Source organism: Limanda limanda, chromosome 14 (assembly GCF_963576545.1).
Source record: "Limanda limanda chromosome 14, fLimLim1.1, whole genome shotgun sequence".
NCBI lineage: Eukaryota > Metazoa > Chordata > Actinopteri > Pleuronectiformes > Pleuronectidae > Limanda > Limanda limanda.
In genome coordinates, this window is record NC_083649.1 from 19,939,286 (window position 1) to 20,011,374 (window position 72,089).

At 40.8% G+C, this 72,089-nt stretch overlaps 4 protein-coding genes across 6 annotated transcripts; 3 read left to right on the forward strand and 1 right to left on the reverse strand.

Moving 5' to 3' along the window:
* Positions 1 to 4,979: 4,979 nt before the first annotated feature.
* On the forward strand, positions 4,980 to 20,756 carry esrra (estrogen-related receptor alpha). 3 transcript variants are annotated; one of them, XM_061085568.1, is made up of 9 exons: positions 4,980 to 5,231; positions 6,854 to 6,958; positions 12,589 to 12,963; positions 13,547 to 13,588; positions 13,769 to 13,885; positions 14,023 to 14,136; positions 14,899 to 15,066; positions 15,332 to 15,601; positions 17,459 to 20,756. In XM_061085568.1, exons 3-9 carry the CDS (start codon positions 12,594 to 12,596, stop codon positions 17,710 to 17,712), a joined length of 1,335 nt encoding a protein of 444 aa, XP_060941551.1. In that variant the 5' UTR covers positions 4,980 to 5,231; positions 6,854 to 6,958; positions 12,589 to 12,593; the 3' UTR covers positions 17,713 to 20,756. The 3 variants fall into 3 exon arrangements, with proteins under 3 accessions (XP_060941551.1, XP_060941553.1, XP_060941552.1); XM_061085570.1 differs by lacking the exon at positions 13,547 to 13,588; XM_061085569.1 differs by lacking the exons at positions 4,980 to 5,231; positions 6,854 to 6,958 and adding an exon at positions 8,556 to 8,666.
* Positions 20,757 to 23,972: 3,216 nt separating this feature from the next.
* Positions 23,973 to 30,235, forward strand: prdx5 (peroxiredoxin 5). Its single transcript, XM_061085582.1, has 6 exons — positions 23,973 to 24,161; positions 25,510 to 25,644; positions 25,733 to 25,864; positions 29,593 to 29,631; positions 29,719 to 29,783; positions 29,885 to 30,235. The coding sequence occupies exons 1-6, from the start codon at positions 24,063 to 24,065 to the stop codon at positions 29,988 to 29,990; spliced, it is 576 nt and encodes a 191-aa protein (XP_060941565.1). The 5' UTR covers positions 23,973 to 24,062; the 3' UTR covers positions 29,991 to 30,235.
* A 289-nt stretch (positions 30,236 to 30,524) lies between these two features.
* On the forward strand, positions 30,525 to 35,474 carry banf1 (BAF nuclear assembly factor 1). The gene is made up of 3 exons (XM_061085584.1): positions 30,525 to 30,633; positions 31,530 to 31,694; positions 33,921 to 35,474. The coding sequence occupies exons 2-3, from the start codon at positions 31,569 to 31,571 to the stop codon at positions 34,065 to 34,067; spliced, it is 273 nt and encodes a 90-aa protein (XP_060941567.1). The 5' UTR covers positions 30,525 to 30,633; positions 31,530 to 31,568; the 3' UTR covers positions 34,068 to 35,474.
* Positions 35,475 to 36,869: 1,395 nt separating this feature from the next.
* On the reverse strand, positions 36,870 to 54,331 carry si:dkey-175m17.7 (uncharacterized). Its single transcript, XM_061085344.1, is given in 7 exon segments — positions 36,870 to 36,998; positions 38,874 to 38,973; positions 43,056 to 43,113; positions 44,010 to 44,050; positions 50,178 to 50,439; positions 51,454 to 51,756; positions 52,234 to 54,331. Coding segments are annotated over 7 exon segments (2,991 nt in total).
* Positions 54,332 to 72,089: the final 17,758 nt, after the last annotated feature.

Consider the following 72,089-nt stretch of genomic DNA (forward strand, 5'->3'; position numbering starts at 1 on the left):
TAAATCCATTAATCCAACTGTACTGCATACATGTAATAAATATTTTTTAAATTAAAGCAGCACTGTGTCTTACAAGCATGTTTATTATATTGTTGAAAGTACATTTTCTAAAGATGCTGTTCTGGCCCTTATGGCTAAATAGGGTAGAGCTTCCTCTAACCAGAAGGTCAGCAGTTTGATCCCAGGCTTCCCCATCTTCATGCCAAAAGGTCCTTGGCCAAGATAACCTTCAGAGACAAACAACCAGACACTCTCACATTCCCACCCACAGTCAATCTCGAGTCTCCGATTGACCCAACCCCTATCTGCATTTCTCTGGGCTGTGGGAGGAAGCCAGAATTACAGAGAAAATCCACACAGACACTGTGAGAACATGCAAACTCAGCATCAACATAATTTTAGGAAAAAGTAGTGGAACATACAGTGCATTAGGGTTCATGTTTTTCCGTTGAAGACCAATTACTCTACATTCCCTGGAAGACATGTTTTGGCTACAAAATGTGATTTAGTGAAATTTTGTGCTTGATTCATTCACCATCTTTAATTTTCCATTTCCTGTTATTTGCTTTTAACAATAAACACTTGATAGTGAACAACATCCCACTGTACAAGCCTGAATTTTAAATTGGTTACAGGAAATATTTGCAGTATTTTCTCAGATTTCTGTCAGTAGATTGAAATGACACATGATTTGTGTTGTTGGGGGTTAGAGGAGTTCAGGACCCAAAAGGCAGACACACAACAAAGGCAGGTAGTTTCAGAGAAGACAATTTCCTCCGCTTTCCCTCTGTCAGTTGTTTGGTTTGTTTGCAAGATTACAAAAAAAATACAAGATGGACCACCATGACACTTGATGAAACGATGTGGTATAGGAATAGATTAAGATGTGGATACAGATTAGGGGATGGATCCAGGAATTATATAGTGTTTTTCAACTTTTTCACTGGGGAATTAATTCATGGATATTGATTTAAAAACCAGGCAACAAAGGACTGAGAGCACTGGGACTAAATAGACAAGGGAGCCATAGGCCTCTGGGGAACCACATCTGGGAGGGGCAGGCCATCACCAAAGAGGGAAAACTAGACAAAGACAGCAAGTAAAGGACGAAATATGATACAAAAGTAAAACAGGAAATAAAAGTTCAATGGAACAACCTAAGCAGGGCAGGTCACCACTGTCATGACATAAGGACAGTATCTTATCATGTGATGGTGAGAATGAAAACATTGGCGTGTTGGCTGGTGGCAAAGGGAGACAGGTGCTGCGAGACTTGAATAGCATACTGTACATGCAGCACTGTTTGTACTGTATAAATGCCCTTCAGTTTGTCAATATGTTCCTTTTAGCATGACTACAGCTCCTCAGTTGATCCGTGTAAGTGATACTCGGCTGGTAACTCTACCTTTGTGTTTCAATCTGAAAATGGCCCCAAGGACAAACATTGTGCGACATCAAATTGTGCCTGGAGTTATTCTATCATCTGTATATTCATGTTGTATGAAAGCAATGCCGAGGTCACAAAATAGGAGATGGATACAAATTTGCATATTAATTTATAATTAAATGTATTACTATACCCCCTCTCCTCTTCTGAGTAAATGAAGGCTGCTTTCCCTCTGTAAACACAACCAGCAGATGGCACACATTCACACATTTTGATCTGTACAGCACTAAGACCTAACATCACAGATTAGAATCCATCCAAGGTCTTTGACTCAAGTAGACTTGAAATGATTTGTTATTAACCATCTTAATGATTTGAAATGAGACAAATCCCAGTCAGTCTCTCGTCCCCCTTGCTCTTGTGTTCTCATTGCGAGTGAGTTGGACGTTTTTAAAGGAGCATGAACTGTATGAACGTTCCTCTGGCCTTTTGTTAATCTGACACTTTACTGCAGCAAATGAAAAATGGAAAAGCAGCGTTGTGGCGTAGTGATCAGGAAGTGAGCAGGCCCTGGTGATGTGCTGTGGCAGTGGGTGACCTTTCAGTGGAGGACACACACACACTCAGCTGCTATAACGTCATCAGCAACTCTGATGCACTCTCCCCCGGCTGCCACTAGAGGGAACATAATTTTGGCAGTGTTGGTAAATGCTGATGTCGGCGATACACTCCTGACCCGGAGTTAAAGGGGAAATCCGTCCAAAAATAGAATTCAGACATGTAATTTCGGTATAAATGCGCTCAGGTTTTAAGAACAACTGAGACTGCAGGGATCATGCTATTTAGACAAGAAAAAGAGCTGCGCCACAATAAATAATGAGGACATTTTGTTCATCACAGATTAAATAAATCAACAAAAAAAGGAGGTGTTGTCATTTCAATGGATAACAAAGCTAACCCGTGTTTACTGATGTTCTGATATCCAATATAGCAGAAAACAGGGTCCATATTTAACCATACAGGCTTTGCTATAGGTAAAATCTTTATAATATAGAATACTTGTCACCCTTATTTAGGCTGAATTTACCCCTTGTGTTTTATTTGAAGGAATAAAAAACATAAAATACACTAACTTTTTATAAGAAAATTATATGTTCTATTTTCTTTGGTTTATTTTCTCTTGTCACCTGTTCATCCATTTGTCAACTCAGCTGTTTGGACCAGGATAGTGAACCCCTTAAAATCCTCAAGCCCATATACTTTGATACTTTAACCTTACACTGAAGCTTGTGGTGCTTGTATACAGATTAGGATTGTTTATAATGTAGGTGTAGACTGATCTCTATCAGTGCTGTTATCTATGACTCAGTCCATGCACCACAATGAAGTGGTGCCCAATAGTCTCTCTCTCTCTCTCTCTCTCTCTCTCTCTCTCTCTCTCTCTCTCTCTCTCTCTCTCTCTCTCTCTCTCCGTGTGTGTGTGTGTGTAGCAGAGGCACAAAGGCTTCTTGGTATTTATGTATCAGCTGACACCTGTCTGAGGTCACGACCTGCTGTAAGAAGCGCCCATAGGGACCCCAGCTGCCATCCACCGTTTACAACACACCAGCATGGACGACACTGTACCGCGTCTCCGAACACTGCTCTCATCATATTATAATGCACGTCGACCAAATCCCAACAACACGAACCCAAACCCAGAATCTAACATGACCACTGCTCTCACACACACAGGGACGATGATGATGATGATGAAGATGATGATGATGATGATGATGCAGACTGCAGCAGAGTGTGTGTGTGTGATGCAGCCCCGCAGAAGTGCAGTGTCTGCAGCAGAGACTGGGTGACCTTCATTCAAGGTCGCTCTGACACTGCTGTCAGTTTTTCCCTCCCGTGCACGCACCACGGAAATCCTGTCCCGCTGCACACACACACACACACACACACACACACACACACACACACACACACACGCACGCACGCACACACGCACGCACGCACGCACGCACACACGCACACACACACACACACAGCTTCATTATGCTTCAAACTGACCAGACTAACGTTTATTATTGTCTATAATCAGAGCTGGGGGCTTATTCAAATCGTGCAAAAAAAGATATCCCTGTAATTTGAAATCAGCTCTGATTTGTATTATTCTTTGATTGCTTTATTTTAAATCTAAACGAGTGGGCAGTATGTGACAACCTCTCTCTTCCCTGTGTCAGCTGCCACCACGCAGGCATGCAGGAGACTATTTCTAGAAGCAGCAAGCTACAAAGTTAGACAGAAAAATAATTTAGATGACACCTACATTGTAGGTTTCTGGATTTAAAACTCTTGGTCGTGGTCTCATGCCATCACAGTAAGCCGGTGCCTTTTCTCTTCCTTAGCAACTGTGCTGGGTCAGTGTCACAAGACCGACAGCATGACTACATTTTCCATAGAGGTGTGCCTCAGGAGACGTGTGGGATCTCTCAGCAACACTCAAGCTGATTTATATATATATAACCATATCTGGTTTTTAACAGGTTGAAATGCCCCAATGACGGATTTACTATAAGTGGATAATCTATACCTTATAATAAAGCCAAGAAGAATATTTGGATTTTTATCAAACAGCTGAGTGGCCACTGGGAATTGAATAATCAGACATTTTTAGTGGGGGAGGGTTCACTTCTGCAGCTATAGCCTGATTCCGCACGATTGAACTGACTGGTGTGAATGTTCAGTTGCAGACACGTGGATATATAACTAGACCACATCAGGATTAACGTAGACTGGGTAATATATATACATATAACCTATAAAGGGAGATATTTTAACGACTTGCAGGCCACCTTCATCATCAACATAACGCTGATGACGCTGGTGGAAGGTGCTCATGTACGTAACGGAGCACAGCGGACGTGAATTGGACAGAGGGAGGAGAAAAGACACGGGACAGAGACCTTCGTCACAGCGACAAGTTACAGAGAGGCGCTCGGGAAGGGGAGGAAGTCACGCACTTTCAGATTTCCTTACAAAATAAAAGCGGCATTTGGGGGGGAGGGTGTGTTTTCTAAAGTCAAACATCATATCACTGCTTTTTTTGTGTGCACACAGTTCCTCCCTCTATTCTTTCAAGATAAATTATCCTATAATAAACACTAACTTAATGTGTCACTCCACATAAATAAACGCTAAATTGCTCATGTCGAAAAGAAACAACGGAAAAAAATATTTTTTTATTGCATTGTTTTGTTTAAATATTCAAATACTATCTCTTAATTGTTTTAGTCACCGTTATTGGTGAAATGTTTTTTTTTTTTTATCCAATCATAGTTGTGACCCATTCTTTGATTCTCAATACCCTCTTTACTTTGGAAACCACATTTCTTATCGCGTGTATGAATTTACATCTCTCATATACAAATTTTAAACGGATGAATAATATTTGTTTTGGCTCTGTAATAAAGGTTTAAACGTTTTAAGCCTTGACTTTGTTTTATTTTGAACTTTCCTCCCCCCTCCTCTGACCGGATGTTCGTTGTCTCTTCTTCTACGCTTGACGCTGACGTGCAACTACAACCTCAGTGGAACAGTGGAAATTATAGCAGCGGGGGCTCGGACACCGACACAAGATCCCGGGAGTGTGGCCGGTTGTTGCTGCTTCCGTCACCGCCTCATGACAGCGGCACGTTGGGGGGTGTGATGCGTGAGACGCCCGGAGAGGCTCGCACACGGACAGCGCCATTAACCCGGGTTAAAGCCTCTGTGGAGGACCTGGCAGCCGTGAAGACTTGACTGACTTCAGGCACAAGAAGAAGAAGAAGACCCTGCCTTGTTTTTAAATGTCACTGTGAGTGTCCTCTCTCTCTCTCTCGCTCTCTCTCTGTGTTGTCCATGTTACTGCATGTGGTGCTTTCAGGCTCCGGACTGCTTCGGTGGACATGTCAGCTGTCTCGGTTCTGGTGCGTTCACGATCCGCCTTCTGGAGAAGGAAGTTTGCGTGGCCACGTTATTGGTTGGCTGTGTAGGGGAATAAATACTGAGTGGTTTTGTGTAATGACGTGCATCACGCATGCGTCATGCTCAGCTCAAATACCTACATAAATAAACTACCTGAATAAATGATGGTTCAAGCCTCATCGTGCTGTCAAACACCAGCAGGACGAGAGAGATGTGATGCATGGCTGTGTATTGGTTGGATTGTGGATGCAGTGCGTAATTGTCCTGTGTGTGGCACATGCACGGACGCACTTCTCTCAGCTGTGCACACTTCTCCTCTCCGTGTACCCCCCTCTCTCTCTCTCTCTCTCTGTACCTCTATCCGCCCCCTCCTCCGCACCCCCCCTGAGTTAATCTCCATTCTGGTCTTAACACACTGAACTGTGCGAGTCACCGAGCCATGCTGCACCAGGATTGAGATCACCGATCTTAACGCCTAATCCACTTTGGCAATTAACCTTTTAACCAACCCGAGATCAGCGGGCAAGGTCACCCCTGGGTGCTGCTTCTCGCCGCCTCCACGGTGTCGCCGTGTATAACACACCCCCACACCCCCACCCACCTCCTCCTCCTCAAACTGACTTTTATTAGGTACAGTCAGTGTGATGCGTTCGGTGTCAGTGACAGAAGACCACTGGTTCCCCCCCCCTAACCAAAAACTGTGACAAGATGATGTAAAACCATTAGCGACAAAGCAAGAGCCTATTAATGTGCAATAATAGTATTTTTATGATATTTATTATAAGGAGTTATGAGTTATGCCATTCGCTGTTACAATCAGCTTAGATTTAAACCTTTAACCTTTCAAATGCTGCTTAAAAAATATAAGTGATCGCTTCCAAAAGATATGACTACTTCATCTCAGTTTATTTGCGCATATCACAGTCTTGTTCCTCAAGGTTAAAGTCCTTAAAAACCCACTTTACTCTCCTTTGCTGCAATGTGGCATATATCTGCTTTCTAAATGTTTAAACACACAGTTATGGTTAAAGTTTAAAGGCTCGCTAAAATAATTTTTAGTGTACTATTTTTTTTCTGGTCTCTAATTATTTACAGAGAGTTATCACCAAACTTTGCTTATGACTTTGAGTAAAGAGACAAGGTGTTGGCTCTACTCGTCTGTCCTTCAAGCATTCCTGCGGCTGTGACCTTTGGAGTGTGTCACGCAGTGTAAGGGGGAGGGTACTCCAGCAGTGTGTGGCAGTAATCTGGATACATACAGTGGGTTATGTATTTTTGGAAGGAAAAGTCTGTCAGCATTTCACACAAAACGTACATTAGAGGAAACAAACTCAAGAGGTTTTCTCTGGCACTTATGATTGGTGGCACTGCTTTTAAATGAGATAATGTCTACAACTATTTCTGAGACATCATCGTCATTTGCACATTAAAATCACAAATGGAAGGTTTAGCATGTGCATGTATCATCTTGATTTCTCTGTAACTTAAAACCCTTTGCCTATATTTCCCCAGGTGTCCTGAAAACTGCAGACTTCAGACCCAAGCAATAGCACTTCATTAGGCCACCACCAGGAGTGAGGGGGGAGATACAGGCTTTTACTACACTTCACCAAACAGGTAATATGTTCCCACATCACCTTTTATGCTGATGAAATATTATGCCATTACACTTCGATTTGGATTATGTGTGTTATTTGTGCATTGCAGCCCAGGATCCTCGTTCCTTCTTGTAATGTAATGACTCTGGGTGACATTATTAATGTCGTCTGTAGGAAATACTCGTAGTCAAATGAGGGATCTGGAAGGAGAACACAGATTTTTTTTTAAAGGCATTCTCATTTCACAGCTGAAGTATTAAGAGTGGCCTTGTGATTGGATATAACAATTTTTGCAATCAAATAATTCTAAGGACACGTTACTGTCTGAGAAAAGCAGGACCAGCTGTGTGGCCAGCTGCAGCTCACATGCAGTATGTCTTTTGGTCTGTTGTGTTGAAATAATTGGGCTTTGACACACTGAAACCTTGAGAAGGGCTGTGATTGCCCTAAAGACAGAAAGAAAGGATGAATGAGGGACAAGATAGATAAGCGAGAGGATTGACCTCAGCTTGAAGCAGAATGTGCAAACTCTTGTGTGAGCAGAAAAGGGCATTGAAGGCATCAGTCTGAAGGGCTCTGATAATAGTCGTGACTTTGAGGAGCATGTTTATCTGGATGATATGCACTATAGAGGGGACATTTTAAAGTTTTCTGCAGCAATTTCTTTTCAAGATTAAAATCAAATCAGACTAGGGTGACAAGCAGTAGAGCACAGACATCTGCAATGGCCCAACAGTCTAAATTTCACACACAAATATCTTTCATCAGTTCCCTAAATGTGCCAGATTTTTTCCATCAAGATACGTGAATTACTTCCTGTTAAAGCAGTGACAGTTTCAAAAAATCCCTAGAACCTATGTTAAAGAAAGTGAAGAAAATAAATCGGTGGATCGGCACTAAAATGTAATGGATTATTGAGTCTGACCCATATCCTACCATCAAGTGGTAGTTCGTTCAATAGTTTTTGCATTATCCTGCAAACAAACAAACAAACAAACAACCACCGATGAAACTATATCCTCGTTAGCGTCAAGCTTGATGCCCACAATTTATTAATTTACTAAACAACGATGGAAAACGGACCAGTTACACGTGAGTCGAAGATTTCCATTCATAATTTTTCAATTTTGGTGCAGATTCATATCACGGGCCATATCTTTAACTTTGTGAGATATGGCATTTCACTGATTTCTCAGGGAACAATTCATGGATCTAGATTGAACTAAATCTGGTCTTTTCAGGGGACAGAGATCTGTGTGAGTAATCTGGTGCACGTCCAAATAAGGATCTGGTTGTTAGATTTGCTGATAGTACGCAAGTAGTTCTGACTATGGTTTTATTAAAGGGTTAGAGTTTGCAAATTGGGATTTTACATATTTCCCCTTTAGTAAATATACCTGTGAGGATGCCCCTCCCCCCATCATATGAAGTAATACCATTCAAACCTAGACTGAATGAATAAATAAATGCGTTTGTCAGTCAGATAACGCAGAGTTGCTCCTTGCACTAATGTGTCCCAGCCCCAGCTCCTCCATCCTTCTATCATTGACCAGCTGTTGGGGGGGGGGGGAAGCCGACCGTAGCCCGGCCCCATCTCCACAGCAGCAGCAGCCAACACGAGCTAGCGCCCGGGCGCCGAGCAGCTCTGCGAACTGGTTTCTCCCTCAAATCCGTGGCACGTTACCACACCGCGGACACGCTTTAAGTCCTGGCACGGTCACCGGCAGGTAAGATGCAGACTAGCCCGGGTTAGCGGGACGAAAATAAACCTCGGCCCCGGGAGGAGAGAGAGACAGCGAGCAGAGCTGGACGGCTCAGGATTAGGGCTAGCGAGCTGCTAGCCGAGTTAGCCCAGAGCTAGCTGCTAGCCGCTCAGTTGTGTGTTGTTGCTAAAGCTAACGCTGCTCCAAACATGGGGTGTAAGTGCAAACTGTGTGTGGCGAGTTGAACTGGCAAACTGAGCACATGAGCCACTCTCACCAGTAGCCTCCAGCCTGCCTCCACTAAACCAACAAGCAAACTGGTGTTTATTCAGGCTGGGGGTCCTACAGTCGAGCCTCAGGGACCACCGCTGTTTCCCATTTGCCAGCGCAGATGTTGTAGAGTGGGCATCGGTGCACATGGCTCAGGAAACCTCGCTGCTCACTGAAGTCCCAGCAGACCGACTCTCATTGTTAATGAACGTTAATTATTAGTGCTTGTAAAACTCAGTCCAAGTAAAGCTAAACTTTAGACAGGCTCGGGTGACTGTGACCCCCCCCCCCCTCTCTCTCCCTTGTCGCTTGCCCAACAGAACTACAATCAAGTCCAGAAAGGGCAAACTCCACAGAAAAGCATAGGACAAGCAGCCACCATGGCACTGGGTTATCTGCTGCAGCAATAAATAGGATGAAGGCTGGCTTGGTTTACAATTAGTGAGGAGCTGTCTCAAACTCTGGATGTTAGTTGAGGAAGTCTAAAACTACACTTTAATGTGCCTCCATTCTGTGTTGTTATTCAAAGATCTTGTCATTAAACTCAGCGACCATGAGATTGTAAGAGGCTCCTCTCTCTCCAGTCAAGATGTGTAGCATAAACGTGTTAACATTTAAAGAGATATAAGCAGGGGGAAAACAATAACAGATGCAGTTAATGTGTAAAACACGTTGTCTTTGCAAGTTCCAACCCAAGGAATCACTATCTCAGTGGGTCTGCAGCCGTGTTTATATGCCTGATAGTGAACAGCTTTTATCACACTCGTATAAGGATGTTTTTCATATTTTGCATCTGATATTATGTTAGTGTGTCTCACTGTAGAGATGAACAAATGAGTAATATATATATATATATATCATGTGTTCATAATTTTGCAAACTGACAGACAGCACAGGTCAGGACTGAGAGCACCCCGGGTAATAGTTAATGTGTGTAGAGACTTGCATGCATTCAGTGAGCTGTGGTGAAAAAAACAAAAATCGTATGCGTACTTTCGCTCCATGAATCTTCAACAAACGCTGCTGATTAATCTTCTCTCTCTGTAGATCGTAAAGTAAACACAATGATAGTCTTTTTAATTATTAAGCCAAACACCGATAGGTTTATTTAATAAGGCCATTCACCCAGTCTTGTGTTTACCAAGCATACTGTATATGCATGTAGTCAATATGGGCCTGGCGAGGGACTGAAGCAACCATAAGCAATGTATTTTCAATATTGCAACACTTGAATGTACAGGCTGCACACTAGGTTAACAGTCCAGCTGATGTTGCCAGTATGTGAGCACGAGAAAATCACAAATCACAGTCCAGTCTTAACTGGATTGAGGCTATTTAGGCTGTAGAGAGCCCATCTCCTCATCCTCACACAGTGAACTATTAAGTTGGAACAAGATCGAATAGTGAGGCTCAGCAATTATGTATCCACTGATGAGTCGAAGCCTGGAGACCGACGCGGCACACGCCACGGTTCAAACCTCTTCCCCCTTGAACCCGCCTTTCCCTGTTCACCCATTTTTCCGATCCCTGAAGTGCTGTTGATGAAGTCAATCCAACAACAGTGGAGGCTATCTTTAACAGCAAAGAGCAAAGTCAGCGTCAGACAGTTTGATGAAATGAACAATCTGTCTTTGTTTTCCTATTCAGTGTATGGTCTGGGTCTTCTTATAGGGTTGTAATTACAGGAGTGGTACACCTACACTCTGAAGTAATGACCTTTATTTGGGCAGCGGAGAGAAGTGTTCAATGTGCTTACACAAACATTCGTCCACCTGGTCGTCCAATTACTGCAGGAAACCTCCTGAGCCAAAAAGTTCAGACAGCTTCGAGAGTAATGGTGTTGTATAAAATTGACCCTGAATGTATGAATAACAGCAATCCAGACATTATCCATAAGAACGGAGTTACTGGAAGTTGTCCATAGCTTAAATGTAAGATGAATTACTCATGGTGATCCAACCATTCACAATACTTCAGGTTTATGATTGATTGTTGGACCTCTGGAGCTTTATACTCAACTTTGGATCCAAACTAACGACACTTTGATCATTTTTTCCGATACCAAGCGTTTTAAGTTGATGCATTCTCTGCTTTTACAACTTTCGACAGCAGATCTTCAATACATTTTTCATTACAAAAATACTCAAATAATTGAATAAATGTGTATTGCTTCAAAAGTATAACATAATGCACAGCTAAAGCAGAAAACCTTGTGTTGGTGCCACAATGAGTTCTGTCTGCCTGCCGAGGATGGTAAAAAAAACTGGAATATTTTGAGGTGCAGTGCACACAGATCGATAATGAATCAACAGTGCAAAATACAAAGAACCGTCCAGCGATCTGGAGTTTCTGGTTTTGTGCTCCTGTCAATGTCTGAGCCTAGATAAATGTGCTATTTTTGTTTAGACCTACTTGTGGACTGTGCACACTATTAGAGGACCTGCATGGTCACAGGCATGTGCTGTTCTGTGTTTCTGGTTGATCAGGAACATGGTGGGCAGGTGACAGGTGTGCTTACAGTGCTGCTGTGCTCTTCAAGACATCACAATACGGACAGAGGGGCAACATTAGCAATTCCACCCGGGTGTCATGTTTACATCACATCACTTGTGGCGTGGTGGGGGGCGTTCACCAACATGAACATGCGCCTGGACCTGCTATCAGAACACACACAGGGGGAGTGTGTTGCTCAAGAGGCCATGACTCCACTACAACCTTGCATAGAAAATAATTGTTGGGTGTAACATTAATGTTAAAAACATTTTGCCATGCACGTCTCATCATCAGGCTTCAGAAAAAATAATCAACTATATTGATAGTCGATTTATCATTTCAGTTATTACTAAGATTTTTTTGTTGTTGATATTTTGTAGACTAAACAATCCAAAAATAAACAGAACATTTATCTATAATGTAAATTATTGTAAGTTGTAGCCCTGAACATATTTTCCATTTAATCACAAGCAGAATTGTTATAGCTGTCATAGTTTCTGTAATAAAAACTAAAAGTCGAGCAGCTATGTTCCTGCGCACTTAGACACAACATAGTAATGTGTCAGAATAGGGATGTGTGGGCGCTGTTTATGAGCCTGGCGACCTTCATCTGCTCACCTTGGCTATTTTAGAGTCCGTAAATGTCACCTACAAAGATTTAAAACTGGGGGGATGATTCAAGGACTGAATAGTTTCATTTTAGGTATGATGGTGAATCTAAGCTGTTTTTTTGATAGCTTGTAAAGTTGAGGAAAACATGGCACCAAACAACACGGATACTAAGTTCTGCTAAAGAAGAGAGGAAACATGCAGGGCCTTTGTGGTGCTCATATGAAATGTCACAGCTTTTCACAGCCCTTGCTTCCAGGAAAAAAAAATGACTGTAATGAAAAGTGACCAGGCAGGACACCAGTTCAGATTACTTTCTTTTTTTGTTCCTTATATTCCCTGTGTTTACACTCAAATCAGCCCACAGGGGTAAACTACAGGTGTAAACATGAGGGCCTGTAGCTCATGATGGGGCATTTGAATGGAAATGCTAATCTGTGCCAAGATAAAAGTTCTAATAGATAATAAAAGTTAACTTCTAATTCACATAAGAATTATTTTAACCTGATTGATACCGAAGACTGAAAATATCTATTTGAGCTTGACCTTTGTTGTTTATTTGTTTGCCCTCCAGACATCATGTCTTCCAGGGAGCGTCGAACAGATGTCTACATAAAGGCAGAACCGAGTAGTCCAGAGGGAGGTGGGGGAGGCCGCACCAGCCCCGGCGGAGCCTCGTCAGACTCGTCTCAAAGCGGAACCAGAGGAGACGGCACTAAACGTTACTCTCCGCCGCTGTACACACCAGCGCTGCGTTGTCACTTTAAAGACGAGGTCGGCGACGGAGCAGAGGAGGGCTCTGCCGGCAACGGAGCGGGGCGATGCAAGTACGCCCTGAGCACGTTACCCAAGAGGCTCTGTTTAGTATGTGGAGACGTGGCCTCAGGTTACCACTATGGTGTGGCATCATGTGAGGCCTGCAAGGCCTTCTTCAAGAGAACCATCCAAGGTATGTACAATTTAAGTGCACAGCGAAACAACCAGAGAACACTTCATGTTCTCCCATGACCCCTCTGTAATGTTACTATTTAATGGGATTTACATTTGTAGCACTCTAACAATGTTTGATGGGACAGTGACTACTACCTCCTGTAACTTTAAAAAACTAAGTAAGTTGTTTGCTTTTGAGAAACAAAATGATAACTAATAGTGTAAGAAATTGGGAAAAACTAATATTTCTATTTTTCTACATTTAGTCTTGAGCCTAGTGTTCCACAAAGGCATTAATTTACTTACATAAGATCATAGTTACATACACTAATTAAATCTGTGAATATGTTGTAAAATATGCAATGTAATTTGTCTCAGTGACGTATGTGAATTAATTTGGTACGTTCTTTATATTTCAATGGAGAACAACATGATGTTCATGCTAATTGAGCAGCAACCAAATTAATATAAACTGTACTTTCATCAGCTTTAATGTGGAACACCACGAGCTGTCCCGTGTCTCTATAGTGGTTAAAAAGTCATAAAAATCCAGCAGTGACCAAGAACCCACATCATATGTTAATGGTGTTATTGTTTAACAGGCTTCAGAACACGGTCAATACAACCACACCAAGTTTATACAGGTCTGTTAAACAAAACTCACGGACATGTAGCACACGCATGCACACTTTATGTTCTGTGTGTAGGGAAACTTTGTTTAAAAAATATTCCAGAGATGAACAGATCGAAGCGTTTTTTTATTCATCTCAGATGTTTGTTTATGTCTGTATTTTATAAACGTGTTCTGTTATATTCCTTTAAAGGTAACATTGAATACAGCTGTCCAGCATCAAATGAGTGTGAGATCACTAAAAGGCGCAGAAAGGCTTGCCAGGCATGCCGCTTCACCAAGTGCCTCAAAGTAGGCATGCTGAAGGAGGGTGAGTGTTCCTGGTGTGCAGAAGCTGTGCAGCCAGTCTGTGATATTACATATTCCGAGCCATTCGTTGGTCTTTTGAATTGTTGTGCGATTATCCTGTTTTCCAGTGTGCTAATGACTTCATGTTTCACCACGCAGGAGTTCGTCTGGACAGGGTGCGGGGGGGAAGACAGAAGTACAAGAGGCGCCCAGAAGTGGATAACGCAACATACCAGAATGCCCCTCTACCACTGACAAAGGAGAGTGAAAAAGGTGGGATTTGATTTTTGTTCTTAAACAAAGTGTAAAACTATTCCAAAGATTAAATTGTGCAAAATGAGATGGCTTGGTTATAGAGCGTGTCATGTTACTGTAGCATCTCAGTAAATGGGGCAGTCAGCTCACACTTTCACTGTATTTGACATCTGATTAATGAGAGTGGTGTTTGTTCTTTTTGTGGTGAGAGGTGTCTTGCTGCTGCAAGATTGGTTATTTTAGTCAGTTTATTTGTGAGCATGTCCCCATCCTCATGGAGCTTTTCATCTGTGAGATATAATTTATAGGGGAACCATGAGGTGCTGAGAGAAGTCAAGGAAAACACAAAAGGCTTTTAACCCATTAGAGTTGAAAGAGCGCCATCTACTGTCCAAAAATTATACAGTAATTCCTTTATTTTTAGTCAACAGAACATGACAGAAATATTGCAACTAAGCTAATTTGTACAATCTTAAATGACTTGCGTTGGAGCTCTTGATTCATATTGTAGTTGAGCAGGTTTGAAGCAAAACTCTTTCAGAATATATGAATATGTGTCTGTAAGTGACAAATCAATGTGAATATGGTAACTTTCAGCATGAATATAGTGCAGTAGGGAAAACATTTAACACCAGTGTAGATTGCTGATTGATTGCTGCTTAAGGCAAAGAAAATTAATATATTTTATTTTAGATAAAGATATAGCTGATGAATGGCGGATCAATGTTTTTTATTAGTTCAATATATTAATCGTTGTTTTGTGTCTATTTGCTGACTTAGGTTCCTCCAACATCATTGTGTCCCACCTCTTAGTGGCAGAGCCAGAGAAGTTATTTGCCATGCCCGACCCCCTGCAGCCTGACACAGCCCAGCGGACGCTCACCACCCTGTGTGACCTTGCTGACCGCGAGCTGGTCGTCATCATCGGTTGGGCAAAACACATTCCAGGTGAGGGGAACTATGTGAATCTATGGGAGAAAAGATATTCTCACAACAAATTAAATTAATTGACGGACGTGCGTGGTGTGTTAGGAAAGTGATGCACTTCTTTGCTGTATTACAAGCTATAGCATTAATAAGAATCTAGCCCATTATTTGGCCTCTGTGAAGATGTTGATCCTGACTCTGTTGTGATGGTTGACACCAAGATTGTGAACATATTGCCAGCTGGATTTACATTCCTCTCTGTGTGTGTCTGTCTGTCCCCCTGCAGGCTTTCTGTCGCTCTCCCTAGCAGACCAGATGTCTGTGCTGCAGTCGGTGTGGCTGGAGGTGTTGGTACTGGGTGTAGCGTACCGCTCGCTTGGCTGTGAGGACGAGGTGGTGTTTGCAGAGGATTTTGTCCTTGATGAGGAGATGTCACGCGTCGCTGGACTCACAGAGCTGAATGGAGCAATTAGTCAACTCGCTCGCCGTTTCCGTTCTCTTAATGTGGACCGGGAAGAATTCGTCATGCTAAAAGCCATCGCACTGACCAACTCAGGTACTTGTTTTTGTATACTCGAACAATTATGCAGATGTATAGATTATACTATTTGTATTTTACTATTTAATACAACTTTTACAAGTGGTATAATGTGTGTTGTGGGTTTTCATATCACTTGCCATGATTTGACCAGACCAAAACTGTCTCAAAGTGTTCTAGTGCATTGGATCACATATTTTTCACAACATGTACCACCTCAGAAAGTACAAGGCTCTCCAAGTTCCACCATTATGAGCCGCATCTAAATATTGTAAGGCTGCAGCTAACGATTATTTTGATAATCGATTAACCTGTAGATTATTTTTGGCCCTTTCAAGCTGTTTATTCAAAAAGAAACAAGCTTCTTGTACATTGCTGGTTTTATATGTATTACAGACATCTGTAACTTAATCGTGATGATAATTCCAGACTGGTGCATCATTCTCAGAAGTTCAAACTTAATTTAAGATATCTTAACAGAATGTCATATTTCAACTGAATTGTAGATATTTATAATGAGAAATCATACACGCATGAGTTATCTATGTAATTACACACTTTAAAAAGTTTTGAGTAGTTAAAACAATGATTGTTTCGACGTGATGAAGTAATGATTTTATATATATCCTATACAAAAACTATTACTAATCAGAGTAAAAGTCAGAAGGACAATGTTGATAATGTTAAGTTAAAACCACAGCTGTGAAACAATCTGAAAAATTACATTTATGTTTTTATTTCACAACTTTGTGTTCGTTTTGGGTGCTCCCTCTCTTCATTCAGCCGATGGGTCTCTCGACCACTGCTGCTCCCTCTCTCTCGTTGAGTCAAGGAAGTAACAGCCCTTAAAAGTGTGTGAACATTTTACGTTTAACCCTCAAAGAAAACTTGTGTAACATGACACAGCAGCACATTATCACTGCGGTATGAACCTTAAAGTTGTTTACGATCCTCCAGTAAACTGAGAGAAGAGGAGGAGGCAACAGAAGCAGAGCTCCGACATTTTTATCTTCAGGTTCATACCAAGGTGATGTTGTGCTCCTGTTCCATGTGAAGTCACCTTCACCCAGTTTGCAGCTAACGGCCTCTGAAGGCTTTAATGTAAAGTGTTCTCACACCTTTCCCGACTTGCCTCTGCTGTATCTTAGCTGTGCTTGTCTCCGCCATTTCTCAAACGTTTAATCCTGAGAACAGTTTAGCTCAACATCACGTGAGATAAACAAGGCACAGGATTGGCTGGTTTACTGGCCCCAATTGCATTACTAAATTAGTTGCCAACTTTTCTTTTTTTATTTATAATCAGTTAAATCGATTAGTTGTTGCAGCCCTAAAATACTGTATTCAGATATTCATACTTCTTGCCATTTTGGCTGCTCTGTATAAATGGTGTAGCACTGCAACTGTTACCTCCTCACAACTCTTTATAGGAAGCATGGGCCAGCCCCCCTACCCACATTAGCACACACACATACGCACACAGCTGTTGAGTGCAAGAATAACCATATCCTCACATATAACACACTGCAGCCTGGGCTCCCAACTGTCCTGCTTGACATAATTCGAGTGATATTTCCATACTTCTGTTTCAAATTATTTCGCAGTAGTATTTGCCCCACAACTGACTTGCTCTACACAGTGTTTCTCCTACAGTTTTTTTTGTTGCTATCAATGCAACATAGCAAAGGACTGATAAACAGATGAACCAAAAATAACGATCAAAGAATTGCAACAATGATAATCACACATTTTTGCATCAAATAAATATATATTTGTAATGATCTTCTGGTTTTTGGCAGGAAGGTCTTCTGTGGCATAAACCCAGTGCAGAGTAGAAATGAGTCTAATGCATGTTCTCGCTGCTTTTTGTTCTGTCAGACTCTGTTTACATCGAGGACATGGATGCTGTGCAGAAGCTGCGGGACCTTCTCCACCAGGCCCTGCTGGAGCTGGAATGTCAGCGGCGCCCAGACGACGGCCAGCGGGCTGGACGCCTCCTTTTAACATTGCCTCTCCTCCGACAAACTGCTGGTCGAGCTCTCACCACTTTCTACAGCATCAAGACACGAGGAGGTGTACCCATGCACAAACTATTCCTTGAGATGCTGGAAGCCATGATGGACTCTCCCTAGAGCCGCAAGCAGCAGACGTAAAGAGGATGCTTGTAAAGACCCAACAGAGATGTAATCTTCAAGAGAGGATGAATCAGAGGACGGTTTTGGTAGAGAATTAATGAGAGAAATGGTACTTTTTTATCCTTTAGGCAACATGAAGAAAGAAAAAGAATATTACTTGAGAAAAACCTCATGTATTGTCTCTAAGTGGGAATGCGCTACTTAGAGTAAGATGTAACTGCCAAACTTTTGTTCAAGGCTTCAAGATCCCAGAGTGCAAACATTAAACATCAACGCCAGAATACTTTGCAGTTATTTTCGCGGAGCGTTCCATCACAGTCTGCAGTTGCATATCCACTGAAGAACAACACTTACAGTAGGTACTGAGAACAGACTGCAGTCATGTGGTTCCTGAACTTTAAAAAAAATACATACTGCTACTGCATCTACTTGTGAAAGCCATGACAAAATATCCGGACAGAGGACTTGAGGGTTCAGTATAGTGTTGGATTGATGTGCACATGGGGGTGCTTTTACTCACTATACTTTAGTGTGCCGTTGTAGGCAAATTCATAGGAATTACTTGCAATATGTTAAAAGCAATATAATGACTTGATTATTGTCTGTCACGAATTTAAAATGTGGATAAATTGGTGAGACATCTACGTGTGTGTGTGCGTGTGTGTGTGTGTGTATATCAGTAGTTCTCCATTCTCAGGACCCCAGGTGCTTTAGTCTAGTGAAGCCTGATTTTGGTAGGGGGGGGGGTGTCGGGTGAGTAGACTTAGAAACCTTCAAATCTTTTTAAAAATGGCACTTTGGGGGTTGAATACTGGAATTGAGAATCACTGGTGTACATAGTAGGTGCAGGATTCTTTGTGTGAGGCTGTGCAATTGATTTGTAGTGCAGGGGACTTGCATATGAAGATTGTGTGCTCATAAAAAAGCTCAACTCGGAAGGTCATATGTTCAGTGTTGTATGTAAGTCCTTTTGGCACAGAAAGAACTGGCCTCCATACGAACAAGCGTGTGTGAACGTGTGCAGTCAAAACCAATGAGCTACACTGAGATCAGGGAAGAACACAGCTCTGACGTGAAAGCCAGTGTGGCAACATTAGTGGTTAGAAAAGAAATGCATTTGCTTTTTTCTTTTTTATACTGTCCTCCACTAGATCTAACCACTATTTTTGTCTGTTGTTCAAAAATAATGGTCTGACCTGTTTGAATTGTGGGCTATGATATATAACACTAACCCATGTGTTTGATTTTTTTAGGGTTATGATGAGACTGCTTTTTCTGCAGCAGTGAAGATCATTGCATAAAAAGTTCCCGCCTTTGTGTATGTACATGTGTTGAACTTTGAACTTGTTAGTGCCCATCAAGGGCTCGAGGCAACATGAAATGCAACATATGCAACATCTTCCTTTTTGGATGTTGAAATCATGTCCGACAACATTCTTTAAGTCATTGTGATTCAGCAGGTTTGTATACTTACAGTATAAAGAATCCTTATATTCAGCTTCACATGCAATGCAAAAGCTACAGAATCTGATGTCCAAAATCAGATCCCAAAAAATATTAAGTGTCCAAAGGGCCATGAATCTTTTAGCCATGTACAGTTCCATTCAAATAGACAGAAACATGCAGTTTGTAGTGAAAGATAACAATGCCAGCAAGTGTTATTCTACAAATTCCCCCAGAGCAGTTATATTTGTGCAGCTCGCAGCGTGCACAAATTTGTAAAGACTTGAAAACTCCTTTTTTCATACATGTTCCTTTCTAGGATTTAAGGGTATTTTATTTACATTTTGACACTGTTGTGGGTTTGGAAGGTTTCCATTCATGATGTTTTTGAATGCTTATTATTTTTATTTTTTTTAATGTAAGCAGTTGTCATTTAGGGATCAATTTACATGGCTATAGATCCAGCTGCTTGGTGAGGCTACAGAGGGGCTACCTCATGAGGAAGAGAACGTGGCCAAGTAACTGTGTGAACACGTGTTAAATCTTCATCTTGTCCAGTTAAATTTGAATATTAGGTTTATTAAATGTCGTGCAGTTTGTGCTAAAGCCTGAGATCATTTGTCTTTGACTTGCTTTCAAGGTGTATACGGCTGATTAATCTCACTTTATAAGATGCCCTGTGGTTAAAAAAAGAAAGCAAAAAAGGTGTCTGCTGCTGGGGAGGCAACCCGACAGCTGATGTGGTTTCCCCAGGATTAATGGTGCAGCTGGAAAACACTGGAGGTCACTTGCAGCAGTTCAAATTGAAAACGGTTCATTGTGTCTCACACAGCCACAGATACACGACTGAGCGGGGATTGACCTATCTGGCAAAATTTGATTCTTATACTCCCATCTGCTTTTTATTTTCATCAGTTACAGCTAATATGAAACGTCTTTGGTCTGCGATTTGTTTATTAACCTAATTTCTCTATTAGTGATCAGATATCTGAAGCAAACAAATAAATATAGGTCGGGCTTTTAAAACTTTTTCATTTTCCTAAAGGTGAATCTTTTTTTCATTAGCTTACAAAGACATTTTCGGTACGGTCGGTTACGGTGAAGAGGGGATCATTTGCAGTGACGCTGTTCAAATTATACAGACATTTGTAGTTTCTATTAAATATGTGTGCATTAATATAAATGAGCAATACAATAAATTACCAAACCTCACACATTTCCTTGTATAGCCACAGTGTACATTTAACATTGCCAGTTATAAAGAAGAATAGCTACTTAACGTTATATTATTTAGACGTTCAAATCAATGTTTGTATTTTGAAAGACTATTTAAATGATTAAATTCTATTTTTTACTCAATTTACTGTTGTTTGTTGACACTGCTTTATTTTTGTGTGTGATATTGGCTGTGAATCTCTGTGTGTAGGCTACTTTTTTTCCTTTTAGAGAAAAACAGTTTGATGTCCTTGTCTAAACATGTCCACATTAAAAAAAAATCACTGTGAAAAAAAAAGTGAGATCCTCCGCTCTCTGTCCCCACAGGGCGTGGATATTGTAGGTGCTTTGTGTTGTGTAATAAACGGACACACCACCACCACCACCGCATATCATTGGTCTCATCTCTCACTGTGGATATTTATGCACGAGTGTGTTTGTGTTTCTTTGTATTAGATAAGGGCATCATGGTAAAGAGTACTGTGGAAACTTCCAACTTCATGTTTAGCATTCTGACAGACTTCACTGATGATGAGGGACAGTATTTAAAACATGCTGAACAGACTTCACATGCAGCTACTGAGCAGGAATAAACGAAGATAAGAGTAAAGCAATCAGTGGACGATAGTGGCAGTGTATAACATAGACTGTACATACACTATATAAACTATAAATATGAAATGTATATACAGTCTATGGTTTATATAACGTGTGCATGTGGTGGTATAGATAGATCAATTGATATAAAACTGATAGATTGATCAATACCCGGACTATATAAGATTGATAGATTAAAAGATGGATAGAAGATTTAAGATTGACAGTTCAATAGATAGATGGATGATATATCGAATTTGACTTATGGAAAGATGATATAAGATAGATAGTATTTGTCCCGCTACCTGTAAAAAAGTGTACAATCTTATTTGGTGTGACTTTAGGAAAAGCCATCAAGTGTCAGGCCAAAAGAATGACATTTAGGGTATTAAAACTGATGTCAAATGTCACAAAGGGTCATATTTGACCCAAACACTAAGGTGTGGGACTATGGACTAATAAAGGATTATTCTAGTTCAAACACAAAGACAAAAGCAACTACAAGAGTTTTAAACATATAATTAAATTGTATTAAATAACAATATTCATTACATTATTATTTAAAATGTAGTCATCAAAATAATCTTCATGAGTTAGAGTTAAAAAAGGGTTTAATGAAATAAATGATTGGGAATAATTCCTTCATCAGTTGGTGTTTCCATCACCATAGCAACCAGATGCTTAGATTTGAGTTTGAAGCTGATTTTGATCGACAGTGACATGCCAACATAACTCCACTGTGGCTGTGACAACAGGACGAATCTGATTGGATACCTTTGACAGGAGACCTCTGATTGGCTGTTGTGTTTTTGGCTTTGGCTGTTTAAGTTTAAGAGAGTTAATGACGTCTCACTCTCTCTCTGTATTTATCCATTGTTTTGTGTTTTTTGCTGCTTATATCGATTCCTGTGATATTGTTGTCATTTAATGTTGCTATTTAAATGAATGAGTAATACATAAAGCCTGATATTAACTCTAACTACAGCATATATGGTAAACTCAAAAAGACCACAGCTATCACTGCCAATCAATTTCAGATTCATATTCAAACGAAGCATCTGGTTGCTATGGTGACTGATGAGGGAAGTCTCTTTCTCTCTCTCTCTCTCTCTCTCTCTCTCTCTCTCTCTCTCTCTCTCTCTCTTTTGTGTCTATTAGCTGTATTTTGTAACTGCCTGTATATCTGCCCGCCAGCTTGTCCACGCATCTACATGTAAGCCTGTTTATTTATCATTAGACTATCTTCACTGAATGGGCCTGCGTGTGTGTTTGCATTTGTTTCCAGCAGGGTGACAATACACCTGTAGGGTCTCTTGCCTGTAGGGACGGCAAAGTGGAGACACAACCCTGCTTGAAGTTGTACACATTAGCCAGTTTGTACAATACATATATAAAGACTCAACAGCTTCTAAGTTGTGTTGAGTCAGCACAAAGGGCGACTAAGGATTGGAATTCGCAATATATAGATATATAATATCTTTGCAAAAATTATATTGGCATTGTAGTGAGTGGAAAACTGGTCCTGATTACCCAGGGTTCCATCTGGCGAGGTCTATTAAAAAACATGAATTGTGTGCGTGAATATGCAGTAGTCCACTACACAATGTTTGTTTTTGGTTGTGTTAGCTGAAAGTTGTTTTTGCGTTTGCTTTAATTATTGGTTGTGTTGTTTGTTTTTCCATCTCGACTTGTTTTAAATCTGTTTGTTTTGTTTACGTGGACATGTAAGACTAAGTAGACACGGTCAACCAATGATAGTCTATTTGCCAACAGTTTTTGTTTAAACCAACTACTTCCAATATTTTCTTTAAAAAAAGTTAACCACTTGCTGCTTCGAGTAATGTATTTATGTGCAGATGTTGACACAAAGCAGGAAAGGGAAAATGAATGTGAATCGATAAAAGTAATTACTTCAAAAAAATCATGTAAAGTCACCTAATAAAAGCCCTCAAAAAGCCAATTAATTTGCCTGAAAAATAATCCTTACAATTTCACGTCTGCCAGTGCCTGTCAGTGCTTGGGCCCTAATAATAAAGACTGCAGGAGCTAGAGAGCGAGAGAGAGAGTACAGATATTTGTGCTCAAATGCGAGTAAAAGTAAAAAGTCGTCAGGAAAATAAATACTCAAGTACAGAAAAGTGAAAAATCTACTTAAGTACAGTAACAAAGTATTTCTACTTCGTAACTTCCCACCACTGCCCATGAGCCTGTGGAGTACAAAGACAATGTCAAATTGTTAGACTCTAATGTTCTTGATGCATCGTGATATTTTCCTAATATGTGTCATTTTAAACAAGCCACACAAAACTATTTTGATTTCTGATTACCACTGTGTGAATACACTTTTAAATAAAGAAATACTTAATTCAAGCAACAAAATAACATCATTGAGAAACGACCTGTTTCCACCGACTTACCTCACTCCACAATGACGATTCACACCTCATATTTTCACCCAGACAATATCAGGACAATCTGAATTTTTAAAGTAAAGGCCCTTGAAATATTACATTTTCACTGTTTTGGTTGTAGCAAGAGAAATGGAGATTCTTATGGCAATTTGCAAAGATGACATCACTGAAAAGATGGTAGAGGGCAGTGATATAACCCAAAAAGGGTTAGCCAACCAAATTAGAGACCTGGAAACGAGTTAGACTGGTCCCTGATGGATATACAGTCTATAGATGGATGGATGTCTCCAGCTGCAGGTATACTTTATATACAGTCTGTGGTGGATATAGTGTATAGATGGATCAATGTCTCCAGCTGCAGTGATACTTTATATACAGTCTGTGGTTGATATAAAGTGTATAGAAGGATGGATGTCTCCAGCTGCAGTTATATACCACTTTATATACTCATCAGTCCGTGTAACAAACACACCTCAGACATAAGGCGTCTGGGTAGCAGATGGCGCAGTAAATAGATTTAGCCTCAGTGTGATTAACTCTCTGCTGCCAAACTCAGAACCTGGAGGAAGGCGGAGTGACTGTAACTCTAGAGGAGGTGTGTGAGTGAGTTAGCATCACAGACTGTTAGCACCGATAGGCTACACACGCGTCACAGAGCTAGCTAGCACCACGAAGCTAAACATGCTCTCCATCACGTCAAGCGTCATAAAGAGAACCAGTGTGGTCCAGATCGCAGTCAGGCTGCTACACCGCTCCGCTACCGTCAACATGCCCATTAAGGTGAGCCTCTCTAGCCGGTGTTAGCCGGGGATGTGACCGGCTCTCGGTCAAGGACGTGTCGGTGTATTATTACTGACAAGCAGCTGAAGGTTAGACGGTCAGACTCTGCCCGGGTAGCTCCCCGAGCTAACGGCCCCTCAGAGAGAGAGAGAGAGGGGTCCGCCATGATGGACTGTAACGGGATGAATGGAGTCTGTGGTTAGTTGAGGGTCTGTGCTGTCAGTTCTGGGGCAACTACTCCTGCACCACTGTGTGTAAACATCAGACAAGCTGTCAGTGTGTACAGGAGGTGCTGGTGTACTGTTAATACTCTGGTGATGTCCGACACTGACATTCAAACACGTCAAATGCCTGCGTGTACAATATAAAACCTGCTGCCTCGTGGGCTTGGTAGTGTTCCTTCTGTCTGAGACTAAACTTCATTCTGCTAGTTACATGTTCACACTTGTCACAGAGTGTTTTCGTTGGTTTATCTTTAATCTTCCACTGCACAACTTGGAGAAAGTTCAATGCATCTTTCTCGGTGTTTGTTCAAACATGTTTAAAACACCCACCTCGTGACAAGTGTCCTTATTTATCTGTTCTTGTCCCTTTTTTAAATGAATCTAATTGAATTATTTATTCGGCCATTTTGACAAGAGGTCTGTATATTCTATGTGTGTCGTTATGTCGCCCTCCAGTGGCCACCGCCGCTAAAGCATCAATACTGTTGAGATTATCCACTCTTTATCCACAAGCCTCTAATCTCTAAAACATCCATGCTCTAATTTGTTGCTTTTTACTGAGTTCATGCCGGCACTTTAAAAAAGTCTAGAAATGTATTTATAAATATCTGAATTAGGTCCTAAATATGTTAATGTGAGTCTTTATGGTAACGTTCATTCAATGCTGCTTCCTTCACAAATTTTAAATTAGTTTGTAATGTCTCCGTGTGTTTGTAGTTTTCCTAACAATACAGATATTAGCATTCGATAATAAAGCTGCTAACAAGACCAATGTGAAACCAGTTTTTGTGTATTGTCAGTTATGAGGAAGTGTTTTTAATTCTCAGACTCTGATATATGTTTTTAATTAGTTACACCTGACACGGGTCTAAAGTTTAATTCATGTTGGCCTTAAAGAGTTGTTGAAATTCTGTTTTACATGAACCTTTTTTCTGCTAAGCTGAGCTCATCAACTGTGCTGCATATAAGACACATAGTCATCTCTAAATAATGGTATCCTGCCGATGGCCACAATATCAGAACTATTGTGAAAATGCTGAGTAGTATCATTAAAGAAGCTGTAAGAAGTGGAAAAAGTAAAGTAAGTTTACTCATGTCTCTCTTGTCTTTTCAATCTTCACTAGGTTGGTGAACATCTCCCCGCAGTGGAGGTCCAGGAGGGGGAGCCTGGAAACAAGGTGTCCATGGATAAGCTCTTTAAGGGGAAGAAAGGCGTCCTCTTCGCTGTACCTGGAGCTTTCACCCCTGGTTGTTCCAAGGTGAGTCCACCCGTTAACTTTGATTGACATGTCATGTACACAATGACCTTCGCATCTGTTGACCTGAGGTTTTTCTTGCTGCTTTCAGACTCACCTCCCAGGTTTTGTGCAGCAGGCCGAGGACTTGAAGAGTAAAGGTATTCAGGAAGTTGCTTGCATCTCTGTCAATGACGCATTTGTCATGGCTGCGTGGGGAAAGGAGCATGGAGCAGATGGCAAGGTACGGACCACAGCTTCTGTTTGTGAGCAATTTCTGTCACAGCTGGCAACTCGAGGTCCAGTAAATCTAACTTCTAATTTAACATCTGACCACATATTGTTACTATTCAGGGGAGGAGAATATTAATGCAAAGTCATTCTAGATGTCAAAGCAACACTATAACTGCATTAAGACATGAACTGTAAACACTGAACTTAATTTCCGTCAATAATACAGAGACTGTATGTGAGAACGCAAATGTCAGAAAGAAGGAGATTATCCAGATGATTCACAGAGAGCGAGTGGGTGTGTTGATAATGTTTTTTGCACGTAACTGAAAAAAAAACTAGATACAATATCTTAGGATGAAACGAGTAGCCTCAAATGTAGACGACACCGACAAAGATGTCATTCTGGAGAGAAAATGAGATTCGGGAGCTGTTGTTGATAACACCGGATAAAGTCTAGACCTCCTTGTGCAGACTTTTTCTGGAGTTCATGTCTGAAGACGGCTTGTGTACCTTTTTAATTGAGCAACATTACCCTCTGCAGCCATATATGGTGATAATAATAATAATAATAATTCATTTTATTTGTAAGGCACTCTTCATCCGAGGATCTCAGAGTGCCACAAGTACATAGTTAAAAACAAAGTCCTAAAAAAACTCAACTCAAAGTAAAAACGCCTTCTTGAATAAAAAGGTTTTTAGGCCAGTCTTAAAAGAGTCCAGGGTCTCTGTTGCCCTCAGGTGGTCAGGGAGACCATTCCATAAGCGGGGCGCTGCTGAGCAAAAGGCCCGGTCGCCCATGGTGCGGAGCTTGGTGTTGGGAACCCGAAGGAGCGAGCTACTTGTAGATCTGAGGGTGCGGGTGGAGGTTTGGGGAGTGATGAGTTCTTGTAGGTAGGGAGGTGCATGTCCATTTATGCAGTTATAGGTGAGGAGTAGAACTTTGTATTCAATCCGGGTTGAGACAGGGAGCCAGTGGAGTGAGTGGAGAATTGGTGTTATGTGCTCATATTTACGGACTCTCATCAGGATCCTGGCAGCGCTGTTTTGAATGAATTGCAGTTTTTGGATGTTCTTGCCAGTGATCCCAGTGAAAAGGGAATTGCAGTAGTCCAGTCTAGAGGAGATGAATGCGTGGACGAGCTTCTCTGCATCTGACAGGGTTAAAGTGGGGCGGAGTTTGGAGATGTTTTTGAAATGGTAGAAGGAGGTTTTTTATATGGTCATTAAAGGTCAGGTGAGAATCAAACCTAACTCCCAGATTAGTGACTGTGGAGGAGAGGGGTATGACCTGACCGTCGAAGGTGAGTTGAGTTATGGAGGATGACTGAACCTGGTGTGGAGTTCCAACAAGGAGGGCTTCAGTTTTGCTACTGTTTAACTTGAGAAAGTTGCTGCTCATCCATGTCTTAATCTCCCCAAGACAGGCGGTGAGACATGAAATGGCTGCAGAGGGGTTTGGGGCAGTTTTGATGTAAAGCTGTGTGTCGTCAGCATAACAGTGGAAGGACATCCTATGTTTGCTGATGACACGACCGAGGGGGAGCATGTAAATAATGAAGAGGATGGGGCCGAGGGCCGACCCTTGCGGAACACCACAGGAGACAGGGAGCAGTCTGGACTTGCATCTTCCCAGTGAGACATATTCAGTTCTGCCAGAGAGGTAGGACTGAAACCACTTGAGTGCAGAGTCTGATAGTCCAACAGCGTTGTAGAGGCGCTCTAGGAGGAGAGTGTGATCCACTGTGTCAAATGCAGCTGTCAGGTCAAGGAGGATGAGGAGTGAGGGTGATCCTGCATCGGCTGTCATCAGCAGGTCATTTGTAACCTTGAGCAAAGCCGTTTCAGTGCTGTGGGCTGAACGAAATCCTGACTGAAACTTTTCAAACAAGCTGTTATGTTTGAGGTGGTCCTGAAGTTGAGAAGCGACTACCTTCTCTAACACCTTGGACAGGAAGGCAAGGTTGGAGATAGGCCTGTAATTGGCTAGAACCTCCGGGTCCAGGGTGGGTTTCTTGAGAAGGGGACGGATGACAGCAACCTTGAGAGTAGGTGGGACACAGCCAGACTGAAGTGAAAGGTTAACAACCTTGGTGATGAAAGGACTGAGAGTGGGGATATGTGCCTTGAGCAGAGCAGTGGGAATCGGGTCCAGAGTACAGGTACAGGATTTCATTTTTTTGAGGATTGCCTCAACATGGCTCTCCTGAACCTCAGCGAGAGGTAGAGGAGACAGCATACTCGTAGTTAAGGAGTTGGTGTCAGAGGGAAGCAGAGATGGAGAGCTGGACATTAGAGAGCGAATGGTGTTGACCTTTGATCTAAAAAAGTCAATGAAGCTGTTGCATTGCTCCTCTGTAGCCTCAGTTGAAGAGGGTGGTTGTGGTTTCAGGAGATGGCTTATGGTGGAAAAAAGCTGTTTGGAGTTGCCAGGGTTTTTATTGATTAACCCGGAATAGAACTGTGAGCGAGCATCTTTAAGGGAGTTGGAGTAGGCCCTTTGATGCTCACGATAGGCCAGTTTATGGACAGTGAGCCCAGAGTGTCTGCAGCGTCGTTCCAGGGCACGTCCAGCTGTTTTTATTTTCCTTAGCTCATGTGTGAACCAGGGAGCGGAGCGTGAGAAATTGACCTCACGTGACTTGACAGGGGCATGGAGATCAAAAACACTTCTCAGGGATGTATTGTAGAGTTCCACTAATTCATCCATTGATGCAGAGGCTGGGCAGGTGATGAGCTGGAGATCCGTGGTCATAGTGGCCGAGTCAATGCTTTTCCAGTTCCGGAAAGACATTTGACGCCTAGGTCTATTAGTAGGCAGCATAAAAGTTAAGGCCATTGAGACCACTTTGTGGTCAGACACACCGAGATCATAGACCTGTAGGTTACTGATGGAAGCAGAGTCAGTGATAACCAGATCCAGAGTGTGCCCCTTGGTGTGAGTAGGAACCTCAACATGCTGCTGCAGCCCAAGACACTCAAGCACACTCAGGAAATCTGCTGCAAACTGACAGGAGGGGTTGTCGACATGGATATTTAAATCACCAACAATGACAATGTTAGTTGACATAGTGCAGAGAGAGGTAAATTCGGCCTGGCTCACTGTCTGTGCGATTAAGTGCTTTTCATGATATTCCTCATGTACACTGGCTCCTTGAGCTGCTGCTTTAACAAATGCAACAAACTCTGTTTAGAATTCTTGATTTTTAGTTTCCTCACTGAATATTGAAAATGAATGCTGATTTTTAAAAGACTTTTAATTATTTTTAACTTACTCTTGAACTTGCTGAGCCTGAGCCAGTAAACATGATCCCCAATGTTACACATAATAAGAGCATAGGTTCAGTGAGAGTGAGGAGTGGGAATGAAAGAGGCACCATTCTCCCTATTCCGTCAGTATCCATTAAAGTCATGTTGAAGCTGCTATTTGAAGGTTAAAAAGTTGTGTTGCTTTACAGAGTTGCAAATAATTCCTGCTCTCAGAGTTTGTTTGTGGAAAATAAAATTGAGGAGCTCCTATTTCTGGTCCATTTAAGTGGGTAGGCCCAGCCATCTGTGAGACATTATCACAGTGTACTGGGCTTAAACACGATAAAAGCATTTCTTAATTTAATGAAGCTCACAAATAATACCTTTTGTGTGTTGATATGGTTATTATGGACCTTTTAAGATTAATGATATTCATACTGATGGATTAGCTCTCATGATTAATATGGAGCTTACTGCTATTTTCTTTTGCAGGTTCGAATGCTGGCTGATCCTACTGGAGCATTTACAAAGGTAAAAAACTGAATGTGCAGTGTATTCAAGTTCTATTTAAGGCACTGAGACTGTGTGCTCATCAGTCTTTCTCTGTCGTCTTCTTAGGAAGTTGACCTGTTAATTGACAATGATCAGATTGTTCAGGCACTTGGTAACAAGAGATCCAAGAGGTAAGGATTATTTAAAAAAAAAAAAAGGGGAACAGCATGTTTAAAAGATTGCATTGAGGATCATATTCCTAAATCTGTGTGTATTTCATCCTTTCTTTCAGATATGCTATGTTGGTGGAAGATGGAGTCGTGAAGAAGATCAATGTGGAGCCTGATGGCACCGGACTCACCTGCAGTCTGGCTTCCAACATTCTGTCTGAGCTGTAGCTAGAGCTCGATAACATAAACTTCAAACCTTGAGTCACTGTAAAAGTTGCACTATTAAAACCCACTTATCAACTCCCAAGTTTACCCCTTTTCCAAAGAAGGACGCAAATGCCAGGGTGATACTAGTGTCGAGCAACACAGCTAAAAAGAAATTAATGCGCACAACTATGACACAAGAAGCCATGTAATGGAACCTCTTTATCTTGTCTAATGTGAGTTAATAAAAATTATCCTTAAAGCAATAATCAAGGTTTTCCTGTGTGGTTATTAGTGAAGTTAGTAGTTTTGGATGACATCTGACCTCAGTATGATTAGTAAAAACTAACTGTATTCAGCAAATACAGATGGACTAATTATTCTGAAAGTTTGACTCTTGTCTTTTACTAGTATCTTTTTAGTTTAATGTAATTTACGACAACGAATACAGCCTGAGGGTGGCAGTAATGCAGCACCCTGGATAACAACTGCCGCAAAATATCAGAGAAGAAGAACACCACGTGACGTAAGGACGCAGAGCTGGACTGTTTTTGGCAGGCTCGTAGGCAGGCGCGGTGCATTGTGGTCCCCGTCGGTGGCTGTGCAGAAACAGAAAGCATCCTGCCGCTCCTCCGCAGAGAAGCACGTCTGTACACGACACCAGAAGGTAAGGTAATGACACGCAGCCTGGGGAGATCAGTTCACTGTTGACAACAAACAGCCGACACACTGCTTCTGCCGCAGTGGCGGAGGGTTAGCTCGCTAGCGTGGAAGCTACATCGGTTGATTCGAAGGCGCCTAACATGTGCCCGGTCACTTCTTATCTCCGACTTTAGAGACTGAGCCTCGGACAAGAGGCTCGTGAGGGTCATTTAATGTCCGGAAACTGAACCACATTTAAAATAAGGCACCTAGCTAACAAGCAGCTGCTCCTGGTACTAGCAGCTCTCCAGCTGGTGGACGTTAGCTCCTTGTGCTAACGCTGTTAGCACGGAAATGCAATGCGCGGGTAATTCAGCAGTAAGCAGTCCTCGCGTTGATGTTAACTATTTAATGTCACCCAGTGTAAACACAGGCAGGTCGATCTAATGTGGTCACTGAGCTATCTGGATACTGGACACACATTATTATTATTATTATGTGTATTTAATGAACTCATCGTTCTGCTGTGTCCACTGGTTTTCTACTTTCAGTTCTTTTGTCATAGTGATCACGTTGAACTTTGGATTCGAGTGGCACCTGTATTACTACTTATCTGCTGGCTATCAACTAAGTCTGAGCGTATATTGATTTAAAGTACAACTGTATATTGATTGATATACATCGATATCCGTGTCAACTCCCCTTGTGTATGTTGTAGATCCGTTGTTTTTCATTAAATGTAAAGAATTTGCTAGTCAAATCAACACGTCAAATTCTCCAACTGAAAATCTCTCCTCACAAAAAATGAATAGTCAACAGGTTATTCCAATAGCTCCATATTGCCCAAGAGGGATAAATCATTTGGGAAATTCAAGATTATCTTTGTATTTTAATTTCCATTTTCTGTCCTTTTTCTTACAGCTGATTTCCAGGTGACCTATAGCAGCCCTAAAACCAGCCATGTCATCGACATCCCAAAAGCATAAGGACTTTGTGGCCGAGCCCATGGGCGAGAAGACTGTGATGGCTCTGGCCGGCATCGGACAGGTCCTTGGCTCAAGACTGGAGGAGAAAGGGTTTGACAAGGTGAGGCAAAATAAATATTTAAGGCGTGGACCAGGCACTGTTTATCTCGTCTGATATACTGGACATTTTAACTGGGGTGTTAATGTTTGTGTAAAGATCTTAAATCTAAGCACAGTTTGCTCAATTATCTTGTGTTGGTGAGCATTAGGGCTGCAACTAACGCCTATTCTGATAGTCGATTAGTCATCGATTATTGAAACGACTAATCGGATAATGAATGACACAATTCTCAATTGCTCTTATTTAGCCAACAGCTTTTAAATTTAGCTTGAGGTTGTTTAAGGCATTTGATGACTGAAAATAAAGACAAATAAGTAGGCCTGTCACGATAACACATTTTTCTGTGCGATTAATTGCCCCAGAAATTATTGCGATAAGCGATAATATTGCCGTTTTGACACCATTTTCAACTTATATAATGATAATGGCATAATAATGCAAGTACACCCTTTCGAAGATCAATAAACTTTTATTTTTAAAGAACACTGGAACTGGACATCTGGAAGACATTTAAGAAAGCCTTTTTTATTGCCAAATATATGAACTGTTTAAAGTAGATTATAAATATAAATAAATACAAAAACTTTTTAACTTAAAACTATGAATAATATATGAACTGTTAACAAAAGTTTACACAATACTTAAATAAATAAAAATAAATACAAAACAGACACACTCTGACTCGTGACTCTGACCCCGTGTCTCCGCGGAGACCCCTGTGTCAGACCGCTCGGAGACCCCCGTGTCTCCGCGGCTGGGGCTGTCGCTGGCAGGCTTCCGCCCGCCTTCGTCCCCCCGAACGCTTTTGTGAAACCTTTCTCGCCGTGGTCTCCGTTCCTCCCGCCCAGAGCCTTTCCAAGCCGACCCGGAGCCGTCGTGGCGCACCACGGAGGAGATGCGCCCGGCGGGGGCCAGCCAGCGCTTGGGAGAGGGCTCGCGAGGAGATCCTCCCACACCTGCACGGGAGCCCTGACGCGCGCGGGCAGCGCGGAGACAAGAGTCTGTCCACCGGCAGCCGCGGCCGACTGCCGGATGGGATCTGCATCGATCTCATTTTTAGCCTTATGCGAGCGGAGTTGACGGAAATCCGTCATAGCGACGGAAAACTTTAATCCCTGAATTTATTGCAGCCGGCAAAAAATTATCGCTCATTTTAATTTATCGCGCAATTAATTGATTTATTGCATATCGCGACAGGCCTACAAATAAGATCGATACTTCATTAAAAAAAGTGTCTTTAAATAAACTTTGCTGCATAATGGGGTACTGTTGACACAAAAGCAAAGAAATCAAGTTTTTGTCCATTTAAAACCAAGGACAGGTAAACAAACAACACAGATTAATATGTTTATATTAACATCTTACCGAGGCAAGTCCGCATCGTCGACGTTACGATGTCGACGTGCCTCCTCCTCAAATGCTTGTGTCCTGGTCCATGGAGAGCAGGTCCACCGTACAAACATTGCAGGCAGTTTTTTTTCGGGCTATGTGAGGTTCAACCAAACTTTGGACTTCCTGGTACGCGATGCTGTTGCAACTGACACCGCCATTGGTCCATGTTTTGTCGCTATTGGACATGCGCGACTTTCAGAGATAGGAAGGAAGCGAGATGGCTCACTCCTCAGCTACTTCTTTCCGCACCTCCGGAAAAACGGCGTTTAGTTCAGCTGCACGACACGAAAAACACACACTATGACATAACCAACGAATCATCGACGATTAAATTCGTCTTCGACTGTTTTTGTTGACGACGTTGATAAATTGTTGCACCCCTAGTGAGCATTGACAAGTACATGAGTTCAACAGATAGACTTCAGTGTTTTAATCTGTGGCAGATATTATTGTAAGTTATTTGTCAAAAACGTATTGAAAAAAATTGCTACCTTGCATCATTAAGACTACATCCAAATATAATGTAGGGCTTTTCCTTGTTTCGCCGTCAGAAACACCAGCTCTGTTAGTTTCTGAAGGCTCAACGCGTTTTTTACGACAGTGGAGCAGTTAGCCGAGCAATATTTTTTGGAAGCAACCATTGATCATGTTCATCATAGAAAACCTGTTCTCCTACTGTTAATTCCAAGCCCATCCTGTTTCCACATACCAACCATTCATTCATGCTGTCATCAATGCAGTTGAACTTCGACAACATTTGATGTGTTAAGTCCTGTAACTTTTGTATAGCTGTTTTAATTTTTTTTTCCAATGTCTCTACTTTTATGTCCACAGGCGTATGTTGTCCTCGGCCAGTTTCTAGTGCTTAAGAAAGATGAGGAGCTTTTCCGGGATTGGCTGAAGGACACTTGCTTGGCAAATTCCAAACAACAAAATGACTGCTTTAGCTGTCTGAAAGAATGGTGTGATGCCTTCCTATAAACTGCTCAATCATTGTTTTCTACTACTCTAGTTCAAACTGTATATTACCTCTTTCATGGGCTCTATTCAATCCAAATGCACAGCAGATATGAATGGGCACGACACACTTACGTTTATGGAAGTTGGCTTGTTTTTAAATTCTAATGAAAAGTTGCCACATTTCGGAAATCCTACATCCCCCTAAAATAACTCACACATGCGCTTCTCGTGGTCTTTGTCGTGTAGCTCTGGACTAGAAACCTGCAGACTGTCCATTATTACTGGTATCTCATGTCAAAATGTCTGCTAATGAAGACTAATCTTTCTTCTTCAAATCTTGGCCTTTTTGCCCCACTTTTTAAAACTCGTTAGAAAGTTCAAAGCTGTCATTTAAAAAAAGCGTGTTTCACAGTTTGATGTTAATCCAACAATGTTTAAAGGATTTTGCGAGCAGGTGGATTGTCAGCTTGGAGTGTTTTGCATTTGATGTGAGACAAGAAATAACCCTAAAAATGCAAATGATACTAGATTTTGCATAGATGCAGACATACTTTTAATATTATAGTACAAACCCTTTGCCATTTTAACTGTTGATCCTGCAACTAAAGGAGCGAAATGGCTGGATTCCCCTGTGGGGTCTGCTAAAAGCTTGTTTCACCCTGTAGATTGAAATGTGTATGAATAAAAATGCCAATGGCCAAACTCATAACACTGTCAAACAGGTGTCTAAGTCTTTTACCATTGAAACATCAGCCTTCTCTTAACGAGCATACAAGTTTGTTACTAGATTAGCTAGACAATACTGCAATTTGTTTGCCTGTAGTCGACAAAGTAGTTGCCTTAGGTGCAGGGTTCAAAGCAAATGAGTTGCGGCCGGTTGGTGTGATTAAATGGTGACTGGGTTGTGACTGATCCTAATCAAGACCAATATCTATGGCATGATCAGGGCCCTGTTGGTCTCTTTATGGATGCTAATATTCTGTACTTTTACAAAGGAATGTGTTAGAAGCCCCTGCAGAACCCGACCGTGGCATATAAATCAAAAACCTAAGAAAATTGAGGCATGACACACCCACTGTGTGTGTGTGTGGTAAAAGCTAAAAATCCCACCCAGGCTTTGTATTTTATTACTCAGATCTTCATAGCTGAGCTTGATATTAACTTCATGTATTTGCACACTCAAGATGCCTTAATTTAATGCATGCTAGTTTACACAGTTGAGTAGATGAACTATAACATCGACAGTAGTGCATGTGTCCCATAACGTTCCACTCACGTAAATGAATGCTTGCAGTCACCAGCTAAATGAAGATGTACCCGTTGTGTAGCGGCTCCTTGTTAAAACACTGGCTGATGTGTTTGCATTTCACTGTGAAAACTCAGTTTTTATATTTTATCTCGAATAAAGTCACAGATGAGAGAAAACAATTGATGATGGGAAGTTTTTATTTCAATGCTCGTTCCATTGTTACTTTTTCACCAAAGCTCCAAATTTGATCTTTGCAAGACTTTTTAAAAATACATTTGACCAGAGCAGGTCGCCCCATAAAGTTTCATCATGTCTACAATGCTTTATTAAAGAAGAGCAGTTTCCTCATGTGTGGATCTGAATGAACAACAAAACAGTGGCATGTTCTATTGATGGAGAAAGTTAAACCTCTAATTATAATGTAAATTCCCAGTTCACTCTCATTACCCCTCATTTCACATGAATGTGCAGAGACATTATAGTTGTTCACTCTCAGACCTGATCAAATGATGACAAGTACAATATAACTGCTGTATGATTTTTTGAACATTTTTGATGTGAACGACACATAAGCTAATTCTGCTTCAATGGCTTATATTGTATATTAAATGACCACAAACCCTGGAATGTGTGATATTTTATATATATGTTTGGGTCAGGTTGCGGTTGAACTTTAAAACATTGATATCATGGATCAGATGCAAAGAATTGTTTTAGGTTTTACAGTAGCACCTATTCGCGCGCGCACACACACACACACACACACACACACACTACCACATTCACACCATAGCAACAGTATAGAAATGAGCACAATGCTAAAATCTTAATAAAACCGTGACATGATTTGATTCTAATGATAATAATCCACTTATAAATAGTTGTCCTTGGTAGATAACAAGGAACTGCCAAAAAGAAGATGGGAGAATACAAAATATATTAACATGGGATGGGATGCAGCTCTGAAGGGCAATCTAAATATTTATGGAAGAACATTCAGTATCAGGACTTCTATGTGTAAAACAAGTGTTTCCATTCTGACAGAAAATGGTTGTGTTCACACCAAATAATAACTTAATGATGGGACATCTTTTTCTTAGTTGCCAGATGTACGCACCGTTTACATGGGGGAGAACTGTCAGTCCTGACCAATCAGGGCAACATCTGAGACACATAGCACCACCATTGCCCATAATAGACTGATTGTGGGAATTGAACGCCTCAGACGAATGTTTCAAAAGCTGCAGAATCCATATGAGTGTGTGTGTGGAGCCCCTGTTGTTCTGTGTGACAGTTTCCTGTGATGTGAATGAGCATGAGATGTCCATGTTTTCAACCAGGTGATGTTTGCATGTAAAACGTCCTTTCTTTAGACTTCTGGTCTTGTTTTCAGGTCTAGTAGATAGAGGTAACGCTCTCTCTTTATTGATTCAATGTGTTAAATCTCTGTTATTTTTTGTTCTTTCACATTTTTGTTAGTTAAAGAATTCACTTCAAGACATGTAGTTGATAATGTACTGTACATACTGTACAGTTGCACTTTTTTTTTAAATCACAACAATCCCTGATTTGTCTCAAAGCAGAGCACAGAAGAACTTCTTCTCCCTGTAGGGGTTCTCTGAGGTGGGCACAGGGGTGATCAGTGGGTCGTCGCAGGCGTGTGCGTCGCAGTACGCCATCAGATCGGCTGCGGCCTTTGACACCTGGGGGGGAGGGGCATCAGGTTGAGAGCAGTTCGGGAACATGATGACAGTAGATGACATACAATTCCAAGTCGATCGAGTAAATTCATTTTTCTGTAGTCAGAGGCTGAGATGCATTCAGAGACATGGAAGAAATCAAATTCTTATTCAAGAATTATCAGAGAGATTTTTACCTCCACCAGGCAGGCTATGTTTCACTACTGTGCGTTGGTAGGTTGGTTTGTTTGTCAGCAAAATAACAACAACTACCGGACAGATTACCACAACTCTTGGTGGAAGGATGTGGTATGAGTCAGGGAAGAACCAATTCAATTTTCTGAGAAAATATATCATGGATACGGATGAAAAATATCAAACATATTTAGGAGACTGATTTTTATGAGTATATCCGAATAAAAATCTACAACTAGTGCATTTAAATCTTGTTTCATAAGGGGACTGTTGGGGCTTGGTAGAGGTATGAGCTCTTCTTCTAGTGACAAATTGATTAAATTAGTGTATTTCTAACTATATGATGATGACCCAATATATCACTACATACTGTACACTCTAGTCCTAACAATACTCCATACAAATCTTTTTAAGAGCCCTCGCAAACACACATGAGTTTGAAGTCTAAGTCTAAACATTTAAGTGTTTAAGAGACATGGGTTCAAAGAAAAGATTGCAATTAAAACTGAAGGATTCACTGTAAATCAAACTGGATCAAATGCTTCTCTACAAAAGCTGTGAATTTGTGTATGTGGACATATAACTATAAATGCTGCACACATCATCATACAGCAATGAATTTAGCAAAACACAAGGACAAACATAAACATTGAAGTCAATAACAACAAGAATAACATGTCCGAACACTTGCAAGCTGCCGGTTTTATTTCACATATAAGTTTCAGAGTGGTACGTGACTCAAAGCAGGCTTGTAATTAATAGAAGGAAGTTCTTTATTCTGAGCCTCTGACTAAAGGAAACTTCATGTGTCGGAACACAGCTTCAGGTTTTTCTTGCCCTAAATTGTTTCCCTGCAAATCAGAAAAGTAAAATGTAGCGACGAGAGTTTAAAATGGTCTTTAAAAGCATAGAAGTAAAAGATTTCTCCTGTGCTTAACTTTTCTGCTGATGTACAGTTCTTTTTGAAGAAGAAAGGTGCCTCTGCAATGTGTTTGTGATGCCACTTGAAACATGATAGAAACCAGTACTGTTTGGAAACACTCCAGTGGGAACCCTTTTCTTGAGACTTTTCATCTAGAATCTAGATTCGGTCTAGGTAACGCTGTCTTTATTGATTCAATATTTAGGTTTCAAATTCCAATGTTATTTCAGTTTTTCTCCTCTAATGGTAACTGGCATTTTGTAGTCACATCCGCAGAGGTTGTGTTTTCATCTGCGTTTGTTATCTTAAGCAGGATGACACAAAAAGTACTCAACCGATTTCCATGCAATTTTGTGGAGGGGTGTGGAAACCCAAAGAGGATTCCATTAAAATGTGGTGTGGATCCAGAACAGGTGGCAGATGCAGTTTTAAAAACTATCTATCTTTGACATTGTGAGATGGGATGCTTTTATTTTTTTAATTTTTTCTTAGAAAATAATAAAATTTTGATGAAAAGGAAAAAGAGTGTGAAAATGGTGCAGATCCAAATATAAATCTGAATCTAGTTAATTAAATGTACTTTCATAAGGGAGCTGTCGGACCTTGGTGGATCTGCTGCACAAAGACAGCTTTTGAGGTTACTATAGTTAAATGGAATTACGTGTGCATACATTCGTATGACTGTTTTCCTGTTTTTACTTCAGTATCACATGTACAGTATGTTTTCCAGTGTTGCAGTGTCGTGACTTACATCTGAATCGGAGGAGTTGAACTCGTCTTACCTTTATTCTGCAGAAACTAGCCTCAATCTTCAGTTGCTCCACCAGTTTCCTGGCTTGGCCGACGCTCATGCTGCTGTGCACTGGGGTGTCTCCTTTCATCCTGGCCACAAACACAGCAATAGTAATTGATTTGAACCACATACAATCTCATTAACTAATTTGATTAATTACAATAATTATACTTCATGTTAGCTGACTATGATTCCTTATAGTCCTATCCCCCAGGGATAATTACTCTACTTTTTTTGCCATAGAAACATATTTCTAAAACTAAAAATGAATGGAAAATGCATGTATCTAGGTTAAAATCTGTTTAAAAATGTTTTTTTGTATTCATGCACCCATGCACTGATTACCAAATTAGCTTTTTAAAAGATATTTCTATAGGTGGCTAATAAAATGAACAATATGTGTGAACCTGGAGTTCTAAGACAAACACATGGATGTAGCATTATTATTCTGTGATGAAAGCTAACAGCTCAAAAGTCACTGCATTTTATTACTCGTTTACATGTTTACAAGCAAGAAGCCAGTCAGTCGCCAATAACCAAGTATAAATATCAGTCACTATTGTATCATAGAATTGCCACAGCCACTACATTATGTCATCATATACAGTATGGTCACAACAGCTGATCCCCCCCCCCCCCTCCCCTTAAAAAACAATGTGATCTGGGCCAAATGATCAGATTCATCCACCGTGGCCCACAGAGTCTCCCTCCACGAGCGAGAATCACCACAGAGATATCAAATGTAGAGAGAAATAAGCGCTGCAGCCGCACAGACATTCGTGAAATCATGAATAAATCTGCATATAGCTGGAATAAAAATTGCCACAGACGAAAAGAAAATCAAGAGAACAGGTTAAAAAAAAAGCAGAGAAGGAGCAGATCTATTCGAACCATTCTGGATCTTTCCCAATTGTCTTTTCCTTTCTCAATCCATCCACCCCCTTTTCTCCTTACCCGTATTATATTCCTCTTCAGGTGCAATCTTCCCCCCTCTTCTCTCTCTCTTTTTTCTCTCCCCTTTTTTTGCCTCTCCCGTGTCAGTCTGTGAGCTAATGTTTGGTGGTATCGGTGTAGCCGGACCCCACCCCTCACAGACAACAGCCTGGATGGTACCCTGCTCTGTACAGTCCAGTGCACTGGGATTCTGCTACAATGAGCACTAGGCTTGTGGTGGATGGAGAGGATCACCCCCATCTGTGGCGAGTGGTAGTTGCCAGATGGAGGGAGGGGAAGCCTTTGGTGGTGGTTATCTTATGGGGTGGGTTGTACCATTATCTCCTGTTAGGGGAATCAGGGCCAAATGGAATCTCTCAGGTTTGTGACAAAGAAAGCAGGGTGGTCTATGTGATTTATGGTTTTGGTTTTAGTATGGAAGACGATATGAAGCTTGGGCTGTGATCTCCTGATTCATCATTCTTCTCTGTGGCTGTAGTGATGCCCACCCTCTCCTCTGTTGCTATGGGGACTGCTGCAGTCTGGTTTAGAGGTTTGCATCACAACTTAAAACTGAGACTTTTCTGCTGGTAGTTAAATGTGAATATAAATAAATATATAAATGTGCTACAGATAAAAAAATAATCGTATTCCTTTTATTATATGAATACTTTGTAATATGTGACTGGCTGTAGTGATCAGACACTCAGTGGTGGGAAGAGCTGCACCGACACGACGAACGCAACAGCAGCTGTTTGTGTGTGTTTACCTGTTCATAAATAAAGATTAGGATTATTATTAAACCACAGGCATGCTCCGCCATCGTGCTGAACGAGAAGAGACAGTCAACAAGCAACTGGAGTCAGGAGAAATGCCCGACGCCATGTTTTGCTAAGCTAGTGAGTCCTCGGCGCTGCGCTGCTATTTCTCGTTTCCCTTTTTACGGCGGGGACTTATCTTGTAGTTTTACCATCTCTGCAGGCGAGGAAGCAGCTTCGCTTTCCTACTAAATTGTCCTTCGTGCTTGCCGTAAAAAGTCTCTGGCTCCCGGGGGAATAAACTCAAATGAAACATTTGTAATCATAGTGTTTAATATGGCTGGAAAAACGTTTTTGCACAATTAAAAATGAGATTCAAATCACTGAATTCATTCCAAACCGCATGATTATGCATGGTCAATTTCACAGGAGTTTTATGTGAAATAGTAAAGAAAAACAACTTTTCAATGAGAAAAACTGTTTCTACCTTTTATTTCTTGTATCTCCTCTTCTTTATGTCTCCTTTATACGTCATTGTTTTGACATAATATATGCATGTACTGTTTCCAATTATATTTATGTATCTTGTCTGTTTATTTAGCTGGACTGTCCCCAGTTGGTTATTTTCTGTGTTGAGCACATATTTCTAATGTTTGTATAAATATACTAGGGATGAAAACTTTATACATTATTGTCCCTGTCAAAGATTTATTTCTTCAAATTGCATCTTGAAACTTATTTTGATCTTTTGAATTTACATATAAATTGCTGAGAGATGTCCACTCTTCTATAGTTGTGCAGTGTGTTGTAACAACCAGACAGAAAATAATTAACTTTTTTGTTTCTGCTATTAAATTGTAGACATTACTAACTTTTCTGTCAGGACCTGCAGCTAAACCCTGTGATGACGACTGGTGGCTGCAGTTGAAGGACTCCATCTGCTGGATGATGCTGGCAGGTTTGGTTGCATCATAGTGATGTGTAAAGATAACTCATAACCAGTCTCCTCATAAATTAACCAGTCAGAAGATCTGTGAACACCCAGCTTCTTTACATATTTATAAAATCCTCCAAAATTTTGATATAAACTTTGTATACAAAAACATCAGAGAATAAAACATGACAGTTAATGGAAGCTTTTAAACTCATGAAACTAATGAACAAATAATAAACCTTTACACTAACAGATATAAAACAGGTTTAAACTGGCTTAATATGATCACATGTGTGTAAATGGCTACACAAATATTTCACAACTTACTCTTAAAAAGGATTTTTCTCACATTTATGAAACTACTGAAGACGAATCACTATAGATGATAAGAAATGTGTTCAAAGATTTCCTTTTCTGTTACTACATCAGTGGATGACCCTTCATTGAGGTAGTAGTTGCTGACAAATACATTAAAAGCCAATTAAAAATGTCTTGCAGTCAATGATAATAATAAAAAACATGCAACACTAAAAGGTCTATGTGATTAGAAGAGGGGTAAATAATGAACCACGTGCAATAAAAACATGCATAATTGATAAAACACATATATGACTCTGCATGTGTACATATACATGAACACACAAAGTTAAAAATATTTAAAAAAAACCTCTCACAACAGAAGAAAAATCCATCAGTATAAAAAAGCCCATCTGTAAAAGTACATTTTAAGATTTAAAAGAATCAGCAGTTGGCTGATGCAATATTCTGTGGAAGTCTGTATATAGCAGAGGAGCCAGTACTGCAAAGTCTTTTTCACTTTTATTCTTTAACCTGAACCTTGACCAGCAGACCTAGGGAGCCTAATAGGTGTGTATCTATCTATAAACATTAATCACAGGTTTGACTTTTGAATTGTGGGCCTGTCACTGGTATTAAGGAAAAGTTTGTGTCATGTCTTTTTCTGCTGAGCAAAATCCAAACTGGTTTGACACATCTGAGGTGTGAGCCCACGTCTTAATCCAGCAGGGACTTGGCAGCATTGCATGTCATTTTAAGAACCAGTTTTAATTCTCGTGGACTGGTTCTTTTTTTTTTTTGGCCATGTCCTGGCACAGACGCTGAAAAACAGTGACAGCAGGTACAAACCAGTACATGACAGCAAAGGCCGAGTGGGAAACGCTCACCAGCCGGTCCCTGGGAGCTCCTCTTTCATCTCTGCAGGTCATACTCTGTTTGTAATTAGTCTGGGTGCAGCGAGTCATTTATTAATACACTGACATAATGAGTTAAAAGTTCAAGGCAATGCACACGCAAAATAAGTGAACAATTATTTATAATAAGTACTAATCAGATTAGTTAACTTTAAATGCCCTTCTAAAATAAATACTTAAATCTGGTAATATAGCAAGCAAAGAACAAGCAAAGATTGAATTTCAATTATTAACTCATTTGTGTGTTAAATTATGTATTAAACTATAAATATTACAATTAATTAACTCTCAGAACTTAATGAGTAGTCCTTAAGTAAGCTGGACCTAATTACCACTGTGGCACAGTGGGGCCTCCTGGAGAAACAGCTCAGTCCTCTCTGCCGATTTCTTTTACTTTTTTAGCCACATACACAGACACAGATTCACATCTAATAAAATCTGGCAGAGTTTAGTCTCTAGACAGTTTGATTTTCTCCAAAAATGGATAAAAGTCACAATGACACCCGACTTGTTATCTTCGTGTCTTGCACCAGTCTGTCAGATAATCATTGGCCTCTCAAGCAAACTGCAGTTTCATTTAAAACTCTCCGTGCAGCAGTTGATGCAATTCACTGCCTCGAGCTTGAAATCGATAAATATCGAAACAATGTTGGTAAAAGAGTTTGATTTTAAACCATTTGAGCCATTGATTCCATGATGGGACTCGATGGTGAATAGACACTGAAACACTAGGTGTGTTTCCAGCTCAGCAGCAAACGTCATGTTTGTATCTTAATATCTGAAGATCACAGGCTTTTTCAATAGAGTTGCTATAAAAGTATAATTAAAATAATACATTCACCATAATAAGTCTTTTACCTTTGGTGTTACAGGCAATCATGCTGCAATAACTGATGCCTGCATCCTGATTGTTAAGTGAGTGGATATTTTTTCATTCACAAGTCCAATTCAGTGTAACAATGATCTACACCAGATACTGTATGAGGAGTGACAGCAGATGTTACATAGAAACATTAAGGATCATAGTGTTTTACTTAAGTGAATCAAAAAAAACCTTTGTCGTTAGCTCTCTTTATAAATATGTATGACATATTGGCTCCGTCAAGGAGGTTCTGATTTCCTCTGCGTTTGTTTGTTAGTTAGCAGGATTATCCCAAACTAATCCATGAAACTTTGAAAAGGGCGTTGGTGAAGGACCCAAGTAAAAAGCTCTGGTTTTCAGGTAATCCTCTGAGGAGTCATTGTGGAATACAAACCTTGTAGCCACAGTCAGTACAGCACTGGCCCACCTCGCTCAAGCTGTTTATACCCAGTTATTACCAGGCACATACTGAGTTTGTTCTAACCTTTCTCTGATCGATCAGCCCCCGGGTGCTCCCACCACGCAGCTGTGAAATCCAAACCAGCTCTTATGTAACGATGAGCGAAGCAGATCTGGGTGGGGTGATCGTCTGAATCATCAATCGCAATTGGCTGTTTGTATCGACGGCGAAGACTCTGCTCAATACTTTCCAAACACACACTTGTGATTTCATTCAGAGGGAGCTGGTGATCAGTTGGCTGAGTGAGCGTCAGCCTATCACGGACAAGAAATCACAAATGGAAACAACAGATATTATATCTCAGTTTTTTTTATTATTTTTTTTATTAAAAGAGCCAGTTCCAATGTGTTTTCTAGAAATGAACATGGAGAACAAATTCACAATCCAGCCATCAATGCTATTTAGGTAACATTATTATATTCACCTATAAACAACAGAAGAGATGACAACACAGCAATAAAATCACTTCATGGGAAATCGTCAGTCAACACTGGAAGCAGCTTAGTAATCAGAGCTGCTGCTAATAATCAGACATGTCAGAAATGGAAGCGAAAGAACACGTGTGAACTCAAGAGGAAACTGTTCTTTTCCAGCCTCCTCATGCAGCCAGTAGTGCGTCTGTGTGTTGCACAACTGTTCTGCCTGGACACAAGTTTGACGTCATGCCAACGAAGAATAGTCACATGTGAACCGGTGATCAATGTTCACACATATCACTTTTCTTGTCGTCTACATCCTTGTAACTATGTAATCGATGCGGCTGCTGCTGCTGCTGCTGCTGTCGTCCAAACCTTCTGAACGAGTTAAGTTCTAAACCACAAACTTGATTGAGGAAGCCCTGGATGCTCGGAAGGACGGTGTATAAATGAGATAATAATCTTGACACTGGCTGACTTGATATAGCTACAGATTCTCTGATCAGTTTATTTTTTGTGTATCATTTAGTGAAACAAGATGATTAATAGAAGCGTTATTTTGGACATGTGTCTGAGATCTTTAGTTCTGAGATCTAAAATATACAAGCCCCATTATACTTAATAATAAGCAAATTAAACAGAACATAATGTAAGTGGTTTAACTCCATGCAAATTAAAAGACAAAAGGGCTTTAATTCACCTTTTTCTGTGTGTGGGTTTATACTTTTGTCTGCATCATGATATTGCAATAATCATTAAGTTGTTCAGTCAGTCAACAAACAGTATTTTTCAAGTTGTTGACATTGATTTATATTGTGAGGTCCACTGTACACAGTGTATATAGATGCGACTGAAAATTAACTGAATGTTTCAGACGAGTGTCCAACCAGTAACAGAAAACAATCATGTCAAGAAGTTTCATCCTTTGGATCTAGAATCAGCTAAAATAATTTAACTGAGTCATATGCAGGTTGTATGTTAAAGTTTGCAGAGTTTCACACTAATATTAATATGCACAGCAACATTCACATGACAGAATATTATCTATGTAATGCAGGTTTAAAAAAAGACCTCAGTATAGCTGAGGCTCACAGGAATGTCACTAGTTTTGTAGGTATGTGGTCATAAACCAAAGCAGAAGGTGAAAGATTATTGGACACCCAGATGGGGGGCTAGAGGATCATCCTCTGGGACTGTGTATGACTGAATCAAATTATTGGCTATATTACCAATAGTTATTGAGATTTTTCATTTAAAAAAAACATATCTGGTGGTGTTACAGGAAAAGTCACCCGACTCAGAGGGATTCATCCTCCAGGGACCGTCCATGTCTGTAGAAATGTCATTCGTAGCAGTTTTAACTTGATGGTTTATAAATCATGTGATCACAGTGCTGATAACTTGATAGTATCCAGATCGTTGTCAAATATTCACATGCTCAGACTTAAGACAAAAAACTGTCAAAATTAACAAAAAGCAACACCACAGTTTTATTTAAACACAGTGACCAGTGAGATGGGGTTTCAAAACATTTTACTGCTACATTTTACTTTCTGCACCTGCTATCATGCTCGTAAGGAAGACCAACAGGAACTGCTACACACCCACAGTTACACACAGTCACTGAGATTTATACACCGCATCGAGGCAGCACATCGAAGCCTGGGTGGAGCAACGTACGCAGGGATTCTGTATTCAAGACCACTTTGCATCTGTCACCTTTAGTGACAACTCACCACTTTGCATCCGCGAAAATGCAATGTACAAAATAAAAGTCCTTGTGATATAGCAGCATTGTATTAGTCACAGTGCACCTCAAAGAGTTATGAAGATTATAGTCAGTACATGAAGTTAGAAACATTTGTCTAGATACAAGAACCAGTTACTACAATATGAAAATATTACATTTGCTCAAGAGAAACAATCCATTATGAAAAGGGAGCGGGCGAGAGGTTAGATAACATGAGTATCTGGATAGGGAGGTGAAACAGCGCAGTATTACTATGATAGTCGTACCTGAAGAGTTCTTACCCCCATTAGAAGAGAGGAGGTGATCTGCTTTTTTCTGAAATAATCATCATCATCCCTATTAGTCCTTTAATTCAGTATTTGGTGCAGGAAATAACACAATGTTTAAAAATGAACAATGAAATACAAACAGTAATAATTCAGTTCCCACAAATAAGCAATAGGCATGGATATACACTGTTCTCAAAATATCATACACACACTAACGACGTTCCCCTTTTCAACACAAACAAAAGATTGGAACACACACCGACACTCACAGAGACACTGACCCTTCAGTTCATGTAAATGAAAGAGAAAACGTTCGGTATTCCTTCGACGTGTCTCTCGAGTACAAACATCTGAGGTCAGCATCGACTCGGCTGCATAGCAAGTCCATACAGTGTGGAAGTCAAGAAACTGCCTCCACAGCCATTTTGCATATAAAGTCAGTATAATAAAAAATCAAGAAGCAATGGCAACAGGCCCTCTTCAAAGGTTTTAACACTACGCCCACTGTGAGCTGAGCTGGAGAGACCGGACGAGTGAGCGGCTTGTTTGGTTTAATGTCTCTCCAGCTGTAATGCAGGCGAGAGGTAAAAACAGGAATATGGTTGGTTGAGTCATCTTTACTGAGGTCTGACAACAAGTGGAATACTGCAACTCAAAAACACAGCAGAGGATCCACACTGTCAGTGCGGAGGAGGAAGATGTTGTTCTGTTTAAATATAAAAGAAAGATTCATGTAAAAAATGGCAAATACACAGATATATATGTGCGTATATACCCAACATGATGAGGATGTTTGACTGTAGAAAAATATATGGCCTATATCAAAGTCACTTCGCCAGAAAATAAATCCAACAAGCAAAAGTCAGCATCATTTCACAAAGTCGTATTACACCAAAGGACCAAATTACACAAGGCTAAACTGAAGGCATTTTGGTTTTAGAGAAAATTTCCATTTTTTCAATCGAAAGATTAAATATGGGAAAAGGGCAACTGGGGCAAGACAATTAAAGGGGAAGAAAACCTTGAAAATAAAGTTTTAATGCTACAAGAATATAATCACAACCTTATGAGAATAGGATTACAATATTATGAGAATAAAAATGGTACTATTGTGAGAATTAAGTAACAATGTTAAGCTTTGTGTCATTTTAGAGGAGGAATATCAGAAGATCAGGCTGTTGCCTGCTTTAAAATGAGGAATGTGGAGCATCTTGTTAAGTTATACTTCAGTATATGTTTTACAAATGAGAAAATATTTAATCTTTGAATGATCAACACCACATTATCATAAATATCAGGACTTTGAAAAGATTGTGTAAGAAATTGTGTCTATTGTGAAGAGAGAAGCACACAAGATTGGATATCGTTGGTTACATCTGGGTGTTGTCCAAAGACGTTTTCTCTAGAATTAATGAGACTGCCCATTAAGACTTGAGTGGAAGTGGAAGTGGAACTCTGGCAAGTACAAGTTCTCCTTGCAGCTTATTTCCTTTTTTTTCTTTGTCCTCATAATATAATAAGAATTTTCTCACTGAATTACATTTTTATTCTCGTAATATAATAAAAGTATTCTCAAAATCTCAGGATTTTTGTCCTTCAAAATGGCCCTCGTACTTCATTGTAAGTTCCAATAATACAATAATAAAAGAAAACTAAAGTTTGTGAACTCTTAACTCAGGAGTAACATTTATATTCTGTCACACTCTAGTTTGGATTCGTTTGAGTCTGTAGGGTCACACTTTTGAATCTATATAAAATCTATATAATCAATAATAGCTGTGTTCTAGCTGGAGAGAAAGCCCTGGACTTTCAGAGTGGGTGTGTCTCGGTCAGTCTGCACAGACATTTACTTCAAGTTTTTTACAGGACCTAGAGAACAAGGTCAATCACAAATCTGTCTTTACACCTAGGTCATATAAGATTAAATTTTTTAAGTAATGCTCAGCAAAATTATTTTCTTTTTGCAAATGTTCACATCATTGCATATATTAACAGCATGCCATCACAAAATGTTTGTGGCAGAAAATGTGCAAAATGACTTCCATTCTTAGCAAACAGATTAGAAAACTCTTCTTTTCTTTAAAATGAATGATATTATATGGAAGCTAAGGTACTTTCAACATCCTGCAAGTCAAAGGTGGACATACTGCAGATTGTATCATATCATTGTCAGCCCAGATCAGAGGAGAACAGAAGTTAATGTGCACAGGCTTCGTAAATCATGATTATAATTGTATTTGTCAGAATCAGAAAAGTCCCATTTTTCATGGCCTATAACTCTTATTTAATGTATAAGGAAGAGATCTTAAACCTTAACAATACAGAGGAAAAGTTCACAGTGATTCCAGAAAACTTCTGTAATTAAACTAAAGCCTTCAAACAAATGCAAAATATATAATGCATAGTCAAGAGGGAGACAATTAAGAACTTGAGTGAGGACGATAAGGCAAAAGAACAGCTGTTGTTTCACAAAGGAATTCAAATAATATATAAATTAGATTTGGCTTCAAGGGAATCCATGGTAAGATTGTGTAAAAAATAAATTTGTAAAAACAATACATGCCAGTAATGACCAGAAATTGAAAGTTTAAAAAGTACAAGCTTGTAGTTTCACACAGTTTTTCACCACAACACAAAATGAAAAGTTTGGCTCTTTGTTCCAGTCAGGTTGAGAAGGATGCTTTACTTTTTTTCTTCCAATAAACCAAACTACCATGTGCTGTATTGAGATTTGAAGCAATATCTCTCTGTGCAACATAACAGGCTCTGGTTTCATGCATTAATTAACTTTTTTTTACAACTTAAAAATGACTAACCTTGGAAGAAATAGTGCACAGTTGGAGAAGGTCTGTTGTCTTAAAGCACATTATAATAGCAGGACAATACCTGCTGACACACACCTATGCTGAAATACACTGTAAAAAAAAAAAGACAGATCAGCTCTTAATATGTCTTAGTTGAGCTTGTATCAGTGTATTAACCTGTGAGCTACTCACTCATGAGAGTACTTTTTCTTTGCTTATACAATGGCTCTTTCACTGAAATAAACTAAGACATTCCAATGAGCTGTTTGTCTCTTTTGCAATACGTTTCCCATGTAAATGCTACTCACATCCCTACTAGGTCCATGCTACTAAATTGCACAGTTTTCAAAAAGGAAATTCACCAATAGTCATGATGATATTGAGCAAAAAACAGTGACTGAGGTCTGCGTAACAAATTGTCCTCCCTGTGACAAATGAAGGAAATGCACAGGGAATATAGTGCATCGTAGTGGCCCGTGTGTTGCTACATGTGATGGAGATATCTGAGTGGCTGAAGTTAGTCATTAGCAGCTTTCCTTGTACAGTATGTGTTCACTTCCTGCATGCATTTGTTCTTGATGGCAACTGTTTCTCTGTGGGAATGTAAGTGATGGGAACACAAAGGAAGAGGCATCAGAGAAAAACAGATATCTGAGAGTGATGTTGGATCTATACAAAATATTGGCACATAAACAGTATACTAAATGATGAAGAGTTACGACTTTAACAAAACAAGCATCCAGTCTTATGTTTCACCGCGTTAAAAGTGCACAACGCGCCAACATTTTCCAGTTGTACCATTTCTCTCTCCAATGTGCCACTCTCTTTCTCTCATGCCACCATAATCTGTCATCAGCGGCATCCACATGTGCTCCTAACCCTTATCCTTGTCTCACACCTGCGTCTCCACACCGCTCAGTTTAGGCATCAGGATGCGAGGGGTCACCCCAGAATTGAGGTCCCTCTCGAACTCCAACAGCTGGCCCATGAAGTTCAGATTCGGGGACACCACGGGGCGACGGCTCCGCACGTATTTGTAGGCATCTGTCATTGTCATGAGGGTGTGCTTCATAAGGTAGGCGATGACAATGGTTGCAGAACGAGAGACGCCAGCCTGGCAGTGCACCAACACTCCCTGTCCACTCTGATATGCCTCCTCTGTGGAAGAGAACAACAACACAGATGAGCGATGGGTGTATTCAGGCAGTGAAAAATGTTGCAGGCTGGCGAGCTGTGAGCAGCTCTGAATATAAAACAGCATCCCAGTCATTAGAACTGACAAATAACATACATTTTGTAAAGGCCTGTGAACAAGGTATCAAATCTGAGAACGAACCAGCTGATTCCTGAATGTAGACACAAAACCTTGTGTGTGAAAAGCTCCAGCAAACATCAAGCAGACACAAACATCGAAATACACTGTGGAGTTACGGAATGTCGCATTTCTCCTCTTTTGGTAGAGTTGAGCCCCCTCCCCACACTTCCTGCTGCTGTGCCACATTTCCTGGACTGCTCTCTGCACCAAGTGCACAGAAGATTTATATCAACTCTTCATTAAACTCCAGACACAACAGTAAACAAGCCGACACTCAAAATGTCAAAGCAACTTAACTTACTGTATTGCAATTACTGAATTTCAATTTGTAATCCCAAATCATTACTGAAAAACAATCACATTACTATAATGTGTTACTAACACTGCATTGACATATATGGATTAAAACAAATCTAGGAAACTGACAGCTACAGTTATTTGTGAATGAGACCAGGCTTTGCCCACTGTGCGTAACAGACTCTATAAGAACACAGCTACACTACAGAGACAAGTTTAGAATTGCTCAACTTTATGACAAATATCCTCTGACACAAAGTAAGCAGCAGTCAATAAACATCATCTTGATTCCAAAAGAAACACAGAGTTCCTTCTACTCCACCACCAGAAGGAACTTGCAACAATATGGATAAAAGTACATCTTTAAAAATTGATCTTTTACAAGTTATTGGCCCATGAAAAAACAGGGAAACATATCACCAATGTTTTCGGTGTGGAGAGTATGTAAATTTCGTCTTCAACAATAAACACCGAGCCAACTATGTACCCAAATATGTGAATTCACAGTAGGTCTCTTCTAAGTGTCGATGTATAAGAATATATCAGCAGATGGGACTCACCAATGAATTCAAAAACCTCCTCAAAGTACTGTCGAAGGTTTTGCTTGCTGTTGTCGGTGGCTGGCAGCCTTTTGTAGCGCAGTCCAGAGTTGACGTGGTAGAGGGGAAGGTGAGTGGTCACGTTCACCACGTAGCCGATATTGAGGCGCACCAGCAGGTCCAGGTCTTGAGCGTCTCTCTCGTTCCCCAGAAACAGGAAGGGCAGGATGGGACTGACCACAGCGTTCTCCGCGTCAGGAGTCATCAAACTCTCATCAGACAGACATGCCGGGAGTGACGAAGAGAGTGGCAGAGAAAGGTGCACTGGAAGAAGACAAGACAGAGAGAAGGTTTAGCTAAAGAACATGAAAAGACAGGAAGGATACTGGAAAAGGTATATAGAGGACAGAATCGGGCCTAGCTAAACCTTTATTAAAATCACTAAATCACACCAAGTCATATTAGTCTGGAAGCTATTTAGCAATATTTGCTTGCTATAAAACATGTGTCAATGAAGACTTTTGCTTATTTTGTAGCCTTCAGCTAAACCTGAAACAACTTGTTGAGACCCAAGTGAGCGCCAAAGTGTGTACATTTGTCAAAAAGAAAACAAAAAAAGAAGTTTCGGGGAATTGGCTCAGGATAAAGTTGAAACTAACAGGGATTCTTTGATGGAACAATAATGCTAAACAGCCTTCAACCCAATATGACCCAGCTTTAGGATTTTACAGTCTGCAGACATTGTTTCCCTGTGGGTTTTTTTTTTACCACTTGCACAGGTGAATTTTAAGAGATTCTTACTTCTGCTGTTCTCTTCATCTTGGTCTCTGTTCAGGGAGTTCAGGGCTAGGTGAAGGGACTGAGCTGTCGGCAGAGAGTGTCCTCCCTCCCTGTCTCTCTGCCAGGGTTGTGGTTTGATGAGTGTGTTCGGGGAAGACGTTGGAGGCGAAAAGGACACAGGAGAAGGCGGGGAGACAGAGCGGGGAGAAGGGGAACGAGGATATGCTGCATCTCCCTCTTGCTCCAGACCATTGTCCATTCCTCCATCTTCTGCTTTATTCAAAAGTCTCTGCAGTGAGTTCCAGCCTTCGTCATAGCCAGATCCTGACCTGCGGCCCATAAAATCAAGGGCAGCCATTCTTCCCTGCTGAAGCCGCCGACGGCCAGCGTGGTCTGTATGCTCAGACTGCCCATATTCTTGGAGGTTTTGACAGTCCAGGAGGACAAGGCCCGTTCCATTACTGCCATTTTGGGCCTGACTTGCACAGGTCTTCGCTACTCCTGCTCCCATTCCAGCACATTGGTTATTTTGGGCTTTAGAATGGGTCATCTTCTTGGCCAGTTCTTCAGGCCAGATAGTACGCACGCTGTAGTCATCATCATCGGCTTGGAACCTACCCATCGGATGTGCCGCACCGATGCCTCTTCCCGGGGGTTTTCCTCGACGAGGGTTGAATGTGACCACTATGGGGTCACTGCTGCAGTAACTGCAGGTGGAACTACCTGTTTGAGAGGCTTTGGGGTTGCAACCCGTGACACAACTCTGTATTGCCCGCAGAGGGGCTGAGGAGGACAGAGGGGTGCATGGCAGGCATCCCCCTACCAGTTTTTTGCGAAGGATAGCAGGACTCTCAAAGTTTCTGGCCTCACCAGAGCAGGAGGCACAGCGGAGGGGTTTGAACAGGCTTGCTCGGCAGTCCGACACAGTGCTGTTTGAAGAGGAGGTGTTGGAGGTCGAGGCAGTGGAGAGACACCCACCCAGATTTCTAAGACCCATGTCTTTGCCTCCTCTCTTCACTGCTCCAACATTGTGAGCACAGGAAAATGAGGTTGAAGAGCTTCCTCCCCCTCCTTGGCAGTTAGCAGAGTTTGCCTTACACCCTCTGCATCTTACCAACCTCCAGCAGCCGCAACTGAATGGGTGGGTGCAGTCAATGGTGCAGGTGTGGTCCGGGCTGGGGAACCCTCCGGCATGGGAGGAGCACGGGGAGAGGGGCAGACCATGAAGAATGTGGGGACGGTGATCCTTGGAGCGGGATAGGTGGGGCTGGCTGAGTTGCTGAAACAATATTGGGACATTGGTGGGTTGGGAGGGAGGGGATGTGGGATAGTTGGAGTTCAGGATGGCAGCATGGGGCACAGGGACGGAGTTATGGTGGTAGGGTTGACTAGGACTATTATGGCTTTGTTGAACAGTTCCCAGTTTGGAATTTTTCTTGTGACCTAGAGAAGGAAATTGTTGGTCGCTTCTTTGAGGAAACCTACCGTTTTCCTTCTCCTTTTCACTCCTGAACTTATACTGCTGTGTCTGAGCGGGGACGAACTGCAGGACCCCTCCAGGGGAAGTTGACAGCTGACTATGGCGACCTCGCTGTGATTTGTTTTCTGCTCCACCTGGCCTCTCTGTGGTTCCACTTTTTCGCTCACATTGTCCTTGGTCAAACTGTGAAGAAACACATTTCCCTCTGCCACCTTTTACACTACCGCTGCGGCCTAACGAGTTGCTGATTCCTCCTCCTCGTCCTCTTTTGTCCACAGTCACCCTGATATCAATAGTATGTGTGTGGGAGGGAAGCCGTGGGCTGAGTGTTACTGTGCCATTGCTATGGCAGTGGCTAGGGATGTGTCTCACCCCCGCTGGTAGAACAGGCTGGTCGTTCTTGGATTTCTGCACACGGGAAGATCTGCGTTTGCATTCCAGAGTCAGAGATTTACAGGCTGGTGAATAGAAATGTGACTGTGAAGGGTGGAGATGAGTAGGGTGGGCGATTCGTCCATTAGAAGAGGCTGATATTTGAGAGGAATGCTGTGGGATGGTTTGTGGGGAACTCTCGCACAGGGATACGTTTTTAGGGCGCTGAATGACCACTATGCGCTCGTCAAGAGGGAGGGGAGGCATCTGGGTTTATGCAAAACTGTCCATTGAAGAGGGAGAGAGAGACAGAAAGAGATTTGTCAGAAAACGACTGTAATTTAAACAAGCACTGAAAATGTGGGGCAGACTTTACATTCCATCAGTTCAGACACAACCAGAACATATTAATGTAAAATTATGAAAATTGCCTTGCAGCTATGAAATATTTACAGACGCAGTGGATTCACATACTGGAATTGTGAGCATATTTCTTTCCACTTTTCATCCAGTATTTAACAATATTTTGTTGACTAATTAAATTTAAAAACCACTATTTGTGAAATGTAAAGCCCCAAAACCACAGAAAACAACAAAAGATATTTATCTTTTGCATATTTTTACAAGTGAAGTTTCCTTTGGAAACCAAAACATATAAAAACAAACACAACTTATATTGTTACACGTCTGTTTCGACCATTAAGGTGTCACACATGATGTATTTCCTTTGACATTTGCTGGAAATGAAAGGAGACATTACAGATAATACCCACTGAGTTGCATGTTTGATTTGAATGGATAAAACTGTTGTTATCACATCTGCTGAATCCATTATTAAACATACAATTTACAGTCGGTTACCTGCTTATACCAGGGCACCTTGCCAGCCATCAAATGCATATCTGTTATAACGGGAGGTTGACATTCATTATGAACTAAATTTGAAACTTTTTCCCAGTAATATCATTACATTAGTCTGTAAAATTCAAAATCTGAAGGTGCAAGAGTGTTCACCTGTTTGCTGTTTTCAGCAAATAATCCCAGCTAATCCCGATGGCACTGAGGCTTCTTAAAGGCTGCTTCATTAGAGCTGCAGCAACCTTCATCCCCCCTGAAAAATCCTCATTCTTAACAAGATACATTCAGTCACCTGAAATAATGAGTCAGGCCAGGTCAAGACTTAATATATGTACTGTGCATACTTTTCCTATCAATATATATACATATTTTATATATATTTTTTGCACTGCTTCATCTGGCTCTCCCAGTTATCTAATGGCTTGTTGGGGTTCTTCACTATAAAGGTTGTGTAATACTGGAGAGCCATTAGATATTCTGAAATGAAACCATCCCTCCCTGCAGCGCTCCAGCCTGTTCATCTTGCCTCTGGTACAAACTAAATTAACCGACTCCTTTGGGCCAATTTAAATGAGCATTTGTCCAGGCCATGGTATAAACAGAAGGTCACCACGTACACAACCACACAACTGAGCTGGAGAGAAGGCTTTCTCACCATGACACAGCTAAAAGAGATACACTGGCTGTCATTTGTTAATATGCATGTTGTGATTAAATGCATATCGAAGATTCTTTTTGTGTCATTAAATTCTCTTTATGATTAATGGTTTTAATAACAGGATGGTACAATGACTAAAATAATTCAAAAGATTTATTAGGGCTGCTCTCCAATAATGGATGGAATATTATTGTGGATAAAGTGAAAATCCACCCTCTGCTACACAGATGGTTCAATTAAATCACTCTGAGACATATGATGCACCCAGGAGTTGTTTGGTTGATGAAGTCCTTTCATTTACTTTCTGTCACACTGGCTATAGGAGTGGCTACACTAGTCATGGCACATTTTAGCATGCTAATGTTACTAGCCTATAACATTGAAAGCACAGCTAAGACTGAGGTGGCAATGATTGTTTTTAATGGTGGCACTATAAACCCCTATAGGGCTCAATTTCCCCCCGGTATGATAATTTTACCCCAAGGTAAACATTTAACCCCAAGGTAAACTGATCACACCTAGGGGGTAAATCGAGCAAAAGGACCAACTTTTTTTGATGGGTCGTGTTCTGAAACCATAATAATTAGATAACTTGTTTTAATTTACATGGGTACACAACAGTCTAAGGTTTAAAACAAATACGCTATTGTTTTGCACTAAAAATCAATGTAAAGGAGTGACTCATCTTACCCAGTTCTCCCCTACAGTCTGCTTAGCTCTTTAAGATGCAGAGGATATTGGTATCTCAGCTTCATAATCCATTTGCTTAACTTGTAGAGTTTATACATACTGGCAAGTCATGAAAGAAGCACATCTTTGATATTTTCACATTTCAAAAGCGCACATTTTCTAGCAGTGCTTGAAGCACATGTCTCAAGAGCTAGCACATTGCACCACTATGAGATTTTGGGTAAAATGTCTTTTATTATTAATGTTATTGTGCAGTACTTTGACGAAATACCTTCAAAACAAGAGACATAGAGCCTAACAGTGACGGCTCTGGTTCTGGGAGTCAGTTTCACATTCATTTTCTCTATTGATGTTTCTTTAAATCCTTATAAAATGTCTGTATAAAAGGTCTGTAACCAAGCCGTTCAGCTACGAGATGAATCATGACTGTGAACATTTAAGATTGGAGGAAGGAAGGAACTACACATCCCATAAACCATTATAAATGACTTCTTTCTAATGACTTCCAGCTTGTTCTTGAATTTACAGCAGCCTCAGCATATAACATTGTATCATAATCTCGTAGTGGTAAGTCTACCTTGGATGGTTACAGTATTATGACTGACTTTAGTCTAAAAATAAAGGGTCAGTTAATATTATGGCGTCAAGCCATGCAGATACTTTCAACTTTATTCACAAATGTTGGTTTGTGGTGCTCACAACAGTTTAATATCACCTTTTAACAGTACATTAGCTATTGGAATAGCTTCCTACCAAAGAAGAGTTCCAGTGGAAACCACTCAGATGAAGGCAGAGCAACACAATCTATCTGCATGGCTATATACCAGATCTCAGTGAGACAATGTTTGTGAGTGAGTGCTTTTGCAGGTGGTACATCACATATCGCCTCTTTTACAGTGTTTGTTAGGGTGAATGTTTATTTTATGCTTAAACCCTGTGAGCCACAAGAATCTCTCAAGGAGAAGAAGACCAAAACAAGGGAGACTAGGTGGAACAGATACTGAGGACAACACTGGTTATAAAGAAAAATACAGGGGGACAGATTTTAAGGTGACACTCTAAATACCACAGACTACAGGGGAGGAAGGGATATGTCACACTGATCTGGGGATGCCGTCAGTCCCAACAGAACACAGTTACTGACCCATAGAGAGAGCAAGCCATGCTCCCATGTCCCCGTGCTTATATCCACGCACAGAGTCCGACGATGGCGTCCTCATCTTTTTTTTTCTTTTTCCTTTTTCAGCTTTGCCTGTGGTGGAGGGGGTGGGGGTTACATTGACCCAGTTTTGTCATGGTGGCAGTCACCATCACTCTGATCACTTTTCCCTCACACACTGTAAACTGCAGGCGAGTGGCCTTTTCACTCACTCATTGTTACGGCTCCAGCAGACAGCGAGTGATGGAGAATACAAAGTGTTCCAGGGATGCCTTTCGGTATTTCATTTAAAAATTAAATAAATAAAAGATCATCCCCTGAGGTAAAACGCTGATCATCCAATGGGCCACTTACACTGAAAATAACAGATTATTTGTGTGCAAGATACATCATTTTGAATGTTCACATATATGCAAAAAAAGATTTTGAATTCATCACTACATGTGAGATTCATTATATGATATGAAACAAATCAGGGGTATTTAGGGAAGTTCCATCTATATTTGTGTACAATTTGGTGCAGTTTGAGGGGTCTGTTGGGCATTGGTAGAGGTGTGTGCTCTACTGAGTCACATTCTAGTTTCCAGTGTAGTCTCTGTGTGTATTTCCCATTAGGTTTTGGGATTTTTTACAGATTACTTTTGGTACATTTACTTAGATACTTAACTTTCGTGAAATCATGAATAATTTGTAGTTTACTTGAGTATTTCTTGTTTATGTGACTTGATTTGCTCAACATCAGCAGCCATAGTAGTAATTTAGTAGTAACCTACTCCAGGGAAGTTATGTTTTCATCACTGTCCTTCTTTCTTGGTTCATCTCTTTGTTTATAAGCAAGATTACATACAAACAGCTAAAAGGATTCCCCCAAAAACTTGGTGGAAGCATGTGTTAGCAATTTTAGGAGACAATTAAAAAAAGGTAAACAGCTAGGTAAAGGTACTGTTGATTAGAAGGTTAGCTGAAATATAATTACATTTGTGTTATTTGTGTAGAATCCCAGTTGGTTGGCCCTAATTAATCAGTCTTCCGCACACATGGAATCTGATAAAAGGCTGTAAGCTTCCTGCTGCGACAACATACAGCACATGGTGAGTGCTGTTGTGTGTGTAGATAGTAATTGTCTTTCAAACGGGAGCCGTCTCAATCTGCCTCATTTGGAGGCTAAAGCCAAACAGAACAAAGTGCACAAAGAGAACAGGCTTGTACGATGATCAAAGACTTGTTCTTTTCAGTTTGTGATTTGACAGTTTTTCATTATCGTTCCCTTGCTAATAGCCTCAGTTGCCAGATCCTAGTTAGCATCAGAGGTGGCAGCCAATCTGAAAACTCTGACAACACAACAGAGAGCAGTGTCACTGAACACCAACAGCTCCCAGAGACAAAGGCACAGGATAATTGCTGTGCAAGGAATTTTTACTGGACATGTTTTAAGTCAAATAAAAGTACTCTGCTAGATGGAATTTGAATCTGACATTAGAAAAAGGTCAATGGCCTCATTAAAGCCTCTTAAAAATAGTTTCTGTTCCCTCTGTCAGTAAAAAATTTATATCGTTCATTTTAGAAGTTTAATTGCATGGCACATGTCTGTCCACAGTGTAATGAGTGTCTCAAATTTCTACATCACCGAGCTGCTATGGCTGAAGAGGTAGAGCGGATCAGAGCCCCTTCAGCTGATGAGATAAAAAACAGCCCTCTCACTCTGCTCGTAATCTGCACAGTGAAGTAACAACAATAAAAAAATTTGTTTGACTGGGTAGATACCTTAGAGAATATGCATGTTTTTAGGCATGTTGTCTATCAGTTTGAGAGCAGGACTTAGAAATAGAGCGGGTCGCCCTCTAAGCAGAGGGTCAGTGGTTTGATCCCAGTCTTCCCAATTCCAAAAGTGTCCTCAGGCAAGATACTGAACTCCAAATTGCCCCCGTATCATTCTAATAGTTTGAACATATAGATGCACTGAGATGTGTGTGTGTGAATGGGTGAAAGGCAAAAACTTGATTGTAAGACGCTTTGAGTGGTCATCAACACTGGAACCCCAGCTTGTGCTTAGATTGTCTCTGCTTGTGTTCAAACTGAGCGCTTGCACTCAGATTTCCTGCCCTCCAGCTTCACCTCCTCTTCTTGCACTCAAGCTGCTTCTGTGCACGCATGGAGCGTCTGCTCTCGGATTCATCCTCTGCTCTTGGATTTTATCTTCCGCTCGGGATTTTTTGGGGGTAAAAATCCCAGAGCAATAGAATGCCAAGTGTAGTGTTAACACACAATGGAGAAGAGCAAGTAGAAGAGCAGAAGCCGGAGCGCAGGAAATCTGTCCAAGCAACCAAATATGTGTCTGCAAGTGCACAGGCCGAGCACAAGCTAAGCCAATCCAAGCAAAAGCAGGGGGTATCCGAGTGCGAGCGCAGGGTATTGGAATGACACCAAATCTGAATATGAAATTAACTCCACTCTCCAAACTGAAAGACCACGCTCCTGAATAAAGATAAGAAAGAAATGAAAGTTTGATCTATTTGACTGACTACTGCCATTAGAGGACCTCCAATATTAAACTGTGTAAAATGTGAAACATTGTTGTTTACAGCCAGGCTGCAACTGAGCAAATTTCATATTATATAATAACCAAACCTATGCGTGCTGATACTTCAGAGTGCCAAGTGCACAACAGCAGCATACTATATATTAGGCAACTCATATCATAGTGAGAGATTGAATAACATATCTACTAGGGATATGACTTCAGAGGTTGACAGTAAACTGTGAATAAGTTATGTGCACCTTTCAGAGGAACTGAGGCACAGCAGCTACCGAGGATCCTATTTTAAAAACTTTTGACATGTTGCTTCTCATATAAGGCTGAATGAACAAGAGCTGCAGGATGGATTAAGCAGAGGGGAGCCAAATGCAAATGTATGCACATGATCATGGCTGTATTAATATATAAGGGAAAAGGCTAACTTATGCTAAGCTTTGCAATCAAAGTTGCTCCTCCTGAATTCAAGCTCATGAAAGTGTAATGATGAAAGGAAATGTTTTAAAAAGAAGAAGACGAGGAAAAAAGGAGCCCCTTAGTTTCAGTTGAGCCTACGGAGGAGATCATGACACCCTCCCTCCGCTCGCTAACCCACCATCACAATGAAGATAACAGCTTTTTTGTCACAGGATGGAGAGGAGAGAGGAGGATGGTGCACATGCTAATAATCCTCTACATGACTTCACACTTTCTCTCATACACCTTAGGAAAACCCTGCATCTGTCCATTCATATCAATGCTTTTGATGGTCGTGGGACATTCTGACATCCTGGACAGGTCGCCAGCGTGTCACAGGGTGGTAATAAGCTAATTTAAGACATGCACTGAACTCCGGACATTATCTGGATGGGCTGTATGTGAGAGCGCAAATGTACAAGTGAGAGACTGCGGATTTGCGAAGTTTCTTCAGTAAAACATGCGGAGAATGTCCGAATGAGTCAAAGTGAGAAAACAGCATGAGATCTACCACAGTATTCAATGCGAGCGAGTGGGCATGTTGATTATATTTCTAAGACGTGGCTGATGTAAAAATGGAAGAAAATAAGTAAATAATACAAATATCTCAGGATGAAAAAGTGATGCCTAACGCAAGTTTTTGAATATGAGGGCCAATATTGGTAATGATGGACTGTAAACAAAGACACGTGATCTACACAACAGTATTAATAGGTTAACAAACCTTACTGCGAGTCAATCATCTGCACAACCATGCTGCACAAAACCTCCACCATGACATTTCTTTTCTATTTTTACTATTTCTGTGTAATATCATTTATGAAGGTTTATTCATTTTGTCATGAAAAGAGACATAAAAATAACATCTACTGTACTAAAGGTCATGAAACGATGGGGCTTCATATACAGCAGATAGTGGTGACTGTACTAGTTTGATGAATGTCACTGCATCCTGTGAGTCAGAGTGGAGATACTGTATAGGCATCATTATGACACGAGGAAGCTCTGTTCAATTACTGGCTTGTAAAATTGCTTGAGTTAGGAGTTATTCCTCTGCTGCTGCATGGTAAAGAAAAGGTTGTTTTTTTCCACCATGGAGGGGAAAAAAACGGCTTTTTTGAGATAACGGATGGCAGAAATAAATTAGTCATCTGAGTCACTTGTTTCCAGAGGGTGGTGAGCAGGACGTTTCTGTTCGAGGACAATCCACATATCCACGTTTTTGCTTGTGAGCTCGCACAAAATGATCAGCTGCTCTCTTTATATAGTCGTGTACACACTAAACCAAACAGACACATGGAAGCAAGAGCTAAGGGCACTGGTCACATGACCAAAACAGTGGGATGTACATGAAAATGTACCCAACAACACTGAGTGTCAAACAGTTGGCGGAGATAATAGATCCACAAACAGACTGATGCTGATTTTAACAACTACACTGACAGATTCCTGCAGAGCCGCTGTATCAAGAGTAACAAAGTGTGTTGACTGAGTTTCACTGGCAGCAAAATGACGAGGGTCACAGAGCGGCTCCGCAGACAGAGGAACAGGTGCTGCATGATGTTAACTGTGTCTCAGGTCCCTCTGGCAGGAGGCTGCGGGCCACCAGGACTAAAACCGCCCGCCACAAGACCAGCTTCTTCCCGGCTGCAGTTGGCCTTATCAACAAGGCCCGTGACCCCCACCTGACTTGGACTCTTATCCCGGACCCACGTCTCAATTCTGTGTTACATTAACACACATAACATAACATAACAGTAAACTGCATATTGCACATCCCCATTTCTCTCCTGCTTTGCATTTTACTTTTTATTTAACTTTTTATATCTTGTATATATCTGTTTTTGCATTTGACTCTTTATTTACATTTTTAGGTCTTATATATATATTTGTTTTATATACAGTTATTTCCTTCTTATGTGAAGTACTTATTGTGTTTTTATGCTTTATGTTAAATGTATGCACCTTTTTACCAAAGAAAATTCCGGGTAGGTGTAAACCTACTTGGCAATAAATCCTTTCTGATTCTGATTCTCCACCACTGTGATCTTACCAGCAGCAAAGTAGTGGTGGAATCTAAATACACCTATAAATGTATGTGAAACTGGTAAATTATGAGAATTTGTTGCTTCCCTGCTTGGGTTGAATGATGCGGTTACACAATGCCTCAGTCAAGGCACCACAAACTCTGTAGTTCCTGCACATGAAGCCACACAAGAAACGTATGAAATTTGATGTTAAAGAAAAAGAAAAAGCTGGTGACATGAGGAGATCAATGCCACTATCAGTTTGAACAGAACCTTCTTGCCTCCCCCTGTTTCAAGACTCAAAGCTGAGCTAAGATCTAGTTTCATGTTCAACAGGCAGACATGAGGGAGGTATCAGTTTTCTATATGACTCTTGGCAAGACAGTGAATAAGTGTAGTTTTCAAAGATTTCCTGGAAGATGCAGATCCTGATCAGGGGGCAGATTCAGGAATTTCTTTTCACTTTATTTAATGTATTCCAAATGTTCACCTATATTGTAAAGGATAGGAAAATTCATGGATCTTGGTGGAAAAGAATCATGCATTTTTAAGGGACTGATACGTATGAGGCGAGCAGGACTTTCACAAAATGAACACACACAACAGAAAACAACTGGAACGCCTCTCAGTAGTACGCACCCCTCCGCTGTGGCCCAAAAATAAAGCTGCACCAAATTACACCCTCATCCTAGATATCAGAGATTCAAATATCCTGGATCCGCACCACAATTTAATGGGTTGTTCTCTGACTCATACCACATCCTTTACCAAGTTCCGTGGAAATCCTTGGTTTCAGTGTTTTATTCTTGCTTAATTCCTTAATGGAGGTAATAAAATACATGCTTGATAGTAATTGAGGGTTTAAATGGCCCAAAGCTTTGTAACCACATTCATTAGAGAGCTGCAGTTGTAACTGTTTTGAATGTTTAAACCTTATGTATAAAGCCGATTCTACTGAAAGACTTGACCCAATGACACACATTAGTACCAGGTTCCCTCTCATTACATCCTCACTGTTGGTAACTGAGTGAGTCAGACCATTTGGGGTTAAACGTCTTATTCAAGCAGCCTTGTGTGCAGGTCGCTCTTACAGTCATTATCATTCATATCATACCTGTGAGGGGCAGGAGGCGCTTCACCCTCTGCTGCTGTTCCCCACTAACAAGCCATTCTGACGCAGTTACAAGCTAGATGCTGTGACTCCAGCTTCACAAGCAAAATGCGATGCACTGGTGCTCAGCCAAATGTATTTTCAGGATTGAGCAATAAAACAGAGAGAGTGTTTGGCTTGTTTAAGTTTGATGCCAAAAAAAATTGGAATGTTTAAATGCTGATAACCCTGATGATATTTCTGCCTCGCTGCAGACGTGTGAATGAGTTTGATCTCTCGATATTAACATCTATGTGGGAAGTGGCTTTTTTCTTTCATGAGAGAAACATTTGTTCATAGCAGAAAGCGGTCACAGCAAGTACACCGCAAAAGAGGTTGTGCTTTCATTCCTGTCTGTTTGTTTGTTTTTCGTTAAATTTGGGCGCAGATCCGGATCAGATCCGGGATTTTGTGTGAAATTTGATGCATCTTGATTGAATCTAAGGTGAGTGTTGGGCCGGTGTGGAGGTGCGGACTCCACTTCTCGTCTTTACAAGTTTACATCTCTGGTGTTTCCATAAACTGCCTCGAAATAAACATGACATGAACACGTCAAAATAGATTTCAAATGATTTCCAGCTGATCACAAACAAACATAGTGAGCCTATAAAAAGAGTTTAGCCATTGAATTCATTGGATTCTCTGGGCCTCCATTACGAGGTAGCAGTGTTCATTATTTACCTAAGTGAGGTGTTGTCGCAAGAAACTTTAACCATTATCACAGGAAAACACAAACTTACATTACGTTGTGCAGTGGGACGAAGAAAACAAAGGAGCAAATTAAGTTAGACATAAACAAAGGAGCAAATTAAGTTAGACAAAAAAGGTCTGGATTGTAAAAGGGAATCGCCACCTGAGAAATGAACTGAGCCACGAGGGCTTAAATCATTATGACTCACACTCTAATCAGGTTTAAGCCACACAGCTAATGATGTAAGCTTTACTAGTCGGGACAAAAGAAATGACTCTCAACTCGGCTGTATGTGACTCAAATGCACAAATGAATGTGTGCTTTGTCAACCTTAGCATGATAAGGGTTCAATAATGACACACAGCCACTGACCAAGTGTTTAATGTGACCCCTCCGCCTGCTGAGATACTGCTCCTGGTGTTGGAATGATCCAGACTGATCCAGATTCCACATCGTAGCACTGCAGTAATAAAGCACTTGGGAACGCCATTAAATCTCCATTTTAACTGCTAATCAGTGTTAGCCTTTTGCTAAATGTGTTCTTCACTTCGAATCGGCGTTGTTTTCGGCGTCTCATCACAAGAGCTCCAAACCACTACGGGCTACTGAGGGGGAAGTCAAAATAATTACATCACCTCATCTCCACAGTCGGCCGACAGAAAGTGATGGAAGCAGCAGCACAAGCCGGGCCAATCAGTGAGCAGCGTGATAGGAAGCATTCAGCGACTCCATGTTCAGTTGAACTGATTTCACACTGAGAGGAATACCTGGCTTTAAGGACACACTGCAGCAGGATAATTCTCACACATTCACAGTGGTGGCTTTTATTTTATTATTTAGGAGTTGAAAAATGGGTTGGTTGTGCTTTGGCTGCAGAGGAATAATTCTCCAGGGTGCCACAAAATTCACTGACATGCTATTTTATTGAGCTACTATCTCTCATATGCTCCGAGCCTTAATCTACAATCTTCCAACCAATGCTCACTAGGTGTTCTTAAATCCAGGCTGGTTACTAAGGGTGACCAGGATTTTATTCCTTAATTGAGGAGATTAGATTTACCAGCAATTTATCTATTTTAAACCATTGTTTAAAAACATATTTTTTTTGGAAAAGCCTTTAAATGCCTGTTTTTTAATTGGATTTATTATTATTATTATTAATAATTTAGTTGTTGATATTATAGATACATCATATGCTTAACTCATGAAATAAACTATGGCTAATCTTTTATATTTAACTCCTCTAATCAGCACACTGACAACTATAAAAAGAGCTGTGGCAGCCAAACTCAAGACCCATTGTAATGTCAAAATAATGAGATGGGAGATTCACTTCTGAGCAGTTTAATACGAAATGAAAAAATGACTTAATTCTTAAAATAGAGCTCTAATAATAGAAAGTGAGAAAAGCAGCTTGGAAAAAAGCTTTTTGTGGTTTGCTGGGATTTGAGTCCTCTGCAACGTCAAGATAAGTAATGAAGAAATATGGTTTGAATAAATATTAAAAATCTGTAAAGAATGATTTCTTTCCAAACAGACGTAATGGTGATTTCTGTGTATACGCATCATGCGACAGAGCAGCTGTCTCACACACTGGATCTTCAACGTGTCATAAGGACAGACAGTCACAGACAAATACAGTCATTCAGATAAATTAGTCACATGCCCACTGAAAGCTTTTGTGTGAGTGTGTTGTGCAGCAATTGATCAGTGTGTGTTTCAGTCTATTTTCATTTGAACCAGGGGAGGAAACTAACAAAGATGGAACTAAGATGTCACCTCAGCCTGAGAAGAACCAGTTGATTCAAACAAACTCAGCTCCCGGCTCCTCTGTGTTAATTGCAGGTTCAATGTGTCCTCTGACGATTGTTTCTCCTGCAGATCTTTGCCCTCCGAAAAACATCAAACAAAAACGATCTATTTGTCAGGAGTTTCTCAAAATGATGAACCAACGGCCATATCGGCGAGTTACACTGGGTTAACGACAGCCTTTATCGGTTTCCCCTCTGGAAATTAAGCCAGACAATCTTTATGTCCTCCAAGAAGAACATCAAAGAAAGTATGAGTGTGCATGAAAACGACGACGCAGGATCTCCCCCCCCACACACACACACTGTCACAGCATCTCCCTCAGCCTCAGCCGGCCTGCGGCATCAACATTCAGAGGAATGGATGCTTGATAAAATCATTATTATTAATGGTGCATGGGAGATTTCAACGCTGTTATCCAACAACAACTCTGCAATGTACGAAAGTCTAGTCACACGATTTATTGTCTGATCTCATATTTTATACTTTAAGGTGTCTTTTTTGTGGTTTGGATTGTGATACTAAAAGTTTTTATAAGAAGTCTTCCTCTTATGAGATGTAATACAAAAAGTTCTAATGTATATTTATATCACATTGGTCTCCTTTGTTCAGTTAGTTTAATTTGTATACGTTCACATATGCAGATTACACTAATTTGTAGGCTATACTTAAAATTCCAGTGTGGGAAACTGAGGTTTTCATATTTTACATTTTTTAATATGGTTGACAAATAACTTTCTAGCCTAGAACTTAAATGTGCAATATGTCACTTCAGCCACTCGGGATCTCGCAATAAAAACAATGGCAAAAGACCTAGTTTGATGAGGTCGAGAAGCAGTGAGGGATCATCAGAGCTGATGTCTTCACCAGCATTGCCGATGGAAATCTACCTGACATGATATGAGGTCATGTATTAAAGTTGAATTCATGTTATGCAGCAAACAACAACAGATAAACATGAGTGTGCACTACTGACTGGCTAACGTGCTAACTGACTAGCAGTGTGTTAGACATTTGATCAAAGGCATTGTTGCATATTATGTCTGTAACTCCTCTTGTCCATCCACAAGTAATTAATGCTCTTTTTTAAAGAAGCAGCTCCTAAGATCACTCATTCACTTCTCTGTCGCAGCAACTACTGACCTTTTCCTTTATTGATTCATCTTAACTGTGCACTTTACAAAATGTCACCGGAGTTTTCCAGGGTCCAAGAGATACGTGACCCACACTTTAAAGAGTTGCAATTATTTTTCAATCAATAAACTAATTAATGAATCAGCAGATTAATATTTCAGCCTTATTTTACAAACAATAAATAGTTAACTCGTCTTGGGTGAGCAGAGTGTTGAGATTTCAGACAGTATGTCTCATCATCTTGGACAGGTGCAGAGTTGCACATTAATAGTTTTGCTACCAATGCTAAGCAATGCATTGTGGTTGTTAGCAGAATGTATACTGCACATTTCTTGTCAAAAAAGCATATATTTAAAAAAGTATATATGAATATGTGATATAAGTAGTGAGTGATTTTGGATGCAGCCACAGTAATGTGGGGCAAGGGACTATCCCAGCATGCACTGGGAAATGAGCAGGGAGCCAGAATGAGTCTCCAGTCAAAACAAGCAGTTGAAACTGTGGGCAGTTTTCAGTTCCTGCTTTCCTGACCTTTGAGTCTTGGGACTGAGAGAATAAACCGGAGCACTGAGACAAACAGGTACAGACCAGAGCTGTAACTATTCGTCCGTCCAGTTTCAAAGCAAGAGCTTCTGCTCCAGAGCTGGATGTTCACCGTGATCCAAATTGTCCCAACACGGAGTCTTCCCACAAATGCAATGCAGTATTTGCAACCTGCCTGCCTCACCCTACCACTACTTGTTGAGAAAATAAAAGAGTAAGCTTCAACTATAAAACGTATGAAAAAGAGAATATCCATACACCTAAAGCTACTGTTAAAGGATTTATATGCCAGTGACGTTTTTACCAAGGTTCTTTCTCAGACTTCTGATAAAGAAACAGAGTCGCCATGTTAAATACCTACAATCCTATTTGAATGAATAACGTGATGTATCACCAACAAATAATATATATATATCATAGATATCATAATATATGCATAGAAAAATTATATAAAATATAAACTTAGGTTTATAATTCATGACACGTCAAACGTTGGTCATAATGAAAAACTATTAGGCTCGACTCTGTGTAGTTATGTGTTAAAATATGGAGTTACACCATAGATCAACATTCACATAAATGGTCTCATACCAAGGTTTTCCTTTAAACCTTTTGGGTAGAGAGTTCCCATTATATATATGATATTTTAAGGGCGTATTTTAATATCTCCCCTCAGTGTAGAGATGTTGTTCCCGATGTTACTACTTTGAGTCTTTAAAGATCTGGTGGTTTGACTTACAGTCCACATGACATTTTACCATGTGTACAATGGCTGTCAAATGTGTAATTAACCCCCTTTATGTAGTGTTTATTCCTGTGTGGGGGGGTGGTTGAAAAGGCTTCCACTGTAAACACACAGTATGTTTGATTTCCAGATGAAGCCTTCCAAATCACTCTCATCAGCCAGCACGTCTCCTCCTTCATGTCTGCCAATCCACACGGGCACATCCTTATACCCACAATGCCCTTTGTTTCTGCCGGGTGAGTGCACTTTGACAATGAACTGTGTGTCAATAAATCCCTGGCTGCTGCACAATCTCTGCTGCTCTGCCTCTCATCAGCACCAGCACATGCAGATGGAACAGGAATCATGTTTACATTCCCCCTCTGCATCATGGACGTGCACAGCATAGAGCTTGGTGATTTGGGCAACTGCCTGTTTAACCTGAGCTGCCCTTCTGCTTAAAATAAGTTGTATTTCTATTGTGGCTGCATAATTATGAGAAGCCCAATAGTTGCTTAATTTTGACCCGATTGAATCGCAAAGAAGAATTTATTTTCAAAGTTTGAATATTGCGGTATGCATTCAGATAGATGATAGATGACCTAGCCGTGCAAATGGTTTACCAGAAACTGAACTGGACTAATGAGTTAACTTTCCATAGCAAGGGGGGGGTTGCCTTTTATAGGTTCCAGCAATGGCCCCTCAAAATGTGTGTGCACGTCCCTGCTCTGTATTGTTTGTTAATTGGGGCTATACCCTGCAGAACATCTTCAAGTTCCTGTTCATGTAGTCGCTAGGTGGCGCACTGCTTAATTTAAGCCTTTGAACCCAGAAATAAAAGCAGATGTGGGCTGCAGGGCCCGAGACCCCAGGCCCGGATCCCCCCACTCACTCACTGTGTTCAAGTTCAGCTTCGTGTGTTGTTCCTGACACCTTCACACGTCTGCACTTATTTACCTCTACAAATAGCAGCCTGCACTCATCACGGCGAACACTGACTGCTGACATCCAGCGGCGAATAACATGCACGGTTGTTTTTTTTTTTTTTTTTATATGTGGCATCAATTTGACAGCAGACGAGAAACACATGAATAGCACCAAGACAGGATAAGATATACATGTTTGACTCTGTATGTGAGCTGAAGCTGCTGATGGGGGGGCTGCTGAGAGGCTGCAGGCCGACCACCAGCAGAAGTAACGTTAGGAAATAAGAAAGATCACTTACATCAAGAGCGACAGTCCCGTGCCGTGATCATGGTCTGTGCGCCACACAGAGAGGAGAAGAAGAAGAAGAAATCCTCATGCCTGTAGTGGCCCGAGCTGCAGGAGCCGCCGCGGTGGAACCATCCAGATGTGTAACACCTCCTTCCCCGCCTGCTCCTCTCTCCATGGATTTCAAGACACGGGATTTATATATATATGCATGGAATTATTACAACAGTGATAAATAAAATAAAAAATGAAAAGAGACTTGACATGCACAGCTCTGCCGGGTTAAGCAAAAAAAAAGAAAGGAGGAAAAAAAAGCGAGAGAAACAAGTAGATGTGATGAGAAGGTGCTTGGCTGACTCAGCTGGCGTCACGTCTGAAGCGTGTGTCACTCCGAGCCGCGGTGCGTGTGTGTGTGAGGACACACTGGCGGGGGGGGTGGGGGTGAGCGGGGGGTTGGGGGTGGGGGGGGTGGGCTCTATTGTCTCCGCTGTGCATGATGACATCATCCCAGACCAATGGCGAGACGCACGGGACGGAGGGGCACAGGGGCGAGCACGCAGCACGTGCGGGCCCGGTGGGAGGGGAGGAAGAGGAAGAGGGGGAGGAGGAGGAGGAGGAGGAGGAGGAGGAGGGGGAGGCAGATGATGAACAGACCCTTCGTCAACTCTCACGTATAGTTTGCATGAGCCATCACTGAATGCCGTCATATTTACTGTAAGTATCTATGACTATACACTATTGACCACACGCACTGCGTAATAGCAGCGTCACTCCAGGGGTTGGAGCCAGATGAGAGACCTCAGTAGTAATATCTATTTATAGATTCATTTATTTATGACAAACAAAAAGACTGCATTGTTGAAGTAATTGTGTTGACAGTGTTGTGTGGATCTTTGAATATTAATGATTAGTGTCGTTTTTGCCAAAATGCACATACCAAAAGTTGCTCTGCAGATAAATTGTCCCTTATAGACATAGACCTGTTATATATTACATTTTATATTCTTACAGTAATACTCATGTATGGAATCGTTTTCTTGAAGACACTTGAAAATTAACTATTTGTGTTTATTTGATACTTCTCAATTGATATTCATTTTAAATTTTGTTTTATCATTTCATTTATTGTATTGTTGTGATCCATCATTTGCTGTATTTGATTTGGAATGTTATTATTGTTGACATAAAATTATAGCGGCCTATAACTGCTGTTGGGAAAAGTGCTCTACAAATGAAGTCAATAATAAGAATTAGAATAATCACAGTACAACAACAACAATTGTAATTATAATCCATTGTCTGTAGCTAAAAGAATTAAACATCCACTCAAGAGCTTTATCTTGTCCTGACCTGTTTTGTTCAACAGAGCTTTTAATTGTGAGTCACAGAAAGAGCAGCAGTGTTGAATTTCAAAATGCTTTTCTAATGTCTTAGGTAGTTGAGGACATGTCAAACTAGCCATTTACTCAAGTATTGTTAGTTGGTTACGGTTAAACCTGGGTTAGCACGTTTTTCTTGGCCACTTAGAGGCAGTGCAACAAAATGTAACTCTGACATCATCTCCTGGTTCTTGGGAACATGTTAGAAAACAGATGCTTATCTCCACATCCAGCAAACATGAGGCAACATTAGTTTAATGTTGAGCTGTAAATCTGACCACCTGGTGAATATCAATTCAATACCCACCCTCTTATAACTACCAGAAACATATCTAAAGTTTATTCTTGTCGGCCGAGAGGTTGATGTGGTTTTAGAAGTTGATGGTGAAGGTAAGGAACGCGGTCCCAATACTTACAAGTATAATAATGTTTATTACCCAGAAGTTTCACAGGTCAGGACGAGCTCTAGAACTCGGAGAAATCTGACTGGCCGTGGTCAAACACACATTATATAGAGAGGTTAGTTCCGCCCATGGCTTCGGGTAACATGTCATCTCACCTAAGGCCTCCTAATAAGGAAGTGTTTTGTACATGGAGATGAAAATACAATGGTCAAGGATCTTCCCTTCACCTCCATCCATTTGCTGGTCAGAGGTCATTCCCTAGGTCAAAGGTCCTTCCACAGAAGGAAAGACCTGCTTGAATAAACAGCTGAAGGACTCTCTGAGAATGTCTGAGAGTCACAAAAATAAGCATCATAAATATCAGCCTGTCACTATATTTAAACACATGCTAAAATCATTTACTCTGGTGAATACACGACAAATCAAACTCAAATATCAGGCCTCACTATATTCCACCAGGGGTTTGCTAATATTATCTGTCAGATGCTGCATGGACAGTTTCTGTTCAGTGGGTTAATTGGAAGTTATTCACTGACACCAGCAGCCTACACCTGCTGGAAAGAGAAACATGGACAAAAACATCTGTTTTTTAAAAGTA

Coding starts and splice junctions, on each gene's coding strand:
- banf1 (XM_061085584.1), top strand. CDS start 31,569: ATGTCATCGACATCCCAAAAGCATAAGGACTTTGTGGCCGAGCCCATG. Junction 31,695..33,920: donor AGGAGAAAGGGTTTGACAAG/GTGAGGCAAAAT, acceptor TTATGTCCACAG/GCGTATGTTGTCCTCGGCCA.
- esrra (XM_061085568.1), top strand. CDS start 12,594: ATGTCTTCCAGGGAGCGTCGAACAGATGTCTACATAAAGGCAGAACCG. Junction 13,886..14,022: donor AGTAGGCATGCTGAAGGAGG/GTGAGTGTTCCT, acceptor TTCACCACGCAG/GAGTTCGTCTGGACAGGGTG. Junction 15,602..17,458: donor CATCGCACTGACCAACTCAG/GTACTTGTTTTT, acceptor TTGTTCTGTCAG/ACTCTGTTTACATCGAGGAC.
- prdx5 (XM_061085582.1), top strand. CDS start 24,063: ATGCTCTCCATCACGTCAAGCGTCATAAAGAGAACCAGTGTGGTCCAG. Junction 24,162..25,509: donor CCGTCAACATGCCCATTAAG/GTGAGCCTCTCT, acceptor AATCTTCACTAG/GTTGGTGAACATCTCCCCGC. Junction 29,632..29,718: donor CTACTGGAGCATTTACAAAG/GTAAAAAACTGA, acceptor TCGTCTTCTTAG/GAAGTTGACCTGTTAATTGA.